This window comes from Zalophus californianus, chromosome 6 (genome assembly GCF_009762305.2).
Source record: "Zalophus californianus isolate mZalCal1 chromosome 6, mZalCal1.pri.v2, whole genome shotgun sequence".
Lineage (NCBI taxonomy): Eukaryota > Metazoa > Chordata > Mammalia > Carnivora > Otariidae > Zalophus > Zalophus californianus.
The window spans coordinates 74,184,651-74,256,739 of NC_045600.1; the positions used below are offsets into that span (position 1 = coordinate 74,184,651).

Genomic DNA, 72,089 nt, shown 5'->3' on the forward strand with positions numbered 1-72,089 from the left:
CAATCTTACATTAGTTGCAAGTACAATGTAGTGAATCAAAACTTTTAGTTTTTAAATTTTAATTCCAGTTTTAGAATTTTAGAATTAAAGTTTTAATTCCAGTATAGTCAACATTGTTATATTGGTATCAGGTGTATAATATAGTGATTCAGTGATTCTATACAGCACTCAGGGCTTGTCAAGATGTTATGTTATGCTCACCGCAAGTGTAGCTATTATGTGTCATCATACAACACTATTACAATACCATTGACTGTATTCCTTATTCTGTGCCTTTTATTCCATTTACTTATTTATTCCGTAACTGGAAGCCTGTATCTCCCACTCCCCTTCACTCATTTTGCCTATCCCATCACCCCTCTCACTTCTGGCATCATCAGTTTTTTCTCTGTATTTATAGGTCTGATTCTGCTGTTTTGTTTATTCATTTGTTTTGTTTTTTAGATTCCATGCATAAATTAAATCATATGGTATTTGCTTTTCTCTGTCTGACCCATTTCACGTAGCATAATACCCTTTAGGCCCATCATGACAAGATCTCTTCTTTTTTCATGGCTGAGTAACATTCCATTGTATATACCACATCTTCTTGATCCATTCATTTATTGGTGGACACTTAAGTTGCTTCCATATCTTTACTAATGTGAATAATGCTTCAATTAACATCTTTTGAATTAGTATTTTTATTTTTTTGGTAAATACCCAGCCAGTACTGGAATTATGGTATTCTATGGTATTTCTATTATTTGTTGGAGGAACCCTCATACTGTTTTCCACATTGGTCATACCAATTTACATTGCCACCACAGTGCACAAGGGTTACGTTTTATCCACATGCTCTCCAATCTTTGTTATTTCTTACCTTTTTTATTTTAGTCATTCTGACAGGTCTAAACCATTCTTATGATTTTAATTTGTATTTCCCTGATGATTAGTGATGTCAGGCAGATATCTTTTCATGTGTCTGTTGGCCATCTGTATGTCTTTGGAAAAATGTCTATTTAGATCCAATGCCCATTTTTTTTACTTTAAATTTTATTATATTATGTTAATCACCATACATTACATCATTAGTTTTTTTATTGTTATGTTAATCACCATACATCATTAGTTTTTGATGTAGTGTTCCATGATGCATTGTTTGTGCATAACACCCACTGCTCCACGCAGAACGTACCCTCTTTAATACCCATCACTGAGCTAACCCATCCCCCCAACCCCCTCCCCTCTAGAACCCTCAGTTTGTTTTTCGGAGTCCATCGTCTCTCATGGTTCGTCTCCCCCTCCGACTTACTCCCCTTCATTCTTCTCCTCCTGCTATCTTCTTCTTCTTTTTTTTTTCTTACATATATTGCATTATTTGTTTCAGAAGTACCGATCTGTGATTCAACAGTCTTGCACAATTCACAGCGCTCACCATAGCACATACCCTCCCCAATGTCTGTCACGCAGCCACCCCATCCCTCCCACCCACCACTCCAGCAACCCTCAGTTTGTTTCCTGAGGTTAAGAATTCCTCATATCAGCCAGGTCATATGATACATGTCTTTCTCTGATTGACTTATTTCACTCAGCATAACACCCTCCAGTTCCATCCACGTCGTTGCAAATGGCAAGATCTCATTCCTTTTTATGGCTGCATAATATTCCATTGTGTATACATACCACATCTTCTTTATCCATTCATCTGTCGATGGATATCTTGGCTCTTTCCACAGTTTGGCTATTGTGGACATTGCTGCTATAAACATTGAGGTGCACGTACCCCTTCGGATCCCTACATTTGTATCTTTGGGCTAAATACCCAGTAGTGCAATTGCTGGATCGTATGGTAGCTCTATTTTCAACTGTTTGAGGAACCTCCATACTGTTTTCCAGAGTAGTTGCACCAGCTTGCATTCCCACCAACAGTGTAGGAGGGTTCCCCTTTCTCCACAACCCCGCCAACAGCTGTCGTTTCCTGACTTGTTAATTTTAGCCATTCTGACTGGTGTGAGATGGTATCTCATTGAGGTTTTGATTTGGATTTCCCTGATGCCGAGCGATGTTGAGCACTTTTTCATGTGTCTGTTGGCCATTTGGATGTCTTCTTTGGAAAAATGTCTGTTGATGTCTTCTGCCCATTTCTTTATTGGATGATTTGTTCTTTGGGTGTTGAGTTTGATAAGTTCTTTATAGATTTTGGATACTAGCCCTTTATCTGATAGGTCATTTGCAAATATTTTCTCCCATTCTGTCGGTTGTCTTTTGGTTTTGTGGACTGTTTCTTTTGCTTGCAAAAGCTTTTTATCTTGATGAAATCCCAATAGTTCATTTTTGCCCTTGCTTCCCTTGCCTTTGGCGATGTTTCGAGGAAGACGTTGCTGCGACTGTGGTCGAAGAGGTTGCTGCCTGTGTTTTCCTTTAGGATTTTGATGGACTCGTGTCTCACGTTTAGGTCTTTCAACCATTTGGAGTCTATTTTTGTGTGTGGTGTAGGGAAATGGTCCAGTTTCCTTCTTCTGCATGTGGCTGTCCAATTTTCCCAACACCATTTGTTGAAGAGACTGTCTTTTTGCCATTGGACATTCTTTCCTGCTTTGTCAAAGATAAGTTGACCATAGAGTTGAGGGTCCATTTCTGGGCTCTCTGTTCTGTTCCATTGATCTATGTGTCTGTTTTTGTGCCAGTACCATACTGTCTTGATGATGACAGCTTTGGAATAGAGCTGGAAGTCCGGAATTGTGATGCCGCCAGCTTTGCTTTTCTTTTTCAACATTCCTCTGGCTATTCAGGGTCTCTTCCATTTCCATACAAATTTTAGGATTATTTGTTCCATTTGTATTTTGATGGGGATTGCATTGAATGTGTAGATTGCTCTACGTAGCATTGACATCTTCACGATGTTGGTTCTCCCAATTCACGAGCATGGAAGGTTTTTCCATTTCTTTGTGTCTTCTTCAATTTCTTTCATGAGTGTTTTATAGTTTTCTGAGTACAAATCCTTTGCCTCTTTGGTTAAATTTATTCCCAGGTATCTTACGGTTTTGGGTGCAATTGTAAATGGGATCGACTCCTTGATCTGTCTCTCTTCTGTCTTGTTGTTGGTGTATAGGAATGCCACTGATTTCTGTGCATTGATTTTATAGCCTGCTACTTTACTGAATTCCTGTATGAGTTCTAGCAGTTTTGGGGTGGAGCCTTTTAGGTTTTCCACATACAGTATCATATCAACTGCAAAGAGTGAGAGTTTGACTTCCTCTTTGCAAATTGGGATGCCTTTGATTTCTTTTTGTTGTCTGATTGCTGTGGCTAGGACTTCTAATACTATGTTGAATAGCAGTGGTGATAGTGGATATCCCTGCTGCGTTCCTAACCTTAGGGGAAAAGCTCTCAGCTTTTCCCCATTGACAATGATATTCGCTGTGGGATTTTCATAGATGGGTTTTATGATATTGAGGTATGTACCCTCTATGCCTATACTCTGAAGAGTTTTGATCAAGAAAGGATGCTGTACTTTGTCAAATGCTTTTTCTGCATCTATTGAGAGGATCATATGATTCTTGTTCTTTCTTTTGTTAGTGTATTGTATCATGTTGATTGATTTGCGGATGTTGAACCAACCTTGCAGCCCAGGGATAAATCCCACTTGATCATGGTGAGTAATGCTTTTAATGTACTGTTGGATCCTATTGACTAGTATTTTGGTGAGAATTTTCGCATCCATGTTCATCAAGGATATTGGTCTGTAATTCTCCTTTTTGATGGGGTTTTTGTCTGGTTTTGGGATCAAGGCAATGCTGGCCTCATAAAATGAGTTTGGAAGTTTTGCTTCCATTTCTATTTTTTGGAACAGTTTCAGGAGAATAGGTATTAATTCTTCTTGAAATGTCTAATAGAATTCCCCTGGGAAGCCATCTGGCCCTGGGCTTTTGTTTCTTGGGAGATTTTTGCTGACTGCTTCAATTTCCTTCGTGGTTATAGGTCTGTTCAGGTTTTCTATTTCTTCCTGCTTCAATTTTGGTAGTTGATACATCTCTAGGAATGCACCCATTTCTTCCATGTTATCTAATTTGCTGGCATAGAGTTGCTCATAATATGTTCTTATGATTGTGTGTATTTCTTTGGTGTTGGTTGTGATCTCTCCTCTTTCATTCATGATTTTGTTGATTTGGGTCATTTCTCTTTTCTTTTTGATCAGTCTGGCCAGGGGGTTATCAATCTTGTTAATTCTTTCAAAACACCAGCTCCTAGTTTCGTTGATCTGTTCTACTGTTCTTTTGGTTTCTAGTTCATTGATTTCTGCTCTGATCTTTATGATTTCTCTTCTCCTGCTGGGTTTAGGCTTTATTTGCTGTTCTTTCTCCAGCTCCTTTAGGTGTAGGGTTAGGTTGTGTATTTGAGACCTTTCTTGTTTCTTGAGAAAGGCTTGTATTGCTATATACTTTCCTCTTAGGACTGTCTTTGCTGCATCCCAAAGATTTTGAACAGTTGTGTTTTCATTTTCATTGGTTTCCATGAATTTTTTAAATTCTTCTTTAATTTCCTGGTTGACCCATTCATTCTTTAGTAGGATGCTCTTTAGCCTCCATGTATTTGAGTTCTTTCCGACTTTCCTCTTGTGATTGAGTTCTAGTTTCAAAGCAGTGTGGTCTGAAAATATGCAGGGAATAATTCCAATCTTTTGGTACCGGTTGAGACCTGATTTGTGACCTAGAATGTGATCAATTCTGGAGAATGTTCCATGGGCACTAGAGAAGAATGTGTATTCCGTTGCTTTGGGATGGAATGTTCTGAATATATCTGTGAAGTCCATTTGGTCCAGTGTGTCATTTAAAGTCCTTATTTCTTTGTTGATCTTTTGCTTAGATGATCTGTCCATTTCAGTCAGGGGGGTGTTAAAGTCCCCCACTATTATTGTATTGTTGTCAATGTGTTTCTTCACTTTTGTTATTAATTGCCTTATATAATTGGCTGCTCGCATGTTCGGGGCATAGATATTTACAATTGTTAGATCTTCTTGTTAGATAGACCCTTTAAGTAGGATATAGTGTCCTTCCTCATCTCTTATTACAGGCTTGTTTTAAAATCTAATTTGTCTGTTATAAGGATTGCCACCCCAGCTTTCTTTTGGTGTCCATTAGCATGGTAAATGGTTTTCCACCCCCTCACTTTCAATCTGGGGGTGTCTTTGGGTCTAAAATGAGTCTCTTGCAGACAGCATATTGCTAGGTCTTGTTTTTTAACCCAATCTGATAGCCTGTGTCTTTTGATTGGGGCATTTAGCCCATTTACATTCAGGGTAAGTATTGAAAGATATGAATTTAGTGCCATTGTATTGCCTGTAAGATGACTGTTACTGTATATTGTTTGTGTTCCTTTCTGATCTATGCTGCTTTTAGGCTCTCTCTTTGCTTAGAGGACCCCTTTCAATATTTCTTGGAGGGCTGGTTTCGTGTTTGCAAATTCCTTTAGTTTTTGTTTTTCCTGGAAGCTCTTTATCCCTCCTTCTATTTTCAATGACAGCCTAGCTGGATAGAGTATTCTTGGCTGCATATTTTTCTTGTTTAGTTCTCTGAAGATATCATGCCAGTCCTTTCTGGCCTGCCAGGTCTCTGTGGATAGGTCTGTTACCAATCTAATATTTCTACCATTGTAGGTTACATATCTCTTCTCCTGAGCTGCTTTCAGGATTTTCTCTTTGTCTCTGAGACTCGTAAGTTTCACTATTAGATGTCGGGGTGTTGACCTATTATTATTGATTTTGAGAGGGGTTCTCTGTGCCTCCTGGATTTTGATGCCTGTTTCCTTCCTCACATTAGGGAAGTTCTCTGCTATTATTTGCTCCAATATACCTTCTGCCCCTCTATCTGTTTCTTCTTCTTCTGGGATCCCAATTATTCTAATGTTGTTTCGTCTTATCGTATCACTTATCTCTCGAATTCTGCCCTTGTGATCCTGTAGTTGTTTCTCTCTGTTTTTCTCAGCCTCTTTATTTTTCATCATTTGGTGTTCTATATCACTGATTCTCTCTTCTGCCTCATTTATCCTAGCAGTTAGTGCCCCCATTTTTGATTGTACCTCATCAATAGCCTTTTTGATTTTGACTTGGTTAGATTTTAGTTCTTTTATTTCTCCAGAAAGGGTTTCTCTAATAACTTCCACGCTTTTTTCAAGCCCAGCTAGTATCTTTAAAGTCATGATTCTGAACTCTAGGTCCGACATCGTACTAATGTCCGTATTGAGTAGGTCCCTGGCTGACGGTACTACCTCTTGTTCTTTTTGCTGAGGTGATTTTTTTCGTCTTGTCATTTTGTCCAGAGGAGAATAGATGAATGAGAGAACAAAATGCTAACAGGTTTACAACGTCCCCAGCAAATATACTCTATACAAATCAGAAAAGACCTGAAACCAGGGGAAAAGCAAGGAAAAGAAAGAAAAAAGAAAGAGAAAAAAAAGAAAAAAAGATAAAAACAAAAATAGAACAATACAAAAAAACCAGAATATGATCAAATATGATCAGGCTAGTGCATAGATCAGTGCCACACACTAGATTTTGGACGTATTTTGGTCTGTTAGAAAAAAGTGCCTCCTAAAATTTTAAAGGAAGAAAGACATATATGTACAAAATATGGGTTGATACGATGAAGGGATGGAAGATGACTGTAGAGATGAAAATTCTAAAAGATTTCATAAAAGGAATTAATAAGATAAATTGTTTGAAAAAAGAAAGAAGAAGACTTAAAAAAAAAAGAGAAAAGGGAGAGAATGTGATCAGGCAGGAGACTAGAACAAAGCCATATACTAGTGATTTAGGGTATATTTTGATCTGTTAGAAGAAACTGTATCTCAAAATTTTAAAGAGAGAACAACTTATATATATATATATATATATATATATATATATATATATATATATATATATGCCAAAAATAAGGGTAACTACTATGAAGGGATAATATATGACTCTAAGAATGAAAAATAAAAAATATTTTTTTTAAAAAAGGGATTGTAAAGATGATGGTTGAAAAAGGGAAAAAGAAAAATTCAAAAAAAAAACAGTTAAAAAATTAACTTTGATGAACTAATGAATCATGGTAAAAAAAAGCCATGATTTCTATGTGCAGTATTGCCCTAGCGCTGGAGTTCTCCCGTTCTCCTTGATCCATAAACTTGGTTTTGGCTTGCTGGCTGTTGGTGCTGATCTTCTGGGGGAGAGGCCTGTTGCCATGGTTTCCAAATGTCTTTGCCGAAGGCTGAATTGCCCCGCCCTTGTCGGTCCGGGCTAAGCACCTGCTCGAGTTTGCTCTCAGGAGCTTTTGTTCCCTGCAAGCTCTGGTACAGCTTTGGAGGACCAGGGTGAAAATGGTGGCCTCCCAATCTCCAGCTGGAGGAACTGAGAACTTGGGGCCCCGCTCCTCAGTGCGCCCCCAGAGAAAAGCAGTCACTCCCATCTCCCTGGTCTCCGGCTGCACTCCGTGCTCACCCAGTCTGTGACCGAGTGTTTCTATCTCTGGCACCTAACCCCGTGTGGAGTCTCCAAACCCAGCAGATCCCTGTGGTGCGCTCCCGCGCTGCTCCTCCCCGGGGAGGAAGGGGAGTCTCCCTGGCTCTGCTGCTTGTTGGGTCCCTGCTGGAGGAACATTGGCTCGAATGGGCTGTCGATCACAGTTTATGGCAACCCTGAGCTGAGAGCCCACTCCTCGGCTCTGTTTCTGCAGCCGGCTTCCCAGCTCCGATATCTGGGAGCTCTGCTGCACTCAGGCACCCCTGGTCTTCCTGTGACCCCGAGGGTCCTGAGACCACACTGTCCCACGAGGGTTCCACCCCCTGCTTAGTCACTTGAGCGACGTCCCTCAGCAGAGCCGACTTCTAAAAGGTCCGATTTTGTGCTCCGCGGCTCTATCACTTGCCAGAAGCAGCCAACGGAGGCCCCCTCCCCCGCCATCTATCCTCCCGAATATCGCCTCAGATTCACTTCTCCGCACGTCCTACCTTCCAGTAAGTGGTCGCTTCTCTGTTCAGAGAGTTGTTGCTGCTCTCCTCTTCGATCTCCTGTTGAGTTCATAGGTGTTCAGAACAGTTTGATCCCTATTCAGCTGAATTCCTAAGACCAGACGAAATCTAGGTCTCCTACTCCTCCGCCATCTTGCTCCGCCCCCCATCTGCACTTGTACCATTTAATAAAAAGAAAACACTTGCAATTTTATTATGCATCTCTACTATGAGACTGTGAGCCCTATGAGGGAAGAAAATGTCTCTTATGTACTTATGTATCAAAATTTATTTCCTGGTTCAATGTCTGGTATTGTAGGTGCTCAGCAACAAAAACAAGAGTATATAGTTGAACAATGAGACGGAGGATGTCTAAACATAAATGTGATACGGTAGTTAAAGGTTGTCACAGTATATTTGTAGAAGCTCTAAAAGGAAAAAGACATGTCTCATATTTTCTCTGAAGTGCCAGAAAGTCAGAGTGAAAAAATGTTAAGATGCTCTTTGGACTCATCTTCAACTTTTTAATAAATGCATAGGCTCCTAAGGACTCCTAGAGTTGTTGAGGGGGATGGGGGAATGATTTTCTAGAATTAATTATTAGAAAATTCCTCTAGAAAATTATTCTTTGTTTAAAAACAACTTTATTATTATTTATTTTAAAAAATTAAAAAATAAATGAATTAAATAAATTTTTAATAAATAATACATAATATTTAACTGAGGGTTTTAGACGGGTGAGGGGTGGGGGGATGGGTTAGCCCTGTTATGGGTATTAAGGAGGGCAAGTACTGCATGGAGCACTGGGTGTTATACAAAAACAATGAATCGTGAATCACCACATTAAAAAGTAATGATGTAGTGTAGGGTAACTAACATAACATAATAAAATAAAAAAATTTAAATAAATTTTAAAATTTATTTTTAAATAAACAATACAGGCATATACCAAAGAATTTAAAGAGTTCAAAAGGGTGTATGAAGCAAACACCTCCTTACTCTCTTGTTTCTCAGACAGCAAATTCTCCTCACCTGAAGCAATCCCTATTATCCCTGGATCTCTTTCAGGAGATAGTCTATACATTTACATGAAAGGTAGTTACACTTAGCTACTTGCCTTGCTTTCTTCACTCAACAGTATATCTTGGATGTCAACTATACTTCAAAAATAGTAAGTCCCAAAATATAATATATATTGGTGACATTATATAACATTACATATAGAACTACTTCACATTCTATAAGTTTGAAGACAGTATTCCATTGTATGACTGAACCTACTTAACTAGTCTTCTATTAATAGGAACTGACATTTTTCTCAACATTTTGCTATTACAACAATACTGCAATGAATATTCTTATACTTTCACCATTTCCCACATGTGTGAGAATAGCTGTAGACTGAGTACCTTAGAAGTTGGATTGCTGGGTTACAGGGTGTATGACTTCTAAATTTTGATCAAAGTTGCCTAATTGCTCTGTATAGAGCTTGTAAAATTTATTCTCCCACAAGCAAGTGTGAGGGAAGCCATTTCATTATCCACAACCACACAGTGGTTATCAAACTGCTTGATCTTTGTTGCTCCGATGGGTTAAAAATGAGATACCATTATAGGCTTATTCTACCTTTATCTTTTTATGAATGAATTAGGGCTCTTTCCATATGTTTAAGAATCTTTTCTGCATATTGTCTATATCCTTTTACTTATTTTCCTATTGAGATATTGTTCTGTTCTCCTATTCATAGAGTTTTATGTATATTAAGGAAACAAACATTATTTAACTGGCAGATGATTGAGACTTCCTAAATTATTGACGGGAAAATAATTGAAGAGTCCTAAAGATAGAAATACAGGATTAGTTGGTAACAAAAAAGCAACTTGGGCTAGTGAAAAGGGTGGTGGATAGGAAATTTTTGTTTTTTACCATTAAAGTTATTATCCCCAACATGCCACTCCTGATTCCCAACACTTATTTTCTTCATCTGCAGATCAGATCATTGAAATGGTAAAGACATTTCAGTATTAAGATGACCTTTCATTTAGGACCTAGGAGGGAGTTCAAGGAGAACTAGTCCAGGTGACTAATATAACTCCTGGGTAAATATATTTACTGATGTACAATTGCTGAGCACCTCCTATACAGGAAAAAAAAAAAGCCTAAATCTGTTCTCTGTGGTTCTGGTATTACCTCTTATTTTACGGTAAGCAGGACTCCCCCGCTCCCACTTCTCCTTGGGAATCTGCAGCTGCTTGCAATAAAAAGAAAAGCAGGTCTGTATCCCAAACTTGTGTTTATGTCAGTCCCTATATCCACTGTTCTCTGATTTGTCTCTGCATTTTTGCATGGTTTTTCTATGCAAAAAGAAAAGGAAAGTGAAGGAAGTGAGACCATGTGGAATTTAATGCAATTAAAGCAATAGAAAAGAATCTCTGGTTTTGTCATGACTAAGCAGCTTGTATTAAACTAAGCTTTCCACCAAAAGTAACCATAAAATGTGGGCAGAATACATAACACAATCATTTGAAGGCACTGGAGAACAGTCAACACAGACAAGACTTCAGAGATTACGGTTCTAAGAAGGGAAGAACAAGGAAACGAGTTCTACATCTACCTTGGGTACTTTTTCTTGAGGATGTTTGACAGTTCACTGGGTGGGGGCAATATGGGGATATGGAGGCATGTGGGAAAGAATGGGGGGAAGGAAGAATAAAGTCTCAGCAGAAAGCAGTAATTTCACTGAGCTGAGATGATAAAGGATTTGGTGTTTGTGGCTGCTAGAGAAGCTGGAGTTTGAGAAACAAATCCTGGAGAGAGGAGAACCACAGAGAAGTGAGACTCAAAATATGAATGCAATATTCCTTCAAGGCATTTATTGATTGTTAATCCATTAATGTGCATGATGAGATTTCAAGAAATCTAGCAGAAAGCAAAACTGGGAGTTTAAAGAACTGAGCAGAGGTTTCAGGAACATGGGGTTCAAGGAGTACAAAAATAGGAAGCCAGGGTGCACTAAAGTGGATGGGCCCTGAAAACAGCCCAGGCTTGCAGATGAGACTCAGAAGACTGTGTTCCTGGAGTATGAGTCACGTTCCAGGAATAAAGGCAAAACGGGCCTAGGCTATTTTTATACTTAAATTATAGTCCTTAAATAAAATCAGAATGATCTGCCTCTACTTTCTCTACTGCTACAAGAAAACTTTTGGTGATTTACCACACTTCTTGTCTTCAACAATTTTTGAAATATAATGTTTAGCTTCAATTTAAAAAATTGCATGCTAAGAAACAGGACAAATGATCAAGAACCAGGGGAAGAAATAAATAACAGTCACATGCTTACAGGTGCTTAAGGTTTTTGGTCAGTACTATGATGAATAATTTTTGGGAAAAAATTACCTTTTTTTTTTTTGATGCTCAACATCTCTAATCATCAGGGACAATGAAAATCAAAACCACAATAAGATATCATCTCACATCTGTTAGAATGGCTAAAATCAAAAACACAAGAAACAACAAGTGTTGGCAAGGATGTGAAGAAAAAGGAACCCTTGTGCACTATTGGCAGGAATGCAAACTGGTGCACCCACTGTGGAAAATAGTATGGAGGTTCCTCAAAAAATTAAAAATAGAAATACCATATGATCCAGTAATTCCACTACTGGATATTTAAACAGGGGAAACAAAAACACTATCTCAAAAAGATATACACATCCCTTTGTTTATTGCAGCATTATTTATAACAACTAAGACATGGAAGCAACCCAAGTGACCAACAACAGACAAATGGATAAGGAAAATATACACAATGGAATATTACACAGCCACAGGAAAGGGTGAGATCTTGCCATTTGAGACAACAAGGATGGACCTAGAGGGTATTTTGCTAAGTGAAATATGTCAGAGAAAGACAAAATGCCATATGATTGCACTCATAAATGGTATTTTAAAAATGAATAAACAAAAAGCAGAACCAGACCTATAAATATAGAGAACAAACTAATGGTTGCCAGTGAGGAGCAGTGTGGGGGTTGGGCAAAATGGGTGAAGAAGAGAGGGAGATACAGGCCTCCAATTATTGCAATGAGTAAGTCACATGAATAAAAAGCCAGAGCATAAGGCATACAATCAATGATAATGTAATAACAATGTAATGAGACAGATGGTAGCTATATTTGTGGTGAACATAGTATAATGTATAAGCTTGTCAAATTGCTGAGTTGTATACCTGAAACTAGTGTAAAATTGTGTGTCAACTATGCTGAAATTAAAAAACTAGTTTTTTTTTTAACCTGAAAATAAGTTAAATACAATTTTTGCAAATAAGTTAAATATAATATTGGGCTCTAATTTCCCAAGAGCCTTTTTGATTGACACTTTTTATATTCCCAGAAGTTTATGCAGGGCATTTTTCATATCTTTGTTCCTAAGACTATATATCACGGGATTAAGGAGTGGAGTCATGACAGAATAAAAAAGAGTCACAATCTTCTGTGTTCCAGCTTTATGCTCAGATGTTAGGTTCCCATACATGATCAATACTGAGCCATAGAACAGTGAAACCACAGCCAGATGAGACCCACAGGTGGAGAAAGCCTTTCTTTTCCCAGCTGCTGAAGGGACTTTCAGTACCGCTCTTAAGATCAAAGTATAGGATCCCATGAAGAAGAGAAAGAGAATGACGAGGGGCAGAAGACTTAAAGTGGAGAAGACAAGCTCTACCACAGTATTTTTGCAAGTGAGTGCTAGAAGAGGACCTGGATCACACAGGAAGTGGTCAATGGTCCTGGATCCACAGAAGGACATTTGGGAAATGATGATGATGGGAATCAAGTGCCAGAAGAAACCAAGTACCCAACAACTGACCACAAGATTGGTGCAGAGATTTCCTGTCATAGTGGTTGGATAGTGGAGAGGCCGGCAGATGGCAAGGTACCGATCAAATGCCATAATAGCCAAGAAAAAGCATTCTGTAGAACCCAAGGAGAAGAAAAAGTAGAACTGGAGAAAGCACCCAGAGAAGGAGATGACCTTGGTGTCAGAGAGGAAGTTGGCCAACATATTGGGGACAGTGGAGGTGACATACCAGATCTCTAGGAAGGAGAAGTTGGCGAGGAAGATGTACATGGGAGTGTGGAGTCTCTGATCCCAGTACACAGCACAGATGATCGACCCATTGCCCATGAGGGTTAGGAGGTAGACAACAGAGAAGAGCAGAAAGAGGAGGATCTGCCCTTCCCTGGAGCAAGAGAAGCCCAGGAGGATGAAGCCAGTGATGGTGCTGGAGGTGTTGGGGGTGTTGGAGATTTTCATGGGTCTGGGAGCTGTGAAAAGACCATCAGATTATTGAATGACAGTGTAAAGACAGATGGGGACCCAGATTATATTTAAACCATCTTGGGAAAGAAAATAAAGACCTGTATGTTAATAATTACTTTTTTTCTTTGAAACTGAAATATTGACCTGGGTTGCTTTTTATTCTCATTGACTTTTTCACTGTGAACTCAAGACAACTTTGGTTAGAATTGATAAGGAGGTCTTGAAGGAGAGTTTTGCAGAGGTGTTTTAACAATATATTAGACCTTATATTTAATAGAGTTTCTATCTACCTACCTACCTACCCTCACAAAAATGGAATTTTTTCTATTTTCAGAAGAGGTGACATCATTGCAGTTGTGGCAGAAACTGCATCAAACTATTACGTAACACAAACTTGGAACTTTTTTGAACTCTTTTACATGATTTTTGAAACTGGCCTTATTTAAAACCTAGTGATTAACTTAATTTAACAGTATTACACACCAATTTTATGTGTAAAACAGTCAAGCCAACTGGAGGGAATTAGCTTTAGTTTCTGTTGTGTTAAAACAGCAATTGTAGCCATCCACAGTTGACCAAGGCAAGAGAATTGTTAATGAGCCATGTAGAAACAGGTCTGTGCTTACCTGAAAAAGAGATATGAATTTGCCCAGTTTACAGTTATGGATATAATTCTATTCCAATAATATAAACTATGGATATTATTAATAACATGGAATTCTAAATAGTGGTGGATTTGTAGGGGATGCAGAGCTAAAACTTTACCCCATCCCTCAGTAACTACTTAGGATGATCTCAAGGCAGAGTGGCTTTTAAAGGTTGAATATTACATACAGTGCTTTTCTTTTGTTCTAAATGAGTTAGAATACCTTTGTTAATCATTTATGCACTCAGGCCTTGGAATCAATTAGAACCCTCTGTAAATAAGTATATGAATAAGCAACAGAAAAATCTGTGTCCCCCCCCTCCTTTGATGTTAAGTCCATATTTTGCTTTTTGAAATTTGGCACAGGGACCCAGGGAGTCTAATAATTTCTTACTGTGAGTAGTAAAAAGTTCTGAGAAAACTGTAGGACCAAGAGCAAAAGGTGACAGCAACCAGATGATACTCCTTCTCTAGTATTAGTTGTGGGGGCTTAGAGAGTTTCACTGGAGGAAGAATACAGTTGTGTAAAGGGGGGTGAGAGGGGATGAGACTGGAGGAGTTACAACACAATAAATATTCTTTTAAAACCCTTTCTGGGTCATTTCAAACTTAGGATCCCCTGATTCTGCTGGCATGGGGGATTCTTGGGGCTAATAACATCTCTACAGATCTGTCTGACTCTATTTAACATCTATAAATTGGAATAGGGTTTAATGAACTCTGCTCTTGGTGGGGGAAAGTGAGCTAGATTCTTCTGGTACCTGCACTATGAACTTCTGTTTCCTGGAAGTCTTTTCCTTTTCTGCTTTTAAACTCATTTGTGTAGGGACCTAACAAATTTCTGAGACCACACATTTATCTTTTAAAAGGGAGTTGGAAGCAGACAACAGAAGAGTGTAATATTTTTTTAAAGTCACTCTGTACCAGCTTCACTCATGATTAAGGACGTTAAGCATTTAGCCTTTTTTTGCAGCACACCCTGCAGTGTGTTTTCAAAGTTATGTTGGAGTCACATGAGCCTGCTGATTGCTAAAGAATAAAAACAAACACACAGGAAGCATTCTGCTATGTGTAAAATCCTTGATGGATTCTAAGAAAAGGTTAAGTCTACAAGTCTAGTACCAATTCAGAGGAAGGTAACTTAATTATGATCAATTAAAAACAAGGGTTACTGGGCGCCTCGGTGGCTCAGTTGATTAAGCGACTGCCTTCAGCTCAGGTCATTATCCCGGGGTCGTGGGATCAAGACACGTGTCAAGCTCCCTGCTGGGCGGGAAATCGGCTTCTCCCTCTGACCGTCCCGCCTCTTGTGTGCTCTCTCACTCTCTCTCAAATAAATAAATAAATAAATAAATAAATAAATAAATAAATAAATAAATAATCTTTAAAAAAACCCCACAAAGTTTACTAATAATGATTAGTATTTTTGACTAGGGTTGTTTTGCTGGTATTTGTGAAATTTCATTTTAGGAGCAAGCATCTGCTCAACAGTCTAATAACGGGCCCTTGGATTAAATGTCTAAGAACTCTTTTTTTTTCGCCCCTGGTAGAACTTACTTCAGTGTGGTATTTCTTCCCTTTCTTTTACCCTCACATCTCATTTGTCATCAATGGCTGTTCATTTGTCTCCAAAATAAGTCTCTTGTCCACCTACTTCTCTGTAGTTCAGGCTGTCATCTTTTCTCCGCTGGACCACTGTGATGCTGTCCTGACTGCCTCCTGCTTCCACTCTTCCCCTCTACAACCTGCGAAGCCTGCCACAGCCAGAGTGACTATTTAAAAAAGGAAAATCAGATCAGTCCTTTTCCCTGCACGCAGACTTCAGTTAACTTCCCAAAGCACTTAAATAAAATCTCCAAACCAGGGTCTTTGATTTGACCCTGCTTAACATCTCCAGCTTCATCTCATATTCTGTTAACCAAACACACACACATATACATACTTTCTTTGTCCCTCATACACAAATGTCCCCCCCAACATACACTGTTGTGCAAAGGAAGTGTGCAACAAGGACTTCAAATATAAAATAAGGTTCAACAAGCAGAGGGGTTGCAGAGTGTGCCCTTCTCTGTGCTGCTCTCACTGGAAGGTGTACATATTTGGATTATACCTACACTAGCCAGCATTTCAGTAGAGACAGACCCATTTCTAAACAGCTTTACACCAAAGGTCAGCAAATTTTGTCTTAAAAATTTTGGCTTGCAGGGGCACCTGGGTGGCTCAGTCAGTTAAGTGTCTGCCGTCAGCTCAGGGCATGATCCCGGGGTCCTGGGATCCAGCCCCAAGTCAGGCTCTCCACTCAGTGGGGAGTCTGCTTCTTCCTTTCACTCTCCCTCTGTGCTCTCCCTCTCTCTCAAATAAATAAAAATCTTAAAAAATTTTTTTTGGCTTGCAGGTCACGTAGTCTCTGTCACAGCTACTCACCTTTGCTGTTGTGTGAAAGCAGCTGTAGACAATACCTAAATGAATGCACTTGGCTGTGTTCCAATAAAATGTTATTTATGTCCACTGAAATTTGAATTTCATGTAACTTTCATGTGTCACAGAATGTTATTTTTATATTGATTTTAAAATTTAAGTTAAAAATGTAAAAATTCTTCATTCACTGGCCATATGAAAACAGACACCAGGCTGGATTTGTTCCATTGGTTATAGTTTACTGACTCCTGCTCTTCGTATTTATTAACAGGTAGGCAAGGACCATCCATTTGACTGGAACGATGGCAACTTAGTCCAACAATAATGACCTTTTAAGAAAAGAGGGGTCAGCAGTTGGAATCGACCTGTTCTGAGCAGACCTGTATGGACAGCTTTCTGCTAAATTACAAAAATGAATTCATAAAGCTATCAGGATCCTTTTTCTCTCTGTCTCTGCACACACACACACACACACACACACACGTGCACACAATAGTCCAGAAATATAACATTGGCCTTCTTCTAGTTTCTGGAAACAGTCAAGTACTTTCCTGACTCAGGCTCTTTGTTTTTGTCCTTCAAGTTCGCTCTTTATCCCCAGTACCCAGCACAGTCTGAAGAAAAGAGTATTTTGTAAATATTTGTTAAAGAAATGATTATCTACACTGTTAGAATAGATAGATGATAGATAAATATTTACCAATTACTTCATTTGAACTTCAAAAATCCTGTGAGATGAAATTTTAGGAAATGAGATGTAGAAGAAAGACTCCAAATGACCTGAGACTACCAGAGCTTTGGCCCAGACTTGAGAGGAATTCTCTTCAAAGGAAGCAATTTGAGATGGAATGTTCTGGATAGTAGGACATGTTCCACCCCAAACCCAGAGGTTTCCTGTCTGACTGCTAAAGATAGTTGTGGTCCCACAGCTCTGGATGTTGAAGTAGGAGAGAGTGGGATGGAAATTCTAGATTCAGTGTCAGAACAGAATTGCTTAGTGGCTCTAATGGAGGTTTTTGTTTTGTTTTGTTTTTTAATCTTTATAAGCTTTGATTTCTTTATATGAAAAGGGAGTAGCAGCATATGATTTTTAAGCACTTTTTATTATAAAATGCTTACCCCTATTCCAAGTACAGCAATAGTACACATGCTATGAAGACTTTATAGATCTAGAGGCAATATTTTAGTCACATTTATATCTCAGATAAAATATCCCTCGGATAGATTGTTGCTTATACATGAAAACCAAAAGATCGAGACCAACTATCTTTCAGGGCAATTCTCCCATGCTGAGAGTCTGACAGAGCTGCCCTAGAAAACAAGAAGGGTGTGAAAAATGATTCTCTGTGTGCTGTCATGATTTCATGCTTGACCTAAGTAAATTGACAGTGGGTGAAAAAAAGATATTTCTAACAAGACTGCATTGTTACTCACCTTGTATTAGTTGGCTTCTCTGTACAGAGAGCGGCAGTGTTTACCTGGTGTGGGGCTTTGGTCAATGGCAGAAAGATTCTCCAGACTCAGTTTTAGAAAGTGCTGTGTCAGATGTAGTGCACGTATGGATACAGTGCTGTCAAAGCTGTGTTAGGTATTCAGGATGTGTAGAGTGAGTTAATTGACAAAGCCAAACAAAATAAACTACACTCTCACCTTCATTATACCTTGGAAAGGTTGGGATAGACCCAATCTAGGACAGCCAGGTCCTGAGCTGTAAGATGATAGAAAGATGTTTCTCTGATATTTCACCTCCCTAAGGCAGGTCTGAGAAGACACGATGGTAGGGAAGTACTATTGGCTTGCTCTCATAACAGCACATCCATCTACTTCATTTGGTTTGGACAGATTATCACACCTGTCCCATTTCTGCAAAGCCCTTGAAAATAGGAACAGTGTTCTCATTTATGAGAAGTGATAGGCAGCAAAGCATAGTAGAAAAGCAAAGTATGTGGAGTAAGGAGCCTAGGGTTTGAATTACAAATCATTTTTTACCAACTGTGTGAACTTTGTCAAGTCAATTATATAAATCATTTCCCAGTTTGTTCATTTGCAAAATGGGCAGAGTAACACTTTCACCAAGGGGTTGGGGACTCTGAGATAACATGTGGAAGAGCCTTATCTAGGTCCTGACACACAAATGTTTAGGAATTGTTAGCCATATAATTTGTACCTGAAGCAAAGTGAAAGGGAGCCTTGTTTAGGTGGTAGTAGTTTTCCTAGCTCTTTTATGTTTATTTTCTCCTTTAAGTGTTACATCATTGCTTTCAAGGGGACAAATGGGGAGTCCAAACCTGAAGATTCTCTTACAGTGTCTGATCTTCCTGGAGAGGAGCGCGGGTATCTTCTACAATAACCATTAGTGAGAGAAGGTGTAGAAATAGGGTGATCTCTTGGTGTTTGCTGGCGGTTGGAGGGATTATAAGCAGAGCCGCCAGGGAGTGAGCCCTGCTCCGTGAGGATCACCTTTCCATTTCTAGAAAGAGAACAGTGTCAGGAGACTGTTCTGTGCTAGTTCTTTCCTTCCCCCAGGGCCTGCCTTCTCTGGAGACCCTGAAGCCTTCCACCTTTGTTTCCTAGTAGAGTAGAAAATATTACCTTTTCCGGCCCCAAAATTCTCAGGGATGACATGAGATCTAGCCAACTTCCAAACCCACTCAGAGCATCTGCCAGCTACCCAAGGGAAAGTCTATCAAAGTAACAGAGGGTGTGGTGGCTGTATGCAGGAAGCTACTAACTGGGCCTCTAGTGAGTGGTGTGAATCATGGGTTTTAGGGACAGAGCTGCTTCTGATTTTCCAGAAAGGAGAGGTGGGGGAAGGTGTGATGAGATCTCAGGCATAGAGGGCTATGTAGTTGCAGCAGGAATTAATCTCCTTGGCTCCTACTTGGTTTCTTTATAGATCTTTTCCTTTCTTGTTTATGGTTGGGCTCTGTGAGCCTGAAGCAGCTGAATCTTAGGGCACACTTCCCAGGTCCAAGAGAGGCCAGAGCAGGGCATTTCCCAGTTCCACTCCAGCAGCTGTATCTGGGAGTTGGGCTCTATGCCTTCCTCATCTCTGATGGAGTGTAGGACTTTTAGCACAACTCATTATCTGTCCCTCTGTTTCCAACTGTGGAAGGAAGTTCATCTTCAAGACTTACTAGTTCATTTTGCTTCCTTGTTTGAACAGCTTTAATGTTTCCCTCTGTCCACAACACCAGACTCAAAACTGACAAGAACAGCTGCAATTCAGCTCTAACATTATTATTATCCCTGTTGTTGTTTTTCTTTTCCCCATGATTTCTTAGAGATGTCCTTGTGTCATGGCCACATCAAACTACTTAGGCATGCAATGGAAGATTGTATATATTCATGGAGTGAATAATATCACCTTCTGAAAAGTAGACAAGAACATTGCATTGGTGACTGGCAGTGGGAGAGTTAAGTCCTGTGGTGTGAGGGACCTGGGGAGATTTTTACTCATGCAGATAAAGAGAGCTGATTTATGACGTGTCCTCTTTGTATTCTTTGTATTTCTTTTGTTTTGTTTTGTTAGCCTCTCCTCTCATTGATCCCCTCAGCCCAGATATTTTCTCACAGAATTCTTGGAGGTGGTATTAGTACAATGTAACAGAGGTCATTGGTTCCCTGTCCATATTCCCTCCATATTTCCTCCTTCGTGTCACTCAAGTGTACCTGCCAACATCCACGTTTATTTCCCAAATGTTTTTTGTTGTTGATTTTGTTTTCTGACTGGGAAACCTGCTTTGCCTGTTCTTCATTCTTCCAGTCCAGAAGTTCTGGGAAGCTAATGACGTCTGCGCTCCCTAGAAGCCCTCAACCATGGACATGTGGGCAGTGGGATATCAATATTCCAGCTCCCTTGCTCCTGTAGTGGGATAACTCTGGGATGTCTACTTGGCTACTCTGGGGTTCTCCAGAAGGATTAGCTCCAGCTACCCACAGTGGTAGCTGGCTTGAAAATGTACCTTTTTTATTGGAATACTTCCTTGTTTCACTTTTCTCTGTCAATGTTCCCTTCATTACCCAAATGAACTACTTGTACTGGAATCCTCGTCTCAGGATTTATTTCTGGGGAGACCAGCAGAGACGTAGGGGCAGGTACATTATGGCCCTACCACCATTTTTAACAATGTTTTGATAAGCAAATTTGTTTCAAGTTTCAAACAACCACTAAACTTTTTTTTTTCCCAATTAAACTTTTTGACAATTTCAATATTGTCAGATGGGTGCTATTCTTTATAATGGTTTCTTTAAGAATATTATTAACTTTGTTTGGAAAGGTGAACTATGAAAGTTTATGAAACAAAAACATCAGTAATTTACCCTGAAAATTCATCTATAAATAGCTGTCCATAGTATCCACTCTACACCTTTTTAGTAGAAAGAACAAAACATTTTTGCTTTACCTAATTCTGTCATCTCCTTTTCATTGGTCATAATAGCGGGACAAGATCAGATTTTGGGCAAGTTTTCTGCTTTTCTTTATGATAATTATGAAACTAAACTAGCATAGCCACTCAGTTTAGTTTTCACCGATAAACTTTGGTCGAAATTGAATTTTTTTGTTTTTTTGCTTTTGAGTTGTAGAAGTTCTTTATGTATTTTGGGTTTTAACCACCTGTCAAATATATGGTTTGCAAACACTTTGCCATTCTGTAGGTTGCCTTTTCATTTAGTGTATTGTTTCTTTTGCTGTGCAGAGGCTTTTTAGTTTGATGTGGTACCACTTGTTGCTTTTTGCTTTTGTTGCTTTTTTTGCTTTTGGTATCCTGTCCAAAAAATCATTGCCCAGACCAGAAACTTTGTGTGGTTAAGAAGCTTTTTCCTTATGGCTTCTTCTAAAAATTTTACAGTTTTAAGTCTTATGTTTATCTTTAATCTGTTTGAGTTGATTTTTGTGTATGATGTAAGTTATGGTTCCAATTTCATTCTTTTGCATGTGGATATCCAGTTTTCTCAACAGCATTTATTAAGGAGACTATCCTTTCCCCGTTTGGTATTCTTGGTCACATTGCCAAAGATTAGTTGACCTTATATGCACAGGCTTATTAGATGTGTATTCTCTCAACTTTGTAAGCTTACTCTTATAATTTTGAAGCTTACTACAAAGTTGAGTGTGCTGTCTAATCATTTATTTTCTCATCTGCTGGCTGAACTGGATAATAGCATGCTGTACTTTCTTTTCCGAAGTAGTCACTTACACAGTCAAAACAGAAGATGTGTTCACATCCTCCTCAGCACCTGGGTTCCTGCAAAATAGTGTTACAATCCGAATCTTTCAGGTTCTCATCCAGTTGGTTGTATCAGTTTCTTATCGATGCTACAACAAATGCCACAGATTTAGTGGCTGAAAACATGCAGCTGTATTACCTTAGAGTTCTGGAAGATAGAGTCCAAAATAGGTCCACTGGACTAAATTCAAGATGTCAGCAGGACAATGTTCCTTATGGAGGCTGTAAGGGAGAACAAATTTCTTTGCTCCCCCCCTTTTTTTAGCTTCCAGATGTCTTCTGCATTATTTGGCTCATGGCTTCCTCTTCCATCTTCAAAGACATCTTCAAACCTCACTCGAACTCTAATCCCTACTTCCATTGTCATATTTCCTTCTTTGACTCTTTTCTCATGCCTTCCTCTTACACTTATAAGGACTTTTGCAGTTACATTGGCTGCCCATATAAACTAGGAGAGTCTTCCCTTCTCAAGATCCTTAATTCAATTATATTTTTTCAAAGTCCCTTTGGCTATGCAAGGTAACATATTCACAGGTTTAGAGATTAGAGCATGGATATCTTTGTAGTGTCATTATTCTGCCTACACTGGCCCAGGGCAGTGCAGATATAGACTCAGTTTTTATAATCTGCCCAATCCATGGCAGGCTCAGGCAAGGCTGGTTTCAGAAAAGGATTCTGGGTTGCCTTTCCTGGCTTTACCACACCTTCCCAGCCAAACTCTCCAGAAAGCCATGTGGTGGGCATATTAAGATCCTGAGCAGAGAGGCCTGGAGGGCTCCAGAAATTGTCCCAGTGTGTCCTGGATATTATTTTGCAATCTGCATTTTCTGAGGAGCTCTCAGAGGAAGGAAAGTTACTATATTCTCTGTTGTACCAAAGAGATCAAACTGAGCAAGACCCTCAGCTTTTTCTTTTCTCTATCAATTTGTAGATAGACATTTTCCTAATCTGCCTACTTTCCTGCCCCCTAGGAATTTTTTTGCCATCGATTAACTCTCTAGATTTAATACTGAGAAAGTTAATGAATAATAAATATTCAGACATTGTGAATACAATTTTTATCAGAAAGAATTAAGTGAACTGTATAGTTATTGAGGTTTCATAATAGGTGAGCAAATATAAGATATATCAATTCTTCTTTAAAACTAGGAGTCACTGAGCCAAATTTATTATATTTTATTGTTAATATAATAATATACTTAATTATAATTTGAAATTCCTCTTAATTTACTCAGTACTTAATGCAGGTAATTAGGAAAAGCAAAAAATGGAAAGAAAAAATCAAGTATACTTTTACTAGCGAGACCAGTTATCATTGGTATATTTCTTCTAATATTTAGCATTCCTAAGGATTAGATTTTTTCTTTTTCTTTTTTTTACACAGAGGATTAACACTGTGTTTTCAATATTATATCCGATTTACCTAGAATTCTTTTTAGCCATTTTCCAGTCATAAACATTTAAGTAAACATTTTTTTAGGTTTTATGGTTTTATTAACACAAATATGTGCACAACAAGCTGTCTATTCATTTTCTTTGCTGTGCAGCCTGGCGTTGGGATTGGTGACTCTGATTGCCAGCTGGGCTGGCAATAGCTTTGCGGTTCTTGGAGGAGACACTGTGAGCAATCTCTGCACAGTAAGATTTGTTGCACATCAGCAGCACTTCAAGCTCCTTAACGTTGTGGACTAGGAACTTCCAGAAGCCACTGGGCAACATGTGCTTTGTTTTCTTGTTGCTCCCATAACCAATGTTGGGCATCAAGATCTGGCCCTTGAATCTTCTGCACACCCTATTGTCAATGCCTCTGGGTTTCTGCCAGTTGCGCTTAATTTTGACATAGCGGTCTGACTGGTGCCGGATGAACTTCTTGGTCCTCTTTTTAATGATCTTGGGCTTCACCAGAGGTCTGAGGGCAGCCATGATGCCCAGTAACAGATGGCTGCCACCTCCACAGGCAGCGCTGAGGAAGAGCTTTAAGTAAACATTTTTATTGGTTGTAAACTTTGAGCATTAAGAATGTTTTCCATATATGATATTGTTTATAACTCATTTATGACAAAATGGCAGTGCTTGAGGGTATGTGCTTTAGCTCAGAAAGACTTGGGTTTGCATTCACCTGTCTTTATTATTAGTTGTGTGCTTTTGGGCGGTTATATTCTTATCTAAACTTTAGATTCCTCTCTGTAAAATGAGTATAATAATAGTGCCTATTTCTTGAGGACTAAAAGAGATAATGCCTATAAAGTGTTTAGCAGTGGCTCATATATAATCAGCTATCATAATGAAGCAACATAGATGGATGGAATTCAAGTACAGGGGTTCAAATTCTGGCTCTAAACTCACTAACACTCCTGACCAAACCATTGAAAAACTTGCCCTCTTTTCCTCATATATAAAATGGAAGTAACAACAGTGACCCTCATAACGTTATTATGAGGTTTAATAGAGCTAATACCTAGAACAATGCCAGATACACAGCAAGTGCCCAGTAAATGTTAGTTGTTATTGTCCTTGAAGACTATTGTTTATGAAGAGTTGCTTCTTTGGCAAATAATATATTATATGTTAAAAAAAAAGAGGAAGATAGTAGGGAGGGAAAAATGAAGGGGAGGAATTCAGAAGGGGAGACGAACCATGAGAGACTATGGATTCTGAGAAACAAACTGAGGGTTCTAGAGGGGAGGGGGGTGGGGGATGGGTTAACCTTGTGATGGGTATTAAAGAGGGCACGTACTGAATGGAGCACTGGGTGTTATATGCAAACAATGAATCATGGAAGACTACATCAAAAACTAATGATGTATGGTGATTAATATAATAAAACAGTAAAATTATGGTTGAAGAATTAAAAAAAGTGTTTCTTTGGGATAGGTTGATACTTATGGATCAAAGAATATGTACATCAAAAAATAGAAAAGTCCTTCAGGGAGGGAGAACAAAATATTCTTATTTTTCAAAGACAGTAAATCTCATGTCATTATTTCCTTTAAGATATTCCTCATTCCATCTAATATTCTTTTTCATTATAACTTATGCTATGACATGGTGGCTCACGTACGTTACCTACACAGTGCCGAGTGTATCCACCAGGGTCCTATCAGGGAACAGAAGTTCATTCAGAGGACACAACTTAAGAGACTCTAATGAAGAGACTTTGTATAAAGGCACAGACAGAGTTAAGACAATCCAGAATGGATAGTGAGCCACTCAGAGACTAGTAACATGGAGAAACTATTATTACACAAGACCTGAAAATGTCAGAAGAGGAAATAGTGTTACAGGAGCCCCATGAGAGCTGGGGTGGTAAAGCAGGTGTCATCTGAGAGAAGCTGTAGTCATAGAGAGATGCAGCCATTGCTAGAACCAAGTAGTGAACACAGAAGAAATATACTGTCCAGTCTGAGTCATAATATTTGTAGGGCCCAGGGCAAAAGTACAAGTGGACTTCAACATAAAATATGTCTAAATATTTAAAAGTTGAAAAACTAACAGTGTTCTGTAAAATATGTGCTATCCTTCTACATTTTCAGGTGTACTTTGTATGGACTTAGAAAACTAGGTTCAGATGTAGAATTCTCAGATTTCTGGGAGTTTCATGCAGAACTGTGGTGTGGAGAGAGCTGACCCCTGACTCCAGGCCCTCGCTTGTGTCTCACTCCTTTCTCTTCCTACCCCTGAATCTGTTCCACAATGTGAGGGGCCCTCACATACTCACATAGGAGGACTCCTAGCTTGTATACCTAGGCTCTGTCCATACCCCTTCAAATAAGCCCCTGTTGTCACCTCTGTGATCTATGAATGTACACACAGACTGCCATTCAGAAGATAGACTGAGGGAAAAGGTTCACATGGCCGTGGAAGTGGGCTTGGGGCCATTAGAGCAGGGAATTCCAGAGACCTGGGTACTCAGAGCTTGATCTAGAAAGGGAGAGGGTGCAAGCACTCTGTGGGAACATCTTGTTCATTGTATAGGCAGTCACCTCACCATTAGGAAACTGAAAGTGAGCAGAGTGGGACACTCTAAAGCACAGGAATAATGGACTCCATTTGCCTGGGTCTATGGGCTGTGTTGAAGCTAACTTCTCTCTCTTCCTTCCCTCTGATCTCCTGATGGTGTCTCCCATTAGCTTTATTTAGTGGGAAGCCATATATAGTGGAGCTTGTGGGATGAAGTGCCTTTAGTGGACAATAGAGAAGAGCACAAAGAGGAGGATCCAAAACTCCTCAGGGCAAGAGATGTCAGAGTGTTAGCATATTAGAGGTGTTAAAATGTTCATGTATCTGTGAAATGTAAGAAGGCCAGCAGTTCATGAATGTTAATGGAATGACCTAGGGTTGTCATTCTGTCATCCCATTTACATCAAGCTAGGTGTTGCAGCAAGACTCTACTGCCTCATTTGAGTGTTGTAGTAGGGAATGGCATTTCACTTCTGGCTGCTTTTTTTTTCTGATTAATTTTATTTTATTATGTTAATCACCATACATTCCATCATTAGTTTTTGATGTAGTGTTCCATGATTCATTGTTTGCATATAACACTCAGTGCTCCATGCAGTACGTGCCCTCCTTAATACCCATCACCAGCTAACCCATTCTGGTGTTACCCTCAGTTTCTTTCTCAGAGTCCATAGTCTTTCATGGTTCATCTCCCCCTCCAATTGCCCCCTCCTTCATTTTTCCCCTCCTACTATCTTCTTCTTCTTCTTCTTTTTTTTTTTTTAACATATAATGTATTATTTGTTTCAGAGGTACAGGTCTGTGATTCATCAGTCTTACACAATTCACAGTGCTCACCATAGCACATACCCACCCCAATGTCCATCACCCTGCCACCCCATCCCTCCCAACCCCCACTACTCCAGCAACCCTCAGTTTGTTTCCTGAGATTAAGAATTCCTCATATCAGTGTGACTCCCAGCTTCTTTATCTTCTCCCTTTGAAGAATCGATGAACAAATTCTATGTATATTGACTGTTGAGTTAGAGCAGACATGTGCTACAGGCACTTGCTCAGGTCCTTGCCATAGGTTATTTGTCACTCACTGACTGTGGGTGTCCAGTCGGGAAATAGAATCAGATTGGCTAGCTGTATAAGTAAGAATACAAAGGAGTTTTGGAATTAATTGGTTTAGATGTTTCTGATAGTATGTCTAAGTGATGTGAGATTGACTGATTACCATTTTATTCAGGGCCTGCATTAATTCCCTTATTAAACTTATTATATTAATTGTTTGACTTGACAATTAGGGCTAACCGTCTCTCTGGCTAAGCTAGATATGGCCTTTGTCATGAATTACAGCCTCAGTTCAGAGAAGGCAGATCAAACCTGACTTAGCCTCAGTAGAAAATATCCTAATCTCCTGTATATCACTGGCTCTCTATCATGGCCAATGGCTGGTACCTGAACATGTTTCCCTATCCTATCATCATGACTCGGTGGCTCTGGGCATTGTGGTGTGTCTTTGTTTACTCACTGGTGTTCTTATATGCTTAATCTTCATTTTCTTTTTTTCCTAATATTACCGATCACTTTCTGTGTGACATGAACCCACTGTTGCTCTGCTGTGTACCCCCATATCCATCATGAAATATGTATGTCATTCCTGAGTCCCACCTCTGGGAGTTTAGTTAAAATGTAGATAATTATTACATCATGACATTGATATATTCTACAGTAATACCAGTCTTTTTTTTTTAAAGATTTATTTATTTGAGAGGGGGGGGGGGAGTACACAAGCAGGGGGATTGGCAGGCAGAGGGAGAAGCAGGCTCCCCACTGATCAGGGAGCCTGACATGGGACTTGATCCCAGGACGTTGGGGTCATGACCTGAGCCAAAGGCAGACACTTAACCGACTGAGCCACCCAGGTGCCCAGTAATGCCAGTCTTAAACCCTCTCATTTCTAGCCTTCTTGACAATAATATGAATCTTGCCCTCAGTCATGTCTTCTGTGGAATGAGAATTAACCAAAGCTCATAAATTGCTTTTGTATGGCCCAGTAGCTCCATCTCTTCCTGTTTCGGTAAAGAGGCACATGGGACAATAATCCTCTTCTGACAGTTCAAATTGACCTGTCTTTATTCCTTATACATCTCTAGCTATTAGTACAAAATAAGATATTCTATATATGTAATCACATCTTAGTGAAGAGACTATAAACAAAGATGAAATGATGGATTAGAGGAAAATATTTGCAATACATTTGACAGATAAGGGTTAATATCTACAATAAAGGTTTCTTAAGAAAATTATAACTAATTAAAAATGGATAAGGTGTCAATCGACAGATGAATGGATAAAGAAGATGTGGTATGTATACACAATGGAATATTACTCAGCCATCAAAAAAATGAAATCTTGCCATTTGCAATGATGTGGATGGAACTAGAGGGTATTATGCTAAGCAAAATAAGTCAGAGAAATATAAATATCATATGATTTCACCCATATGTGGAATTTAAAAAATAAAACAGATGAATATAGGGGTAGGGAAGGAAAAATAAAGTAAGATAAAAACAGAGAGGGAGGCAAACCATAAGAGACTCTTAGCTACAGGAAACAAACTGAGGGTTGTTGGAGGGGAGGTGAGTGGGGGGATGGGATATGTGGGTGATGGGCATTAAGGAGGGCTCTTGATGTAATGAGCTCTGGGTGTTATATGCAACTGATGAATCACTAAATTCTACCCCTGAAATTAATAATATATGTTAACTGAATTAAAAAAATTTAAAAAATGGATAAGGATGCTAACAGGCAAATCACAATAGAGAAAATCCATTGGCTAATGACATAAGAAAAAAAATGCTCAATCTTATCACTATCAAAAGAAATGCCAATGACATTCATTACCAATGGGTTGTCTCTTCTGATGGACCAGGCTGGCAAAATTTAAAGCCTTTATATCAGTTTCTAGGGGTGAATGGGATACTCGTATTACTGGTGGAAATGTGATTGTGAATAGCCTTGAGTGAAAGCAATATAACAATATTATGTGTTATACAAAAATAGACTCCTGGAAATCTATCCCATAAAAATAAAGACGCAGGTACTTTAGAATGTGTGTGTGTGTGTGTTGCATCATTGTTTATATGGACAAAGATAGGAAGTGAAGTTATGCGTATAAACAGAGAAACAGCTGGGTAAATTGTGCTAAATGGACATTTAAATGGCTAATAAGAAGGAGTTAAAATTTATAGTAGTTGAATTTGAAGGAATCCATCAACATAATGTTAAGTGAAAAAATCAAGATATAAAGAAGTTTATATTATATATTTCCATATTTTAAGATAATTGCACTGTCTAAATTTATGGGAGTATATGTGTATATTGTGCATGGTTATATAAGGTATATGTGGAGTATAAGTGTGTGAAAGTGTCTCTGTGTGTATAAATATATAATTACAGGGGTATGGAGAATAATATAGAAGGATATACATTAGGTTATTAATCTTATTTAAAAGAGTGTGAGGTGGTTGTGGAGAGAAGTGGGGAAGGAGTGAAGGGAGGAAGGAAGAGTAAGTAAAGAAAAAGTAAAGTAAAGAAAAAAAGCAAAGGATGCCTTCCATAGAGACAGCAGCATGTCTGTTGTGACCATATATGTAAAACTATATGTGTGTGGGTATAAATTATATATATATACATTAATATAAATTATATACTATATATAATATGCATATGCAGATAGACATATCTGAGGAGGTGGTTACCTAACATTTAATGATAGCTATCTTAGGATAGTGGGATTTTGGGTGATTTATATCTGTTTATACTTTACTATTTAAAAATGTTTATAATAAACAAGCATTGTATAAATAAAAGAAAATTAAGATGTTTTCATTATGAAAATAATTGCTATATTACAAATGCACATTGAATAGAAAAAAAATGATTTTACTTTGAGATATAATGCTGAATGTAAAGGGCAGGGCAAAGAGATGACACAGTTTCCGGCTCTTATGGTTCCTACCCTAAGGGAAATCAGGTGGTCTATTTGAGGTTCCATGTCTTGAAGAATAATTTCTACATTTCTGTTATACAATATAACTTTCATTTGCATTTGTTGTTTTTTAAAAATGTATTTTGATTTTAATTTTTGTCATATTTTATGTTTAGACTTTTGCCTGTAATTGCAGTAAACTGAAGAACATGAGTTGGACTTTAAGAGCTTCATAGACCCTTCCCAGAGACACTCCTGACCTTTATCTAACTGTGACCCTGTAGACCATGAGCTACAGTTAGCTGTGTGGAAATACTTCATTCTCTTGCTCTTTTGCCCCTCACCTGTCCATACTTTGCACACACTATTCTCCAGCCAACTTCGATAGCAACTAATACCTCTTTTGGTCGTAGCCCATCTCACAATTTAAGTTTTTTCTCATCATAAACTGTAAACTCCATGGGGGACCAATATATGATTTATTCACCTTAGTTGATTCATTTCCTAGCTCTGTACCTGACACATTGAAGTTATTCATTAAATTTTTTAAAAAGATTTATTTATTTATTTTAGAGAGTGGTGGGGAGGGGCAGATGGAGAGAGCAGACCCCCTGCTGAGTGCAGAGCCTCACACAGGCCTTGATCCCATGACCCCAAGATCACGACCTGAGCTGAAATCAAGAGTCAGATGCTTAACCGACTGAGTCACCCAGGTGTCCCTCATTAAATGTTTTTTAATGAATGAGAAAACAATAAAGAATATTAATATAGTAGTTCTGAAAAGAGTCTGGTTATAACGTTAATACAGTTTATTTCCTGCCACAAATTCTCAGATGACAAAGTAATTCCCACTTGCTCTCTCCAGAACTAAGAAGTCTGAATGAAATTATGTCTGTGGGCTCTTAGATCCTGTCTCCTTCATATGCTATGGAAGGCAGCCTGTTTTATAGATTCCTCAAGGAACCCAGGAATTGTGGGGGGAACTGTTCCTCAGGATCCAGTTCTTGGAAAATTTGCCAGTAGAGATGACATCATCATCACCCATAAAATTTTGTATCCAGGATAACAAAGGGTACACAGTGAAAATAAATCTTTTCCTTTCTTTTGTATCCAAGACACCCTCCATCCTCTCTTCCCAAGTGCAACCATTGTTAAGTTTCATATCTATCCTTTGAAAGGATAGTCTATCCTTTTTTTTAAATGCACAAATCTATAATTTTATACATAAATGACAGCTTACATGCTATATATCATTTATTCACTTAACTTGTAGGTGGTTCCATGGCTATGCATCTAAACTCCTTCATTTAAAAAATGTATCATTTTCCATTGCATGGGCCCATCATAAGTTACCTAAACAGGTCTCAATAAATGGGCATTTAAGTAGATTCTAGCAATTTGCTATTACAAAGCTGCAACAGTGAATATTTTTCTGCATGCATATTTTCACATATGTATGATTATATGTGTAGACTAGGTATTTAGGAGTGAGTGTAATTGCTGGGTTAATGGATAGGGTGCATTTTAAAGTTTGTTAAATTGTTTGTGATTTGTTCTAAGTAGAAGGTGTACCAGTTTACATTTCTATCAGTAGTATATCTATTTCTCCCTCCTCAGATGAAAGACTATTTGATGGCTGCATATCTGAATGGCAAAAATACTTTCTTATAGCTTATTATGTACTTCTTTCTTTATGAGTAGAAAGAGCAGCTCTTTAAAAAATAAAAATATTTTTCTGTGCATTATAAAGTTATGACCAGAGCAGTTCACTCAAAATTTCCATTCTCCAGCTTCTTCATATATAAAATGAGGGAATTGGATAATGTCTCTGAAATCCTTTCTTACTCTGATGATTCTAGGAAAAGTACAAACAGCCACAATGAATAAGTTCATTAATAGGATGAACAATTCTCAGAGTGGTATTGGTTATTAGTTTTTTTCACCTGAAAAAGTATGAAGGTAGACCAGTTATCCAAAGTTTTTTTTTCTTACCAAGGTCAAAATTTTTATATTCCTAGAAATTTCTGCAGGGCATGTTTCATATCTTTGTTCCTCAAACTATAGATCACAGGATTAATGAGTGGGGTCCCTACAGAATAAAACAGGGTCACAAGCTTCTGCATCCCAGATTCATGTTCAGTTGTTGGGCTCAGATACATGACCATCACTGAGCCATAGAATAATGAAACCACAGCCAGATGGGACCCACAGGTGGAGAAAGCTTTTCTTTGTCCAGCTGCTGAAGGGACCCTCAACACAGCTCTCAGAACCAGAGTATAGGACCCCATGATGCAGAGGAAGGGAATAAATAAGAGCAAGGAACTTAAAATCATCCAAAAAAAATCCATTACTGGAACTCTGGCACAGGTGAGTGCTAATAGGGGACCTGGGTCACATAGGAAGTGGTCAATGATCCTGGATCCACAGAAGGACATTTGGGAAATAACAATGACAGGGGCTGGGAACCAGAGGAAACCAAGTATCCAGCAGCTGACCACAAGATTGGTGCAGAGATGTCCTGTCATAATGGTTGGATACCGTAGAGGCTGGCAGATGGCAAGGTACCGATCAAATGCCATAATAGCCAAGAAAAAGCATTCTGTAGAACCCAAGGAGAAGAAAAAGTAGAACTGGAGAAAGCACCCAGAGAAGGAGATGACCTTGGTGTCAGAGAGGAAGTTGGCCAACATGTTGGGGACAGTGGAGGTGACATACCAGATCTCTAGGAAGGAGAAGTTGGCGAGGAAGATGTACATGGGAGTGTGGAGTCTCTGATCCCAGTACACAGCACAGATGATCGACCCATTGCCCATGAGGGTTAGGAGGTAGACAACAGAGAAGAGCAGAAAGAGGAGGATCTGCCCTTCCCTGGAGAAAGGGAAGCCCAGGAGGATGAAGCCAGTGATGGTGCTGGAGGTGTTGGGGGTGTTGGAGATTTTCATGTATCTGGGAGCTGTGAAAGAACCCATAATTACTGAATATTCCTGGAACAGCAAGGGGGACTTCATTTTCTTTGTCCAAAGAAGAAACGGAGATTAGTTTATTTATTCATTATGAATTCAATATTTAGTGAGTGTTTACTGTTTGCTAGGTATTTTTTCCTAGATACTGGGGATATAGTAGTGCACAAAATAGATTAAAAATCCCTATTGCCTTTAGCTTATCCCAGGTAGGAGAATGCAACGTAGACTGACGTTACTATGTGTAATTCTTTTTCTCTTGTCTTAAACTAAGTATACTGGGTTAGCTCTCTTGACAAATGTCTTTTTAAGAGTAGGCTGAGGTTATTGTTACGTCCAGCAGCAGTGTCATGGAGGTGACTGGGGGTACAGATGATCCTTGCATTTAGAAGGGTTTCTGTAATTTTTTTTTTTTTAATGAATGGATAAATGCATTGCCTTTAGGAACTCCATGAACAGTCACCTAATGCAGCTGTTTGTAGGCAGGTGCCTTGTTGGTCATGTGATTGTGGAGCAAGAAAAATGTGGGGCTTTTGATGTCACTTAAAAATTATTTGACATTTAACTGTATTTTAACCTAACCTGGTGATTCACTCTCTCTAATGTCATTATCTACCAATTTCATGGGCAAATCCATCAGGTTTGTTGGAGAAAACTACCTGAAAAAAATAGCACCTAAGGCCAATTTAGATAGATATCCTGAAAAATGAAATTAACATCAATAATCTGACCATATTGGAAAAGGTCTTTCTCTGGGGTAAGGATGCAGTGGTGTGCTGGTCAAGTTTGTTTAGGACATTTACTTGATTCCCACGTTAAGGGGTACTCATGTGTCCTCTAAGAACTTTTAAGGTTCTATCCATCTCTGTCTCAATGTCTATTACCACAGGGCTTCTCTGGCCTCAGCTAGGGCGGGAAGGGATGGGGAGATGATGACTGCATTATAAGCTCCATCTTCTGTATGTTTTTGCCCAGCTTTAAATTCGTCTGTATCAGAGCTCAGGTTAAATTCCAAATGATTATATATTTATTTCTCATAAAGGGGAGCTGAAAGCCGGTTTTATTTAAAAATCTCTTATTTGTAAAACAACTCTCTTTTCATTTAGGATAAAAATATTCTTTTGTTGGAAATATTGGAGTCACTTGGTACACTGCTTACTCACAAGTGGCAGAGGGTAGGATATGATATAACCCATAAACTCAGGTTATTCAGTCTCAGAAGTTAAAACAAAAATTTTAGGAAGCTTGTGAGTTTATAATATTAATTCACAGACATGATACCTGGATTTAATCAATTCAAGGAATCTGTTGCTTGGTAGTGATTGTGTGTTTTTGGTTTGGATTATTTTGCTGGTTTTCCTCAAATCTCAATTTATACTCAGTCATCTATTTGACCATTGTATTACTAGAAATGTGGATAGTTGAGTAAATCTTTGAGGGCTTTCTTTTTTTTTTTCTGTATGTTTTAGTATCATCTCTCCCTTTCTCTTATCCTTTAATAAATTGTTGTATAACTGCTCCCTTTCTTCAAAAATATTTTTTTAATTATGAAATACATGTATCATATAAAACTTTGGAAAAATACATGAATTGTCATGAGAATAATAAAAGCTCTTAAAAATATCTATAAAAGACATTTTAGGAGAAATATATTCTAAACCTTAAAACAATATTATTTATATGAAAGTGATTTTTATACCATGGGAACCTAAGAAATAATGTGAGTAAAATTTGCAGGAATGTATTATTTAATAACTTCTGTGTATCACCTTGAGTTACTAGAGTTCTGATATAGATTTCAGGGAATTTATTTGAAAGGGGGTTATGAGAGATTGAGTGTTCCTGGTAACAGAAGCCATTCTGTTTTTAAGTGATCTCTCTTTTTTTTTTTTTTTAAAGTGATCTCTTCAACTGCTAAAGGATGGGTTGCAGAGTGGTAAAGTAGAAAGACAAAGGCATAAATTCTGTTGATTAAAAAAAACTAACTTGTTTATGGATCTAGCATAGTATTTAACATCTCTTAGTTTCTCAAATGTAGAGTGGGAACTGCACTACAGAATTCTTAATCCTGTTAATCTCTGAGATGTTAGTTGTTATTCTAGGAAGGCCCAGACTGTACAGGATAGTTAGATTTGCAAATCTAGAAGTGATATGTAATCCTGGAATGAAAATCCTTGGTGGATATTGTATTAATTATATATGAAGATACAAGATACAGGACAGCTCCCTTGCAGAATAGTTTTCCAGGTAAAAGCCTAACAAAACTGTCCTGGAAAATAGGAAATGTGTAAAAATATTTTATACTAATTCTAATGAAATTAAATGTGGTTAAAGATAGAGATATTTCTGCTGGGCTGTTTTGTTACTCACTGTTTTTCAGTTAGCTCCTAAGCATAGAAAGCAGCTGCTGTGTTAATTGTCAGTCTGAGTTGGTTGGGTGCCCCTGAATTGGCCTCAGAGATGGTGTGGCCAGTGTTGTGGAAACATGAACACAGGGGCCTCAACTGTGTCTATGCACTCAGGCTGCTTGGACAGAGAATTAACAAAACAAAACAAAGAAGCTTCACTTTTTAACTTGTGAAATTAGTATCCATAATCTTGATGCATCCAGCTGGTCCCAGAAACACAGTGGAGTGAAAGTCTTGGTATCCTCACTAGTTAAATTCTTCAAGCAGACAGCCCAGACAGTTCCCCTGTGAGCATAACCCTCTGCCTTATGCGCTTACATTGCATTGTTGTGGGAAATTCTACAGGCCAGTTATTTCTTATCTCTTAGTTTCCTCAAATGTCAAATGGTGGTGATAATGTCTTCCCCAAAGGGCTGGTATAAAGACTGCTGAATGAGATAATTAATTGACAAGGTGGAAGCACTTTGTCGATATCTGACATACAATAAATGTCAGATGTTTTTTGTAAGACTGTAGCAGAATTAGCAAGAAACTTTTTTCAGAGATATAGATTTTCCAGCTATATTTTAATAACATTTTCCTCTCTAAGCACTACATTACCTTCTTTCCTGAAGCAGGAAAGGGAATTCCAACTGAAACGTCTCCGTCAGTTTCTTGGAGGCTTTTCTGAGAGTAGAAGTAGTTGCCTTTGTAGTAACCAGCTGGAGAGAAGGTGTAAAATAGGTTGGAATGGAGATCGGTGAATGTATGTGCTATAGGATCCAGGAATTAAAGGCAGAGTGTGTCTTTTGCTCCTTGAGGATTCATTTACTCTCTCCAGAAGGGGAAGAGTGCCAGGAGACAGATCTGTGCTAGTTATTCCCTTGCTCATTCCCTATCTTCCCTGGAGACCCTTGTGCCTTCATTTCTGTCTTTATTTTCCCCAGTGGTGGAGGAAGTAATATTTTTACTGGGTCTAAATCTCTTAGAGATAGCTAGAGATACAATCAATAGTGACCAGTCCCTCACCAACATGTTCAGCATATCTATCATATGCTCAAGGGAAATTCTGCCCAACAAAACCCTAGATAAGGTGTCAGTATTACAGAAGTTTAAAAATTTTTTGGCCTTCTGATACATTGATGTCAATTGTGGGTTTTGGAGACAGAGTCCCCCTCTCCCTACCAGAAATAGGAGATGGTTGGGGGACCTTAGCCAAGGGACTGTGGAGTCACTGTCTTCCCAAGACCACCATGGCCTCCTCTTCTTTCCGATCAAGGTTCTGAGTTACAACAGTTTGACTGAAGAATCCTGCCTCTCATGGGGCACTTACTAGGCCTGAGGATACTCTTGGCCAAGGGCGCCACATAGCAGGGACATTCTGTAGCAATGTGCAGAGAAGCTGCGCTTGGGGCGTGGGCTTCATGTTTTCTTCATCCACAACAAAGGATCAGATCTTTTAGCACGGCTCACACTCCTTGAAGGAGCTTTCATCCTAAACATCTCATATCCTGTTGAAGCACCTTTGATTTTTTCCCCTACCCACAGTGTAAAACTCAAAGTCTGTAGCCTGGTCAGTAAGGCCCCTGCAACACAGTTCTGCCCTATCTTTCAAGTCTTGCTTCTCAGAGTTTCCTGCTCTTTTTTTCCCCCCTCTGCTCCAGCCATACTTACCTATGCACACACACAATTCCAGCAACGTATCTGTCGAGTGAGTCATTTCACCCTCTGAAAAGCTTGGAAGAACATCCTGACTCCAAAAGCAGGAGAACCCCCCACTCCTGGGGAGTGAGATGAATTCATATATCCAAATAGCAGGTTTACAAGTTAATTGTATGCCAGAGTATCCATGTGTTGCTGTGCTTATTTTTCTTCCTTTTTATTTGCCATTTCTACCCCTCCTGGCACCTGTAATTCGATCTCAGAATACATTGATACTATGAGCAAGTCCATCATGGATTGGATAGGATATTGTGTGCTGACTTAGGCACCTAATCACGATTTATAATGTTTAGATGGGAAAAACTTGTTGCAAATTTCAATCAGTCTTGGCTTGTATTTGTATTTTTAGCAATGATTATTTATTTATTTATTTTTTATTATGTTACTCACCATACATTACATCATTAGTTTTTGATGTAGTGTTCCATGATTCATTTTTGTGAATAACACCCAGTGCTCCATTCAGTACGTGCCCTCCTTAATACCCATCACCAGACTAACCCATGCCCCCACCCCCGTCCCCTCTAGAACCCTCAGTTTGTTTCTCAGAGTTCAGAGTCTCTCATGTTCATCTCCCCCTCCGATTCCCCCCCTTCATTCTAAAAGCATACACTTCTTATGGGAAACTTCTCACAAAAGAGGATAGAAAACAAAAATATCAGTGACAACTAAATTCTCAGGAGAGTTGATGGTGTTTTATTTCACAATATTCTCCTTTTCCTCCACATTTCCAGTCAACTATTTTTAAGGATAAAGTTCAAGATATTTGCGTGTCATAATATACTGTTAGTAATAGTAGATGCAATAGTCAGCTGTAACAGAATTCTCTCTTTCTCTTTTTGTTAATTATGAAGTACACAAGCCCAGCAGCTCAATTTAGTGCTTATAATGAGCTTAGAAAAATACTAAAATTAGTTTTTTCCTTAAAGATTTCTTTATTTATTTTAGAGAGAGAGCATGAGCAGGGGGAAGGGCGGAATGGGGAGAGAGAGAGAGAGAGAGAAACAGACTCCCCACTGAGCTTGGAGCCCAATGTGGATCTCACGACCCTGAGATCATGACCTGAGCTGAATCAAGAGTTGGGTGCTTAACTGACTGAACCACCTAGGTGCCTCAATATTAAAATTAATTAAAATTTATTTTCCTGGAGAAAAGCTTAAAAATCTTGCATAGAATCTGATAAGCACTTATCATTTAAGATCAGTGGTTCTTATTACATTCCATTTGTGCTACAAAACAATTACTTTAATTTTCAAATATGAAAGTTTAACTTTGAGGACAAAAGTTCCTTTCCATAGATTTCTATGGAAAGAATGACTTTGTTTTTAGAAATCTACTTTAGAACCTTGAAGTTCTTACCAATTTACTAACATCTGAAGGCTCATTTTATTTTTTATTTTTTTATTTTTTTGAAGGCTCATTTGATTTTAAAAGTGGTCAATTTGTAATCTTGATTGGATCCTGGGTCAGAAAAAGAAATCTGTCCCCAACTCCTACTGCGAAAGGTATCAACAGGATAATCAGGGAAATTACAGAATAAGGTCTGTAAATTAGATAATAGTATTTTATCAATGTAAATATAAACCACATACTGTGGTTATGTGAGAAACCATTCCGTATTTCTAGAAAATACACACTGAAACATTTAGGTGTAAATGTATTACTGAACTCAAGGTTCAGCTGCCCATTGCTGGAAATGCCAATACTCAAAAGAAGAGTTTTGATTGGAAAGGAATTTGGACTTTATTCAGGACATTGGCTACCTGGGGAGAAGGCAGACTCTTGTCCAAAAGCCAACTCTGAGGTTTCTGCTTTACCCAGGGTTTCTTAAAGGGGTTTAGGGTAGTTAATCAGCAAAGGGAGTGCAGTGGTCTGCTACATTTCTTGATCATGCACAGACCTGATGATGCCAATGGTAAATGTTATCTCAGTGCTGGGGGTTGTGTGAGGGTCATATTTTGTGATGTGCCAGAATACATGAGATACTACCTCACACCAGTCAGAAAGGCTAAAATTAAGTCAGGAAATGACAAATGTTGGTGAGGATGCAGAGAAAGGGAAACCTTCTTACACTGTTGGTGGGAATGCAAACTCGTGCAGCCACTCTGGAAAACAGTATGGAGGTTCCTCAAAAAGTTAAAAATAGAGCTACCCTACGACCCAGCAATTGCACTACTAGGTATTTATCCAAAGATACAAATGTAGTGATCCAAAGGGGTATGTTCACCCCCAATGTTTATAGCAGCAATGTCCACAATAGCCAGAGTATGGGAAGAGCCTAGATGTCCATCAATAGACGAATGGATAAAGAAGTGATAAACACACACACACACACACACACACACACACACACACACACACACACACACACACACACAGTGGAATATTACTCAGCCATCAAAAAGAATGAAATCTTGTCATTTGCAATGACATGGATGGAACTAGAGGGTATTAGGCTAAGTGAAGTAAGTCAGAGAAAGACAAATATCATATGATTTCACTCATGTAGAATTTAAGAAACAAAACAGATGAACATAGGGGAAGAGAAGGAACAATAAGATGAAAGCAGAGAGGGAGACAGACCGTAAGAGACTCTTAACTATAGGAAACAAATTGAGGGTCCCTGGAGGGGAGGTGAGTAGGGGAATGGGGTAGCTGGGTGATGGGCATTATGGAGAACACTTGATGTAATGAGCACTGGCTGTTAAATGCAATTGATGAATCACTAAACTCTACCTTGAAACTAATAATACATTATATGTTAATTGATTTTAAATAAAAAAATGATAAAAAGGTAAACAGGTGGAGAAAAATGACACAGAGAAAGATATAAAAAGACACAGGATAATAAGGCAATTGTAAATTTTAACCAATTGGAATCTGGGTAAAGGGCATATCTATATTATTCTTGCAACTTTTCTGAAAAACTGAAATTATTTCCAAATAGAAAATTACAAAAAAATCAGAATTTTGTATTTATCAAATGTCTTTTTTTCTCTTGGTTTTCAAGATATTTGGAAGCACATAGCCTTTTTTTAAAAAGATCTTATTTATTTGAATGAGAAAATGAGAGAGAGAAGAATGGGGAGGGGCAGAAGGAGAGGGAGAAGCAGGATTTCTACTGAACAGGGAGCCCAATGTGGGGCTCAATCCCAGGAACCCAAGATCATGACCTGAGCCGAAGTCAAGAGTAGGGTGCTTAACTCTCTGAGCCATCCAGGCACCCTGAAGCACATAGCCTTTTTAAACAAACTTCCAGAAATCCATCAACAACTACTTAATCAACATTTACTATGTATCTGCCACTCTTCTGTGAATGAATATGAGAATTGCATAGAGAAATATAGAGAGAAGTAGAGAAATACAAATAACTATAAAATATTGTCCTCATCTACGAGGCATTTAGCATGGGGAACTTAACCGAACATTCTAGAAGAAAAAACACACAAAAAATGCCATGGATATTTTATAAAATTATTTAATGAGTAAGAATTTTAGAGCTGGAAAGGACATTTATCTTGGGGTAGGAAAAGAGTTATATTCTAAATATAGAGGTCCATTCATGACCACAAATATATTTCATGTGGATTTATCACTGATGTAAAATGTGAAAACTTCTTCTGTAGTATATTGATCCTTTGTGTTATTTCTTTAGAATTATTTTTCATATTTTCTCAAATATATACACACAACATATATACATACACACTTATATATGTATATATCTGTATTTAAATAAAAACTGGGTTCTGAATTGTGATTTTTACTATCTTTACAGACCAACTTATTCTAGTTGTTCATTTACACTTGTTAGATAAATCAATTTAAATAGTAAAGAAATACAAAAGAAAGTGAAGGGAACAGAATTATACTGGAACAAAATTTTTATATACTATTAAAATTAAATTAGTATTAATCTGGAAAAAAATAAATAGTAAAGAGATATAAATAGTCTGCCAACTTTTTTGGGACATATTGACTTGGGAATGTAAGGCATAAGAAACTGTAGTATGTGACTGATACATCTTCAGTTTGCCATACTGCTAAAATGACTTAATCACAATTTACATCTTAGCAGTTGGTATCAGAGTCCAGAAACCCCCTGTTCTGTATAGTACCCATGAAACTGACTGAAATGAAGCTGGATGGGCCGACAGGGCTTTTCTCTTGCTAGTAACTCCTAAATGTTCATTTCTTAATCTTCCTGCCCCTGCCCCCATTCTCTCAAGGGACTTAGTGTTTTCTCTTAATTTAATTCTGAGAAATTTCAGAAAACACTTTTTGAAGTGATAAACTTTGTTAGAAAAAGTAAGGGACAACCTGGTTAGTGAGGTTTTATAGATGAATATCCTTAAGTTATGCCAGTTCTTTTAAACTGGGAAACTCTGATCTAGATTTATCATTATTATTATTATTAAAAATAATTTGTTATAATAATAAAGTTTGTTATTAATGCATTATTACTTGATATAAAAACATTTTAAAATAAAGCATAAGATTGGGAAAAATAGAAAAAAGAGACCTCTATATTATTATCTAAACATTGCCATTTAAACTATTTTGGTGTACTTCCCTTTTGTCCATTTTTATAAAGACTGGAAGTTAATTTTCCTGCACATAGATGTCATACTGTATTTACAGTATTATTTTACACTTAGTCACTGTGTTCTTATCAGCTGTTTCCCATGAATGCTTCCTAACAGCTGAATATCATTCCAGCTTTAGTGAAACATAGAGAATTTCCCCCATTTTTCAATAACCTATTTAATTCTGCCATGACTAATCAATAGTGATAAAGAACATCATCTTTGGACTCAGAGACACCTGGTTAAGCCCCCACTTCCCTAGTTACTGTCAGACTGTACTTTGAGCAAATTGTTACCTATTCTCTCCAGGCATTAGATTTCTATGTAAAATCATGTAAAATAGTAATGGCTCAAATAATGTAATGGACTGAAAGAGAGTGTATACAAAACGGTTAGCTCAGGAGCTCTCATATAATACCCTAATATTAAGAGATAGTGTAACATAATAGTTAATAATATGGTTTCTGGAGTCATAATTCTTTTTTTAAATTTAATTTAAATTTTAATTTTCATCTTAATTCCAGTTACCATACAGTGTAATATTAGTTTTAGGTGTACAATACAGTGATTCAACACTTCCATACATCACCCGGTGCTCGTCACAAGTGCCCTACTTAGTCTCCATCACCTATTTCACCCATCCCCCACCACCTCCCCCCTGGTAACCATCAGTTCGTTTTCCTTAGTTAAGAGTCTGTTTCTTGGCTTGTCTCTCTTTTTTTTTCCTTTGCTCATTTGTTTCTTCATTTCTACATATGAGTGAAACCATATGGTATTTGTCTTTTTCTGTCTGACTTATTTCACTTAGCATTATACCCTCTAGATCCATCCATGTTATTGCAAATGGCACGATTTCATTCTTTTTGATGGTTGAGAAATATCTCATTATATGTATTCACACATACACACACACACATATATATACAAACATATTCTTTATCCATTCTGCTATCAGTGGACACTTGGGCTGCTTTCATAATTTGGCTATTGTAAATAATCTTGCAATAAACATAGGGATGCATATATCTTTCCAAGTTAGTGTTTTTGTAATCTTTGGGTAAATACCCAGGAGTGGAATTACTGGATTATATGGTAATTCTATTTTTAATTTTTTGAAGAGCCTCCATACCATCTTCCACAGTGGCTGGACCAGTTTATATTTCTACTAACAGTGCATGAGAGTTCCTTTTTGTCCACATCCTCACCAACACTTGTTGTTTCTTGTGTTTCTGATTTTAGCCATTTTGATGGGTATGAGGTAATATTTCATTGTGGTTTTTGTTTCCAATTCCCTGATGATTCGTGATGTTGAGCATCTTTTCATCAGTTATTATTTCTTCAAATAAATATTTATTTCTTCAAAGAAAGAAAGAAAATTTGAAGAAAAAATTCTTCAAATTTCTTCTGCCCCCTTTTTTCTCTTTTTCTGGGATTCCTATAATGTGAATGTTATTCTTGATGGTGTCACTGAGTTCCCTAAGTCTGTCTTCATTTATTGTTATTATTTTTCTTTCTCCTGTTCAGCTTGATTGCTTTTCATTGCTGTGTCCTTCAGGTTGCTGATCAATTCTTTTGCTTCCTCTAGCCTATTATTTATTCCATCTAGTATATTTTTAATTTCAGTTATTGAGTTCTTCATCTCTGGTTCTTTTTTGTTTTCTGTCTCTTTGTTAAGGGTCTCATGGAGGCCCCCCACTCTTTTTCTCAAGTCCAGTGGATATCAAGTCCATTACTTTAAATTCCCTATCAGGCATACGGCTTATCTCCATTTCATTTAGCTCTCGTTGTGGTTTTGACCTGTCTTCTCACTGGGACCTATTCCTCTGTCCCCTCACTTTGTCCAACTCTCTGTGTCTGTTTCTTTTTTTAAAATTTTATTTTTAAAAGTTTTATTTATTTGAGAGAGAGAGTGTGAGAGAGAGCACAAGAGGGGAGAGGGTCAGAGGGAGAAGCAGACTCCCCGCTGAGCAGGGAGCCTGATGTGGAACTCAATCCCAGGACTCTGGGATCATGACCTGAGCTGAAGGCAGATGCTTAACCAACTGAGCCACCCAGGCACCCCTCTGTGTCTGTTTCTATGTGTTAGGAAAGTCAGATATATCCCCTGCTCTTGAAAGTAGTGGCCTTATGAAGAAGAGGTGCTGTCATGCCCTGCAGTTCAGTGTCCGCTGTTCATCAGAAACTGGCACTTCATGGGTGTCTCCTATGTGTGTTGCATGTGCCTTACTATTGTGGCTGAACCACTTTTGCCTTCAGTCTAGTTGTCTGCAATGGTTCTCTGCCTGTTGTGGGCAGGGTTTGGTCTCTTGCTATTAGTGGGCCAGTCTGGGGTCATCTTGGGCTTCAGTTGAGTCAGATCAGGCATTTGCCAGAGATGTAGTGGCACCAAACTTCAGGGCACTTTCCCTGTGTTGTCCCCTGAGAAGTTTCTGTTGGTGGGGAGGGTCTGTAGTCAGACTGGATGTCTGTCTCCAGCCCACTGGGGCAGCATTTGGACTGGTGTATATGGTTATCTTCCCCTCTTCCCCATGCAGGAGTCACTTTTGGAGTAGTGCTGACCCTTGCTGGGGCTGCTTGCACACTGCCACACTTGTGGCACCACTTTGGATAGGGTTGGCCGAGGTTGTATTGGAGGGTAAACAGGAGAATGTGGGGGTGGGATGTGTGGTATTAGCAAGGTTTGTGTGAATCTGTTGTGGAAGGGGACCTGGAGGGGAAGCCTGATGGGAGGGGGGCATGTCCACAGAACTTGGGGGCAGAGTGTGCTGTTAGCAAGTTAGATAGTGAGTGTTGGTGCTATGTTGGTTCCTTGTATCTAGGCTGGGGGGCAGGCAAGGGAAATGGCACCTGCCAGCTCTCTTATACTTGGAGAAGTCTCCCAAGGTTCCCTACCCCTCTAGCACATGCTGTGGGATCAGTGAATAAATCTCCCTCCATTTACCCCACATAGTTTTGCAAACTGCTCCTTCTATGCAATATCTCCACAGGGCTGTTAGTTTTGCTGTCTCTTTAAGGGCAGGGACTCAGTTTCCTCTTGCCCTCTTGGCTCTCCCAGAGGTGAGCCCACTGATTTTTAAAGTTCCTGGTGTTAAGCTCTGCTGATTGTAAGAACTCATTCTGGTTTTCAAAGCCAAATGTTATGGAGAATCGTCTTCTCTGTGTGGGTTCCCTGTGCCCGAGGTGCCTGATGTGAGATTCTGTTTCTTTCCTCTCTCTGCCTGCAGCGTCCTTCCTACAGCCAGTCCTATGGTCTGTTTGGCTCCCCACCATGTCTCTGTCCTTACCCTCTTCGATATGGCCTCTTTGCTACATTTAGCTGTGAAGAGTGTTTTGCCAGTCTTTGGGTCATTTTCTGGGTTATTTACACTGATGGGGCTTTTTTCTAGTTATGTTTATAGATGAAGTGAGCTTAGGGTCGTCTTTCGTCTTAGTCCACCATCTTCCCTGGAGTGGTAGCTATCATGATTTTTTAAGTTACTTGTACAATATCCAACATGTTGAACAGTTTTCTTTCTAAAACCAATACCATTTCATATTGTGATTGCTTCACTTGGTTGTGCTTCTTTTTCGAAGCACAAATGCATGGCTCTTCTGTAATGGAAAATGGTCAGCACTTGGCCTGCTGCTACTTACTGCACTATCCCATCCTCATGACAGGATCTGTGGTAGGGTGACGTGACTCTCTTGGCTCACTGATTTTCTCATTCAGTCCCTCTTTTCTTTCTAAATGATATGGTGATGTAGGTTGGGTTTGGTGGAAATAGATGCTAAGATTTCATGCAGAGAGTTTGTTTTGGAGTTCTCTTGGGAACAACAGCTATACAAGATTGAGGAAAGTAGGATGGGGTAGAAGGAGAAGTTGAACTGTGATAAAATTGAAACAAAAGTCTCAGCTGCTGCCATGTGGAACCCTGTAGCTGGGACAGCTGTTCTGATTTGTCACAGATTGAGGAAAGGGTGTCAGGCCTTTATATACCAGCACTGACTAATTATTGAATGTGAGCTATCCCTGGGTAGGGCAGATAATCAAGGAAAAAGCTAGTCTTTGTGGCTTGAGGCAATTTCTGGCAAGGAAGCCAGTTATCAGCATGCTAGACTTCTGTCAGTTGGAGAAATGATTGTCTCAGTCTTAAAAGAAAGATTGGGACAGCACATTATAGCATCCCGTACACATGGGCCCGCTGAGTCATGTCCCATACTGTGCCACATCTTAGAACATGTACTATGAACTATCACCATTCTCATTATTTTGTATATCCTTGGACCATATATGTTGGTTCTAAGAGCTACATTTCAGGTGCTCTCAGTTCACCAAAATGCCTTCTCTAAATGTGAGTCTTGGTGCTCTTGTGTCTGTTCTGTGAAACCATGGTGATGTATATGAATCCCATATCTGGCTATTTAGTAGAAATGGAGACGACTAATCACATCCTCTCATACCCTCTCTAATAATATCCTCTATAAAAACTCTAATCTTAAAATTCTCAGTGACATCCCATTCAGTAAGGACATGAAGCCTGTTCTCAGTCATGTCTTTTATGGTATGAATATTACGCACAACTCAAGAAGAGTTCTTCCTATTAAAAGATCCTGTTGAAGGAACCTAATTTTATTAATTATACATCTCTGGCCTACTATACAAAAATGAAAATATTTGGTACACCTAATCTTACTTTGGAGAGAGTTGCATATATTATAAGGCCAAATGTAAAGACACCAAATAGAGAAGTCAATGAAATATAATTTGTAAGATAAACAATGAAAAAATCCCTGACATAAGATTAAAAATATTTTGATATAATTAGCATGGAGAACAGCATGAAGCATATGTACTGGGTTGTTAATATTGTCTAGTAGGGATGGTTGGTGGTTGAGAGAAAAGTAGATTGAGGATGAAGTGGTGGTGGTAGGGAGTAGGAAGGAGAAAATAAAGGAGAGTCCACCATAAAAAAAAATCTCATTCATATAAAGTTGGCATATGTGAGAATGTGTGTATGTGTATACAAGAACACATGAAAGATAGTTGACTAAAGTATTAATGGTGGTTCCCTCAGAGTGGTGGGATTTTAGATAACTTTAAAAGTATTTTTATGTTTTGTTTGAGAATTACTGCAATGAGCATTTGTTATTTATATATTGAGAAAAGCAAAAGAACTTTTTTTTTTTTTTTTTTTTTTACTGTGGATGAGAAGAATCATTGCATTAAAGAAATCTTTCTTGACTACAGATAAATATCAGTGTATCCCTTGGAGTGAAAAAGAAAGCTGAATTCATAAAAGTAGATCAAATACATAAAGTACATTCCACATACGAGCTTACATGGTTCTGGCTCAAAGAATAAGTTCTGAATGTATTATTTTAAGTATTAGTATAACAACTGTACTTTGTTCTTTAGAGATTGATTTTTATATTTCAGTACCTAAATGACATTTTTTATTGTTCCCTGTTTCTCTTTACATCTATTTATCTTAATTGTTGAATTGTAAGTTATATTACATCTTGGAGCCATATTTATCTTGATTAAGGATGCTCATCACTCAGTATGTCTGTAGGTGTGGCCAATTATAAATCATGATGGGGTAGTAAATGCCCTATGGAACATCTGTTCTAGAAAGCTTCTTTTCTGTGTATTGAGGTATACTTGTAAATAGATTGTGATCTACGAATGGTTAAGTGCATTTTTCAGAACTTGTAATGCTTTCTCACCCCTTAATACTCTTGGGTTTTATCTGTACTCTTTTTATACTTGCTCCCATATCAACTTACGATTCCTTTGTTTATAACACATCTTGTCCATTTACCCCTTATGACCCCCACAAGAGAAGGAAATATGTCTTATTCACTTCTTTGTATTAGTCATCTTCTAGCTCTGTGCCTAGCATGTTAAATATATTTAATTGTTTTAATGAGTAAGTGGTCATGGAGGAAAATGGTATAAGAATAAAAATATAGCCACTTTCACTTTTTCATATTTTATTTACTCTCATAGGTCCTCAGAAGAAGACATTTCTACTTTGTTCTAATAGAACCAAAGAATTTTAGTGAGATGATAAGAGGTTAATTTTCTTCTTTTTCATTTTCCATCAACAATCAGTCCTCTTCCTAATCTCCCAAAGAATCAAAGAATTATGAAGAAATGTTTCCCTGGTTCTAATTTCATAGTGGAATAGTTTTAAAATTTATATTTTAATGTTATCATTAATTGTTTAAATGTATATTTAAATCCAGTACATGCTTATAGAAAGAAATTTTAAAAATACAAAAGTATAGGCAATGAATGTCTTCTTCTTTCCCTGCCCCAGACAACACCCAGTTCTTTTTCTCAAAAATAATCACTGTTCTACTTTTTTCTTTCTTCTTCAACAAGCATATAATGTAATTATGAGCACAAATATATACTTACCCATAATCTTTCTCCACATGAAAGATAGCCCAAATAGAGATTTTTTTTCATCTTGCTTTTCATTTAATGATGTACCTTGAGGATAGTTTTAGATCAATAGACATGTACAGATCTTCATTTTTTTACAGTTATAGAGTATATTTCATTCTATGGCTATATAGTAATTCAATCAGTCTTAATTGATAGGAACTTAGATTGTTCTAATCTTTTGCTATTAGAAACAGTCGTCAATATTCTTGTACATATGCCATTTTTCTTATATGTGAGTATACTACTCAGATCAATATCTAAGAGTGGAATTGCTGAGTCAAAAGGAATGCCCTTTAAATTTTGATAGTTTTTGTTAAAATGTCCTCCATAGCTGTTGCAGCAATTTACCTTCTACTAGCAAAGGAAGAGATTGCTGTTTCCCCCAACATCATGTTTGATCTTTGTCAATTTTTGTCTCTCTAATTCTGAATAAAATAGAATGTGTTTTTAGATATTTGAAACATCTATTTATTTTTTTCATATATTTGTCACTTTTTCTTTTGTGCTGATGCTATTTTTCTTATTGATCTGAAGATTTATATATATAATATACACATATTTAAATATATATAAAGATATTAATCTTTTGTCTGTAATTGATGTTACCATGACATGTTCTGGAGGGCAGAAATTTAAGCTCAACCAGAAGAATAAGGCCAATTTTTGTTGTTGAAAGGATAATAGAAAACTTTAGGTTGTGCCATAGAGTTATAACTCATAAATACAAATGAAAAATTACAGGCTAAATTATCCCTATTGAATATAAGAGAAGAGACTTTCTGCTCTCCCCCCTTTTTTCTTGAGCATTTACTTTAGAAAACTTGTAATTAATTTTTTCTGTCTTTGAAATGTATGTAAAAATTAAAGAAACTAAACACGTCTTTTTTTAAATGTTGTTAGCCAACATATAGCAATCATTTGTTTTTGATGTAGTGTTCAGTGGTTCATTAGTTGCGTATAACACCCAGTGCTCATCACAACACGTGCCCTCCTTAATACCCATCACCAGGCTAACCCATCCCCCCACCCCCCCTCCCCTCTAGAACCCTCAGTTTGTTTTTCAGAGTCCATTGTCTCTCATGGTTGGTCTCCCCCTCCGATTTCCCCCCCTTCATTCTTCCCCTCCTGCTATCTTCTTCTTTTTTTTTTCTTAACATGTATTGCATTTTTGTTTCAGAGGTACAGATCTGTGATTCAACAGTCTTGCACAATTCACAGCGCACACCATAGCACATACCCTCCCCAATGTCTATCACCTAGCCACCCCATCCCTCCCACCCCCCACCCCTCCAGCAACCCTCAGTTTGTTTCCTGAGATTAAGAATTCCTCATATCAGGGAGGTCATATGATACATGTCTTTCTCTGATTGACTTATTTCACTCAGCATAACACCCTCCAGTTCCATCCACGTTGTTGCAAATGGCAAGATCTCATTCCTTTTGATGGCTGCATAATATTCCATTGTGTATATATACCACTCTTCTTTATCCATTCATCTGTCGATGGACATCTTGGCTCTTTCCACAGTTTGGCTATTGTGGACATTGCTGCTATAAATATTGGGGTGCACGTACCCCTTCGGATCCCTACATTCGTACCTTTGTGGTAAATACCCAGTAGTGCAATTGCTGGATATATGGTAGCTCTATTTTCAACTGTTTGAGGAACCTCCATACTGTTTTCCAGAGTGGCTGCACCAGCTTGCATTCCCACCAACAGTGTAGGAGGGTTCCCCTTTCTCCTCATCCCCGCCAACATCTGTCCTTTCCTGACTTGTTAAGTTTAGCCATTCTGACTGGTGTGAGGTGGTATCTCATTGAGGTTTTGATTTGGATTTCCCCGATGCCGAGCGACGTTGAGCACTTTTTCATGTGTCTGTTGGCCATTTGGATGTCTTCTTTGGAAAAATGTCTGTTCATGTCTTCTGCCCATTTCTTGATTGGATGATTTGTTCTTTGGGTGTTGAGTTTGATAAGTTCTTTATAGATTTTGGATACTAGCCTTTTTTATCTGATATGTCATTTGCAAATATTTTCTCCCATTCTGTCGGTTGTCTTTTGGTTTTGTTGACTGTTTCTTTTGCTGTGAACCGCATCTTCTAAATGAGCCTCTTGCCTGCTTCATGACTCAGGAATGTCTTTGTCAAGGACCTAGGAAGTCTCTGAAATGTAATCATCAAAGTGGGTAGTGCCTCAATCTCCCACTTTCTGTGGGGGTTTACGAGCATAGCTTTGGTGGCCTATCTTCCAAACTGCAAAACTATCTCAGGTAGTATAGACAGGTTTATTTTTCCATTGTAGGAAGCCACTTGGCAAACACAGATGACCATCCCAATTACTGAGTGAATCTAGGATGAACTGTGTGTGACAAAGGGTGCTGTCAAGTCTTTCTTGAGGACTAGTTATTATTTATCTTGAGAACATTTTTGTAAATGGGTTGTATTTGCTTGGTTATGTAAAGGAATGAGATTTCTTTCTGAAGAGGTGTCAGAGAGGAATTTGGCCAACATGTTGGGGACAGTGGAGGTGACATACCAGATCTCTAGGAAGGAGAATTTGGCAAGGAAGATGTACATGGGAGTGTGGAGTCTCTGATTCCAGTACACAGCACAGATGATAGACCCATTGCCCATATATGATACACATATTCCCTTGCTTTAATACTTATTCAATAATAAAACTGTTTTATTCTCTTCTACCACTGTGGAGAGGTTTTCTGGCTTGGCAGGAGATGTTTTTAATTCTATTTCTCCAACAAACTCAGTTCAGTTTATCACTCTAGGACTCTATCAGTTGTAAAATTAGGGAGATGGAATGCATCTTTGAGATCCCTTATAGCCCCATAAAATCTAGGAAGTAAGTATGGTGTATAAATTTCAAAAACCATATAAACAATTTTCTGAGTGATGTGAGTCTTCTTTTTAACTAAGAAATTAAGAACTGACTGTGCTTAACTGTAGTCAGTTAAGCATCTGCCTTCAGCTCAGGTCATGATCCCAGGGTCCTGGGATTGAGCCCCATATCCAGCTCCTTGCTCAGCAGGAGCCTGCTTCTCCCTCTCCCTCTCCCTGCTGCTCCCTCAGCTTGTGCTATATCACTCTCTGTCAAATAAATAAAATCTTAAAAAAAAAGAAATTAAAAAGATTCTGTCCCCAAATCTTTTAAACCAAGACTTACTTTTAGGTTCCCAATAATTTCTTCATAGCATGTTTCATGTCTTTGTTCCTCAGACTATATATTACAGGGTTGATGAGTGGCGTAACTACGGAATAAAACAAAGTCACAATCTTCTGCATCCCAGCTTCACACTCAGATGTTGGGCTCACATACATGACCATTACTGAGCCATAGAACAGTGAAACTACAGCCAGATGGGACACACAGGTGGAGAAAGCTTTTCTTTGTCCAGCTGCTGAGGGGACCCTCAACACAGCTCTCAGGACCAGAGTGTAGGACCCCATGATAAAGAGAAAGGGAATAAATAAGAGCAGAGAACTTAAGGTGGAGCTAGTTAACTCTATTACAGGGGCTCTAGTACAGCTGAGGGCCAACAGGGGACCTGGATCACACAGGAAGTGGTCAATGATCCTGGATCCACAGAAAGACATTTGGGAAATGATGATGATGGGAATCAAGAACCAGAAGAAACCAAGTATCCAGCAACTGACCACAAGATTGGTACAGAGATGTCCTGTCATAATGGTTGGATAATGTAGAGGCCGGCAGATGGCAAGGTACCGATCAAATGCCATAATAGCCAAGAAAAAGCATTCCGTAGAACCCAAGGAGAAGAAAAAGTAGAACTGGAGAAAGCACCCAGAGAAGGAGATGACCTTGGTGTCAGAGAGGAAGTTGGCCAACATGTTGGGGACAGTGGAGGTGACATACCAGATCTCTAGGAAGGAGAAGTTGGCGAGGAAGATGTACATGGGAGTGTGGAGTCTCTGATCCCAGTACACAGCACAGATGATCGACCCATTGCCCATGAGGGTCAGGAGGTAGACAACAGAGAAGAGCAGAAAGAGGAGGATCTGCCCTTCCCTGGAGCAAGAGAAGCCCAGGAGGATGAAGCCAGTGATGGTGCTGGAGGTGTTGGGGGTGTTGGAGATTTTCATGGGTCTGGGAGCTGTGAAAAGACCATCACATTATTGAATGTTTGTGTAGATGGGGACCAGATATGCATTGAAACCACCCTGTGGAATGCAATAAACACTTATATCTCAGTAATTACTATTTTTGTCTAATCCTGAAATATTGTTCTAGCTTAGTTGTTGGACTGAAAAACACAAGAAGCCAGTGTCTATCAGTGGGTAGACAGATGTTTCTTTATTGTGAAATATATGTGAACATGCTTAATACATAAGCTTATAACTTTATTATTATACATAAACCTCCGTAGTAACTACCACTGAGATCAAGAAATAGACTATCACTTGCACCCTAGAATCTTCCCTCATGCTCCAGCCCAAGCAGTATCCTCTGTCTCTCTATCCTTCCAATTGTAACATTCTCCTTTCCTTATGGTAATCACTTCCTTGTTTTTCTTTATTTTATTAACTTAGTCTGCATCCCTAAATGAAAGTATTTGGTTTTGCTTTTCTACTTTACATAAATGAAACTATCCTTTTGGCTGTCTTCTTTTGTTCAAAAGTAGGTTTGTGAAATTCACGTTGTTGCATTATCTGTAGTTTCCCCATTTTTACTTCTCTATATTATTACATTCGATGAATAAGCCACCACTTAGATGAATTATTTCCACTTTGGAGCTATCAGGAATAATTCTACTATGACTATATAGTTCATTTTTCCTGGTTCACACTTGCACTCATTTCTGTAGGCTGGACCATAGAATGTGTGTATCTTCAAATTTATTAAACTAAACAGTGTTCCATCATTATTGCACTATTTTTCACTTCCATTGACTGTATATAAGAGCTCTGATTGTCTACATGCTTTTCTTAAAGATTTTATTTATTTATTTTCCAGTGAGAGACGGGGGGGGGAGAGTACAAGCAGGGGGAGTGGCAGGCAGAGGGAGAAGCAGGCTCCTTGCTAAGCAAGGAGCCCAATGTGGGACTTGATCCCAGGGTCCTGAGATCCTGACCTGAGCCGAAGGCAGACACTTAACCGTCTGAGCCACCCAGGCACCCCTGTCTACATTCTTTTCTAATGTTAAGGTCAATGTTTACCAGGCCCTGGGGAATGCTATATAGACTGTGCTTTAATGGCTTCTCCCTTTTTTGATTTCTTCTGGTGGTACTGGACTGGGTAGTTCTAGTCTTGTCAGTACTTTTTTTCCAGAGTAGGTGGTTATATCAAAATTGTTCTGTTCTCAAGAGAGAGTAGTTCAGAAGTGAGAGAGAGAGAGAGAAAAAAAAAAAAGGAAACTGTCCCCAAACTTGAATTATGAGAACATTGTAATGCATGGTGTAATTTAGAGCCAGATCTGGGAAGTTTGTTGTCCATTTTACATGAACATTGAGCCTTGTGATCAGCCTTATCACTTAAATAAGGCATTTCTTTTCTGTACCTACTTTTCTGATATGCCTCTCCCAGGAGAGAATTCTCTGAAGTGGCTCACTCTGAAACATCTTCCTGAACAGGACATTTCATAAAGAACTTTTTCTTAGGCTTGAAATCAGTTTGTATAAGCCACTTTACCAGAAATGATTGGGAATTAGCATAATGCTTTGCACTTAGGCAGCTTTTAATAAATACTGATAAAATGAATGAATAATGCACTTTTTTCAGTTCCCAGAAAGAGATCACACCAACAGAGCTACTTGTGGGCAAAGCTGACTCAGATTGTGTGGCCTTGGAGCAGCAACCCTTGGGACTGTTGGGAATCACTTTTCTATTTTGAGGGAGTTAACAAGTTCACTTATTCTGTGTGGTAGTGCAGTCTACCACACAGGAGTAAAACATTCAGGAGCAAAACATTCAAATTGTAGGAAATAGCTGCAGCTTACCTCTGTTAATGTAGTTCCCCAGCCACCTAGGGTAGATACAGTTGAGGGATAGGATGAGCATTAATGTGGTTTTGTGGAAACACGTCATTGATGGTTTGGGTTGGGGATATGACTATAAAATTTTCTATTTTGTAGAAGTGTTCTATTTCTATTTCTATTTCTATTTCTATTCTAGTTATATGAACTGTTGAACCTGATACTATTGCTCTAGTGCTAAGGTACATGTAGTGGGAAACTTGAAAAGAAGAGAAAACTTTAATTTTTTGCTTCCTTCTTGTCACTGTTTGGGAGCCTTAAGGCAGAATGACCTTGGATGATTATACATTTGCATAATGGCTTTATGTTTTTCTGAGTTAAAAAAACCCCACAAAACACAACCTTTGTTAAATAATCCTACCCTCAACCCTGGGTCTTGGTTATGACAGCCTCTGTAAATAGGGCATGCCTAAAGAACATGAAAAATATCCATTTGCATTATCTGGAATGTAGTATCAGTTAATCAAATTATTTTTGAGAGTTGGCATAGTTATCCAAGCAGTCTGACAGTGGTCTGTCAGAATATTCAAAAACAGTAAGATTTCCCTGAATAAAATGTCAGAAGGTGTCAAGGGAGAAGTAGTTGATGATAGTGTATTTTTGTGTTGATTTGAGAGGAAGATTTATGATAGGGGACCAGCAAACTGAGTAATAGTTTGGAACTTGTAAACTGTGTACAAAAGCTTCCCTCTCTGAGCCAGACCTATTTCTGTATTTTATATGATTTTCATGACATGGGGAGCTCATGTGGCCAATAAAGTTTCCCGGGATCCTGCTAGTTTATGTCTTATATTACAGTGGGTCTTTTAGTGCCTCAGCTGTGGGAGCAACAGGTTCTGGTTCTTGTACCATAGACTTACACTTTCTAAATGCCCTTTCCTCTCTGATTTTAAGAATGCGTGACTTGGGACTGAGGTTAAGTTTCACATACCAAATATTCATCTTTTGAAGGCAAACTTAAACCAGACATAAAATATCTAATATACATTTGCATTACTTTACCCTATTCTCATTCAGGATGAACATTTTCAGAATGTAGTCTTTTCAGAAGCAACAATTTTTCCAAATGCCCTGTTCTTTGAATGGGGCTGTTAACAAATGTTGAAGCCATGACAATACATAACTGCTAATGAATGGAAGGAGGGACTCAAAAATAAAATTTGCTTTAACATGTGCAAGCTGCTTATGGACTCTAAATTCCATAAGGTTAAAAAAGGTCCTTTTTAAAAGGCTTAACAGTTTTAGTACCAACTCAGAGAAGTCATTCAGTTTTCATCAGGTCAAAATAATTTATTACTAATTGTGGTTGGGGCATTTCCTTCCTTCCTTCCTTCCTTCCTTCTTTCCTTCCTTCCTTCCTTCCTTCCTTCTTTTTCTTCTCTCTTTCTTTCTTTCTTTTTCTTTCTTTCTTTTTTTTTTAAGTAGGCACCATGCCCAGGATGGGCCTTGAACTGAAGAACCTGAGATCAAGACCTGAGCTGAGATCAAGAATCAGATGCTTAACTGAGCCAGCCAGGCACCGCTATGGTTGGGGCATTTTTAATCAAAGTGCTTTGTAGGATATTTCTAAAGGTTATTTTTGTAATAATCACTTTGTCCTCCCCCTCAAAATATTTTCAGCACTTTGAATGGCTTAATGTTTGAGAACTTAAACTTTTCCTGGTTTAGTCTAATATTGCATCTCTTCCTTTCTTTTACCCCTCATATCCAATTCATCAGCAAGATGCTCTGCTTCTAAACTATGACTCATGTCATACAATTCTCTTTGTCTTCACTGTTGTCTCCCAAGTTCAAACGACTATCCTTTCTTCCTTGGACTTCAGCAGCAACCTAACAGAACTCCTTGCTTCTACCTTAGTTCCTCTACCCTCCATTTTCCAAGCAGTGGCATATAACTTCCTAAGAACAGGAAAACCAATCATGTTAGACTTTTGAGTAAAACCATTCCCTCTCAGAGCAGTTCCGTGTCAGGAAGTCTCACAAAGCTACAGGAATGGCCATCACCATTTTATGCTCAATCTAATATATTTAACAGGACTATATTGCCACTCACCTTTTATCACTTAGCTCCTCTGTACAGAAGAAACTATGTTTACCTGCCACAAGTCTGAGCAGGAGCTGTTAAAACAAAACGAAACAAAACAAAACAAAACAAAAAACTGGTGGATTCCCGCTGCATTGATCGCTGAGGGCGCTGTGAACATCAGTGTGTTTATGACCCCAGGCTGAGTTAATAGACGGAGTTAATGCACAGCAATCATCTTTTTTTTGGTTTACTTGTTAAATTAGTCAACTCAGGAAAGGTTAAGTTGGACTGAGTGAGTGAGTGAGCTAGGTCATGTGATACACAGTTCAAGGAAGACATTTCCTGATCTTGGTTATGTCTATGTGTTGGTCTGTCTCCCTAGCCAGTCTGGAGATATGACAACTCAGTTCCCACCTTGAGATAGTTTGTATAGTTTCTTTTTTTAATTTTATTATGTTAATCACCATACATTACACCATTAGTTTTTGATGTAGTGTTCCATGATTCATTGTTTGTGTATAACATCCAGTGCTCCATGCAGTACGTGCCCTCCTTAATACCCATCGCCAGGCTAACCCATCCCCCACCCCCTTCCCCTCTAGAGCCCTCAGTTTGTATAGTTTCAATGAGGGTATTTTAACATCTGTAATGTTGGGTAATCTGTAGAAAATACTGAAGAGTAAGGATAATTTTCCTGATTGGGATGAGTGGTAGGCAGCTGTGCATAATGGAAAAAAACACTGGATTTAGAGTCAAGAGCTTTTTTTATTAGTCATAGGAAATTAATACTCAGTTTCTTTAGTGATAAAGTGGGCCTAACAATGCCCTTTTTAAAGGGCTGTTGTAAAGATTATTGAATGAGATAAATCCCTGTAGCAGTACCTTGACCACTGCCTGACCAGTAAAAGCTTAAGAAATAATTGGTTGTATGTGTATGGCTGCAGCAAATTTGAAAAGAGCTGTGGATGGAAGCTAGTAGATTATGACTTTTGCTCTTCTAAACACTTCAAAACCTTTTTACCTGGATCAGCAGAGGGAATTCCAAACTGAAGCTTCTCAAAGTTTCTTTTTTAATTTTCTTAGAGAGAGGGCAGTAACCAGAGAGGAGAAAAGAAGTGGAAATGGTTGTGATAAAGATCCTTGATTGTGTTTGTGGAAGGGTGGAGGGGTTATAAACAGAGCCTGCCAGGAAGCTAGCCCTATTGGGGGGATCCTTGAGGATCCATTTACTGCTTCTAAAAGGAAAACAGTGTCAAGAGACATCTCTATGCTTGTTATTCACTTCCCTTGGGGGCCTACCTTAATTTCTGCGTGTGTGTGTGTGTGTTTTCCTATACAAGTTGAAATATTTTCCTTGCTTTAAATCTCATACAGGTGGAATGATATATTAACAAATCACTTGATTCTTTCATTAATTAATCAACCCACAAGTCTACCTCTAACTTCCCTAAGTGTTGCCCTTTGCAATTCTTCCCTTCTATCCCTCCCTGACATCACTCCCCAGGTAACCACTGATATTTCTCTCATTGTAGATGTTTGCATTTTTCATAGCTATATATATATATATATATATATATATATATATATATGGAATATATATATATGGAATCATACCTTATGTATTTTTTTTTGGTCTAGTTTCAGCACAAGTATTTTGAGATTCATCTAAGTTGTATCTATTGATGCATTATTCCTTTTTATTGCTGAGTCATATTCTGTTGTATAGATAGGAATTTGCTCATCTGTTCAGCTTCTGATGGATGTTTGGGTCATTTCCAATTTTGTGTCATTATAAATCAAACTGCTAGGAACATTTGTGTATAAGACTTTGTATGCACATGCTTTTTTCTCTTAGGTAAGCAGCTAGGGGTGTAATGGCTTTATGAAATGGTAGATGCATGCTTAACATTTTAAGAAACCGCCAAACTGTTTTCCAAAGTGCTTGTACCATTTTACATTCACACTAGCAGTGTATGAGAGTTCCGGTGCCTTTATATCATCACCAACACTGGTATAGTTGGTCTTTTTAATTTTAGTGATTCTGGTATGTATATAGTGGTAGCTCATTGTGATTTTAATTTGTAATTCCCTAACAACTAGTGATGTTGAATATATTTTCATTTGCTTATTTTCCATTTGTATATGTTCTGTTCAATGTGTGCTCAAATATTTTTCCATATTTTTATTGGGTCATTTGTTTTCTTATTATTGATATTCTGAGTGTTTTTTAAAATACATTCTGGATGCAAGTCCTTCAACAGATCTAAGCTTTGCCAATATTTTCTCCTAGTCTGTGGCTTGTCTTTTCATTCTTTAATTGTTTCTTTCCAAGAGCAGATATTTTTAATTTTGGTGGGGTCCACGTTATGAATTTGTTGTTTTATGGACCATGCCTTTGGTGTTGTATTTAAGAAATCTCAGCCTAAGCCAGGGTCACAAAGATTTTTCCTGTGTTGTCTTTTAGATGTTTTATAGTTTTAGGTTTTATAATCAATGATCCATTTTGAGTTAATTTTTATGTATTTTGTGAGTGTTGAGATACTGTTTATTTTTCTGATATGGGTATTCAATTATTCCAGCGCCATTATTAAAATTGCTATCCTTTCTCCACTGAATTGCTTTTGTTTAAAATAGGGACTATTTCTGGATGCTATTTTCTTCCACTGATCTGTTTAACTTAATGTCAATACCGCATTGTTTTGATCATTTGTAGTTTTATAATAACTCTTAACAGTGTTACCCCAACTTTATTTTGTCTAGTGTAAGTCCTTTGCATTTCCAAATAAATTTGAAAATTAGCTTTCTAATTTCTAACAAAAAAACCCAACTGGGATTTTGATTGAGATTGCTTTAATTCATAGATCATTTTGGGAAGAATTGATGTCTTAACACTATTGAATTTTACAACCCATAAACAAGTTATATCTTTAGAGGTATTTACATCTTTAATTTCTCTCAACTATGTTTTGTCGTTTCCATTCTATGTTTTTCGCATCTTTTATCAGTTCTATCTGTATTCAATATATTTTGATGCCATTGTAAATGGCATTATTTTAAAAATTCTCAATTTCTGATTGTTGCTAATACTTACAGAAATACAATTTATTTTTTATTTTTTATTGTTAATCACCATACATTACATCATTAGTTTTTGATGTAGTGTTCCATGATTCATTGTTTGTGCATAACACCCAGTGCTCCACGCAGAATGTGCCCTCTTTAATACCCATCACCAAGCTAACCCATCCCCCCACCCTCCTCCCCTCTAGAACCCTCAGTTTGTTTTTTAGAGTCCATCGTCTCTCATGGTTCCTCTCCCCCTCCGACTTACTCCCCTTCGTTCTTCCCCTCCTGCTATCTTCTTCTTTTTTTTTTCTTAACATATGTTGCATTATTTGTTTCAGAAGTACAGATCCGTGATTCAACAGTCTTGCACAATTCACAGCACTCACCATAGCACATACCCTCCCCAATGTCTATCACCCAGCCACCCCATCCTTCCCAACCCCCACCACTCCAGCAACCCTCAGTTTGTTTTCTGAGATTAAGAATTCCTCATATCAGGGAGGTCATATGATACATGTCTTTCTCCGATTGACTTATTTCACTCAGCATAACACCCTCCAGTTCCATCCACATCGTTGCAAATGGCAAGATCTCATTCCTTTTGATGGCTGCATAATATTCCATTGTGTATATATACCACTCTTCTTTATCCATTCATCTGTCGATGGACATCTTGGCTCGTTCCACAGTTTGGCTATTGTAGACATTGCTGCTATAAATATTGGGGTGCACGTATCCCTTCGGATCCCTACATTTGTATCTTTGTGGTAATACCCAGTAGTGCAATTGCTGGATATATGGTAGCTCTATTTTCAACTGTTTGAGGAACCTCCATACTGTTTTCCAGAGTGGCTGCACCAGCTTGCATTCCCACCAACAGTGTAGGAGGGTTCCCCTTTCTCCTCATCCCCGCCAACATCTGTCCTTTCCTGACTTGTTAAGTTTAGCCATTCTGACTGGTGTGAGGTGGTATCTCATTGAGGTTTTGATTTGGATTTCCCTGATGCCAAGTGACGTTGAGCACTTTTCTTGTGTCTTTTGGCCATTTGGATGTCTTCTTTGGAAAAATGTCTGTTCATGTCTTCTGTCCACTTCTTGATTGGATGATTTGGTCTTTGGGTGTTGAGTTTCATAAGTTCTTTATAGATTTTGGATACTAGCCCTTTATCTGATATGTCATTTGCAAATATTTTCTCCCATTCTGTCGGTAGCCTTTTGGTTTTGTGGACTGTTTCTTTTGCTGTGCAAAAGCTTTTTATCTTGATGAAATCCCAATAGTTCATTTTTTCCCTTGTTTCCCTTGTCTTTGGCGATGTTTCTAGGAAGAAGTTGCTGTGGTTGAGGTGGAAGAGGTTGCTGCCTGTGTTCTCCTTTAGGATTTTGATGGACTCCTGTCTCACGTTTAGGTCTTTCAACCATTTGGAGTCTATTTTTGTGTGTGGTGTAAGGAAATGGTCAGTTTCATTCTTCTGCATGTGGCTGTCCAATTTTCCCAACACCGTTTGTTGAAGAGACTGTCTTTTTTCCATTGGACATTCTTTTCTGCTTTGTCAAAGATGAGTTGACCATAGAGTTGAGGGTTCATTTCTGGGCTCTCGATTCTGTTCCATTGATCTATGTGTCTGTTTTTGTGCCAGTACCATACTGTCTTGATGATGACAGCTTTGTAATAGAGCTGGAAGTCCGGAATTGTGATGCCGCCAGCTTTGCTTTTCTTTTTCAAGATTTCTCTGGCTATTCGGGGTCTCTTCTGGTTCCATACAAATTTTAGGATTATTTGTTCCATTTCTTTGAAAAAGGTGGATGGTATTTTGATGGGGATTGCATTGAATGTGTAGATTGCTCTAGGTACCATTGACATCTTCACAATGTTGGTTCTTCCAATCCATGAGCATGGAAGGTTTTTCCATTTCTTTGTGTCTTCTTCAATTTCTTTCATGAGTATTTTATAGTTTTCTGAGTACAGATCCTTTGCCTCTTTGGTGAAATTTATTCCTAGGTATCTTATGGTTTTGGGTGCAATTGTAAATGGGATCGACTCCTTGATTTGTCTCTCTTCTGTCTTGTTGTTGGTGTATAGGAATGCCGCTGATTTCTGTGCATTGGTTTTATATCCTGCTACATTAGTGAATTTCTGTATGAGTTCTAGCAGTTTTGGGGTGGAGTCTTTTGGGTTTTCCACATACAGTATCATATCATCTGCAAAGAGTGAGAGTTTGACTTCCTCTTTGCCAATTTGGATGCCTTTGATTTCTTTTTGTTGTCTGATTGCTGTGGCTAGGACTTCTAGTACTATGTTGAATAGCAGTGGTGATAGTGGACATCCCTGCCACGTTCCTGACCTTAGGGGAAAAGCTCTCAGCTTTTCCCCATTGAGAATGATAATCACTGTAGGTTTTTCATAGATGGCTTTTATGATATTAGGTATGTACTCTCTATCCCTATACTCTGAAGAGTTTTGATCAAGAAAGGATGTTGTACTTTGTCAAATGTTTTTTCTGCATCTATTGAGAGGATCATATGATTCTTGTTCTTTCTTTTGTTAATGTATTGTATCACGTTGATTGATTTGCAGTTGTTGAACCATCCTTGCAGCCCAGGGATAAATCCCACTTGGTCATGGTGAATAATCCTTTTAATGTACTGTTGGATCCTATTGGCTAGTATTTTGGTGAGAATTTTTGCATCCATGTTCATCAAGGCTATTGGTCTGTAATTCTCTTTTTTGATGGGGTCTCTCTCTGGTTTTGGGATCAAGGCAATGCTGGCCTCATAAAACGAGTTTGGAAGTTTTCCTTCCATTTTTATTTTTTAGAACAGTTTCAGGAGAATAGGTATTAATTCTTCTTGAAATGTCTGATAGAATTCCCCTGGGAAGCCATCTGGCCCTGGGCTTTTGTTTCTTGGGAGATTTTTGATGACTGCTTCAATTTCCTTAGTGGTTATAGGTCTGTTCAGGTTTTCTATTTCTTCTTGGTTCAATTTTGGTAGTTGATACATCTCTAGGAATGCATCCATTTCTTCCACGTTATCTAATTTGCTGACATACAGTTGCTCATAATATGTTCTTATAATTGTGTGTATTTCTTTGGTGTTGGTTGTGATCTCTCCGCTTTCATTCATGATTTTGTTGATTCGGTTCATTTCTCTTTTCTTTTTGATCAGTCTGGCCAGGGGTTTATCAATCATGTTAATTCTTTTAAAGAACCAGTCCTAGTTTCATTGATCTGTTCTACTGTTCTTTTGGTTTCTAGTTCATTGATTTCTGCTCTGATCTTTATTATTTCTCTTCTCTTCCTGGGTTTAGGCTTTCTTTGCTGTTCTTTCTCCATCTCCTTTAGGTGTAGGGTTAGGTTGTGTACTTGAGACCTTTCTTGTTTCTTGAGAAAGGCTTGTATTGCTATATACTTTCCTCTCAGGACTGCCTTTGCTGCATCCCAAAGATTTTGAAAAGTTGTGTTTTCATTTTCATTGGTTTCCATGAATTTTTTAAATTCTTCTTTAATTTCCTGGTTGACCCATTCATTCTTTAGTAGGTGCTCTTTAGCCTCCATGTATTTGAGTTCTTTCCGACTTTCCTCTTGTGATTGAGTTCTAGTTTCAAAGCATTGTGGTCTGAAAATATGCAGGGAATAATTCCAATCTTTTCATACCTGTTGAGACCTGATTTGTGACCTAGGATGTGATCTATTCTGGAGAATGTTCCATGGGCACTAGAGAAGAATGTGTATTCCGTTGCTTTGGGATGGAATGTTCTGAATATGTCTGTGAAGTCCATTTGGTCCATTGTGTCATTTAAAGTCTTTATTTCCTTGTTGATCTTTTGCTTAGATGATCTGTCCATTTCAGTCAGGTTGGTGTTAAATTCCCACACTATTATTGTATTTTTGTCAATGTGTTTCTTCACTTTTGTTATTAATTGCCTTATATAATTGGCTGCTCCCATGTTAGGGGCATAGATATTTACAATTGTTAGATCTTCTTGGTGGATAGACCCTTTAGGTAGGATATAGTGTCCTTCTTCATCTCTTATTACAGTCTTTGTTTTAAAATCTAATTTGTTTGATATAAGGATTGCCACCCCAGCTTTCTTTTGGTGTCCATTAGCATGGTAAATGGTTTTCCACCCCCTCACTTTCAATCTGCAGGTGTCTTTGGGTCTAAAATGAGTCTCTTGCAGACAGCATATTGATGGGTCTTGTTTTTTAATCCAATCTGATAGCCTGTGTCTTTTGATTGGGGCATTTAGGCACTTACTTTCTGGTAACTATTGAAAGGTAGGAATTTAGTGCCATTGTATTGCCTGTAAGGTGACTGTTACTGTATATTGTCTGTGCTCCTTTCTGATCTATGCTGCTTTTAGGCTCTCTTTTTGCTCAGAGGACCCCTTTCAATATTTCTTTAGGGCTGGTTTCGTGTTTGCAAATTCCTTTAGTTTTTGTTTTTCCTGGAAGCTTTTATCCCTCCTTCTATTTTCAGTGACAGCCTAGCTGGATAGAATATTCTTGGCTGCATATTTTTCTCATTTAGTGCTCTGAAGATATTATGGCAGTCCTTTCTGGCCTGCCAGGTCTCTGTGGATAAGTCTGTTGCCAGTCTAATGTTTCTACCATTGTAGGTTACATATCTCTTCTCCCGAGCTGCTTTCAGGGTTTTCTCTTTGTCTCTGAGACTCATAAGTTTTACTATTAGATGTTGGGGTGTTGATCTATTTTTATTGATTTTGAGAGGGGTTCTCTGTACCTCCTGGATTTTGATGCCTGTTTCCTTCCTCACATTAGGGAAGTTCTCTGCTATTATTTGCTCCAATATACCTTCTGCCCCTCTCTCTCTTTCTTCTTCTTCTGGGATCCCAATTATTCTAATGTTGTTTCGTCTTATCGTATTGCTCATCTCTCGAATTCTGCCCTCGTGACCTGTAGTTGTTTCTCTTTTTCTCAGCCTCTTTATTTTCCATCATTTGGTCTTCTATATCGCTGATTCTCTCTTCTGCCTCATTTATCCTAGCAGTTAGTGCCCCCATTTTTTATTGCACTTCATTAATAGCCTTTTTGATTTCAACTTGGTTAGATTTTAGTTCTTTTATATCTCCAGAAAGGGTTTCTCTAATAACTTCCACGCTTTTTTCAAGCCCAGCTAGTATCTTTAAAGTCATGATTCTGAACTCTAGGTCTGACATTGTAGTAGTGTCCATATTGAGTCAGTCCCTGGCTGACGGTACTACCTCTTGTTCTTTTTGCTGAGGTGATTTTTTTCATCTTGTCATTTTGTCCAGAGGAGAATAGATGAATGAGAGAACAAAATGCTAACAGGGTTAACAACGTGCCCAGCAAATATACTCTATATAAATCAGAAGTGACCTGAAACAAGCGGAAAAGAAAGGGAAAGAAAGAAAAGAGAAAGAGAGAGAGAGAGAAAAAAAAGATAAAAACAAAAACAGAACAATACAAAAAAACCAGAATATGATCAGGTATGATCAGGCTAGTGCATAGATCAGTGCCACACCCTAGATTTTGGGCGTATTTTGGTCTGTTAGAAAAAAGTGCCTCCTAAAATTTTGAAGGAAGAAGGACTTATATATGTACAAAATGAGGGTTGATACAATGAAGGGATGGAAGATGACTGTAAAGATGAAAATTATAAAAGATTTTATAAAAGGTATTGATAAGAAGTTGTTTGAAAAAAGAAAGAAGAAGATTTAAAAAAAAGAAAAAAAAGGGAGAGAGTGTGATCAGGCAGGAGACTAGAACAAAGCCATACACTAGTGATTTAGGGTATATTTTGATCTGTTAGAAGAAACTGTATCTCAAAATTTTAGAGAGAGAACAACTTATATATATATGTGCCAAAAATAAGAGTAACTACTATGAAGGGATAAAATATGACTCTAAAAATGAAAAATAAAAAATGTTTTTTAAAAAAGGGATTGATAAGATGGTTGAAAAAGGGAAAAAGAAAAATAAAAAAAAACAGTTAAAAAAATTAACTTTGAAAAACTAATGAATCATTGTAAAAAAAGCCATGAATTCTATGTACAGTATCCCCCTAGCGCTGGAGTTCTCCCGTTCTCCTTGATCGGTAAACTTGTTCTTGGCTTGCTGGCTGTTCTTGCTGATCTTCTGGGGGAGGGGCCTGTTGCCCTGGTTTCCAAATGTCTTTGCCGGAGGCAGAATTGCCCCGCCCTTGTCGGTCCGGGCTAAGGAAGCTGCTCGGGATGCTCTCAGGAGCTTTTGTTCCCTGCAAGCTCTCAGTACAGCTTTGGAGGAACAGGGTGAAAATGGTGGCCTCCCACTCTCTGCCTGGAGGAGCTGAGTACTCGGGGGCCCTGCTTCTCAGTGCACCCCCAGAGAAAAGCAGTCACTCCCATCTCCCTGGTCTCTGGCCTCACTCCGTGCTCACCCGGCCTGTGACTGAGCGTTTCTATGTCTGGCACCTGACCCCGTGTGGAGTCTCCAAACCCAGCAGATCCCTGTGGTGCGCTCCTGCGCTGCTCCTCCCCAGGGAGGAAGGAGAGTCTCCCCATCTCTGCCCTTGTTGGGTCCCTGCTGGAGGAGCAGTGGCCCAACTGTGCCACGGATTACAGTTTATGGCAACCCTGAGCTGAGAGCCCGCGCCTCGGCTCCGTCTCTGCAGCCGGCTTCCCCGCTCGAATACCTGGGAGCTCTGCCACACTCAGGCACCCTCGGTCTTTCTGTGACCCCGAGCGTCCTGAGACCACACTGTCCCGTGAGGGTTCCACCCCTGCTTAGCCACTGGAACAACGTCCCTCAGCGGAGCCGACTTCTAAAAGTTCCGATTTTGTGCTCCGCTGCTCTATCACTTGCCTGAAGTGGCCGATGGAGGCTCCCTCCCCCGCCGTCTATCCTCCCGAATATCGCCTCAGATTCACTTCTCCGCACGTCCTACCTTCCAGAAAGTGGTCGCATTTCTGTTCAGAGAGTTGTTGCTATTCTTCTCTTCAATCTCCTGTTGAGTTTGTAGGTGTTCAGAATGGTTTGATCCCTATTCAGCTGAATTCCTGAAACCAGATGAAATCCAGGTCTCCTACTCCTCCGCCATCTTGCTCCCAGAAATACAATTTAATTTTTTAAAAAAAGATTTATTTATTTGACAGAGAGAGAGCACAAGTAGGCAGAGAAGCAGGCAGAGGGAGAGGGAAAAGCAGGCTCCCTGATGAGCACGGAGCCCAATGTGGGGCTCGAACCCAGGATGCTGGGATCATGACCTGAGCCATAGGCAGCTCCTTAACCGACTGAGCCACCCAGGCGCCCCTGTTTTAATTTTTTTATTTAGTTTTTTAAAGACTTGTTTGTTTATTTGACAGAGAGCAAGTGCGCACAGAAGCAGGCAGAGAAGCAGGGAGAGGGAGAAGCAGGCTCCCTGCTGAGCAGAGAGCCAGACTCAGGGCCTTGATCCCAGGACCCTGAGATCATGACCTGAGCCAAAAGTAGATGCTTAACTGACTGAGCCACCCAGGAGCCCCATATGATTGATTTTTATATATAGTTCTTGTATCTTGAAATCTTGAAAGTCTTGCTTATTAGTTATAGAAGACTTTTTTGTTGATTCCATTGGATTTTCTACATAGATGATCATGTCATGTCTAATTAAAGAAGTATTCCTTCTTTTTTTCAATCAGGATGCCTGTTACTTCTTTGCTTTGCCTGTTTGCACTAACATTTCCAATACAATGTTGAATCTAAGTGGTAAGAGCAGAATTCTTGTCTTGTTTCTGATTTTAGGGAGAAAGCATTCACTTTCACCATGAAGTATGATGCCAGATGTAGGTGTTTGAAAACATTCTTTACAGATCAAAGATGTTTTGAGCTTTGCACAGTGGCAGTATCATAGCCAGTGAGGTTCATCTGAGGTGTGATTATTGCTAACTGAAAGCTCTTCACAGATCAAAGAGGTTTCTGTCTATCACCAGTTTGCTAAGACCTTTTTATCAGGAATGGATGTTGGCTAGAATGTAGTTCAATATGTGCAGGTGTATTATGTATTACTAGACTCTTATGTGCCAACTTGGGCATTTACATCACCTAATAGGGTTTAAATGGGAAAACTTATGTCAAATTTCAAACAACCGAGTTCTGAGAAAAGTTTTGCCTGTACATTCCAATTATTAGTTGAGAGTTTCCTATATTAATGTTTAATTTTTAAAAGGAAATATCACATAAACATCAATAACTGAGTCTTAAGAAGGGCCTGATAAAGTAAAAACTCATTCTTTGCATCTGGTGTTTTCAGGGCAACATACATTACTCATGCCAGTGACATATGAATGTTTTCTTAGAAAAACACAGAGGGTGCATCTATAAGCTATCACCAGTGCAGGTGTTAGCAGCCTATGGCATGAGATCTCAAGTTGGTTCAGTTTGCCAAGGTGATTCTCAATTTCACAGATTTCTAGTCACGGGTAGAGGCTACTCTCTGCTCTGGAAGGTGACTTGTTCCCATCAAACTGTGTGAGAGGAAACCACAAGTGGGAAGTAGTTGGTCCTCGTGGCTGCTGAATATCCTTTTACTATGTTTTAATTTCTCTCTCTCTGCCTCCAGAATCCTGAGGGTGCCTTGCTCTCACTGCCACTCACCTCAGTATCTGCCCTCTAGTGTCCTACAAATTCCACTCACTATCCTATTAGGATCAACTTATAGAAATGAAATACCCTCTCTCCTTAATTCAGCCAGCATTTTATCTTATACATTTAAGAGGAAAATTTCTAAGGAAATAAAAAAACAAAACCAATGAAAAAACACTTCTTCAGAATACAAGTATCTTATTTTAATATATTAAAATACTCATCTGAAAGTTTGTTTGAATAATATAGTTTACTGGATTCATGTACTGCTTCCCATGAACAACCCCCCCGTCCCACATTTCAATCATGTCAGGAATAACTCCTCCCCAAACTTCCCACTTCTTTTTCCATTCTCAGTCACCATTTCCTTCGTCCTCTCACTTTTCTTTGGATAGCAGATGTGACAGCACTATGGTCAAAAATTGCTCAGTTCATGTCTGGGACCAATACATTTCCTTTATTCATTTCATAAACACTTATTTACCTCTGTGATGTGCCTTGAATTACATCTGTGTAGAAGATAATGTCCCTGCCTTTGTGAAATTTACATTCTAGTGAGGGATACCAATAATAATCAGGTAAACACATAAATCTATAATTCTAGTTAGTTATAATAGCAGAACAAAGAATAAGGGAGAAAAAAATTTGTCATTATGTGTGGTGATGTTAATTAGACTTATTGTGGTGATGATTTTGCAATACACACACACACACACACACACACACATTGTATAGCTGAAACTAACATAATGTTGTATGTCAACTGTCCCTCAATAAAACATGAATATATGAGTATAGAAAATGTTAGTATAGAATAGGGGGTAATTTACATAAGATGGTTAGAGAATGCCTTTGTTAGGGGGTGATCTTTCAAAGTCAGGAAATATTCCATGCAAAGTTCTAGGGGAACCAAGTCCCATAAGTACAGGTAAAAGTTTGGGATTTTCAAAGAATATGAAATAGTTTATTTGGCTATCCAGAAGGTAGATGGTATATGAGGCTGGAGAGGTAGGCAGGATCAGATAATCTATAACATTCTAGGCCACAATAAATAGTGTTTTATCTGAACTCCTGGGAAAGACTGCTCAGTAATATAAAGGAAGTCTTAATAAAAATCTCATCTTAATAAAATCCTTACCACTTCATAAGCTCTTCTGGGAACAACTTATTTACTTATACCTTTATTTATATGTTCCTTTATTATACTATATTCTACCTTTTTCCATTAAGGATCTGACATACCAAAAGTGCCATAAAAGAAAGAATAAGAGAAATATGAACTTGGAAAGAAAAAAATAGAATGATAGTTTTTGTTAAGATCTTATGCTTATCAAGCCTCTAAATGTGTTATGAGGAATGGGAAAACAAAGTGAGAAATGGGGAAACATTATCTGTTACATGATTTTTATTAAGGGTAAAAAGAAAACTGGGTTAACAGGGAAAGCTAAATTAATGGCTTTTAGTCCTATAATAATTTCTTTCATGGGGATTCGTACTAGGGAAACTAAGAAGTACAGTGAAAATTGGTCACCCGAAGTATGTGATGCAGATAGATAGCTGATAGATAGATGGAAAGATGATAGACAGGTAGAGATATACATAGATATACTCTGGTTCAATATAACTCCTTCTTATAACATTTCTCAACAAGATTCAAAGGCATTATATAGAAGTACAACTCAAGAGAAGCAATTCTTCCCAGATCTAATAATTTTGATCCACATATTAGCTTTCTGATGTTCTGCCCTAATCCAAAAGTTGACCCGGGATATCCTAAAAATAAAATTTAGGGCAAATTGCATGTTCACTCAAAACAAAGATTAATAACCCCTTATTTGGATATGAAAGTTCTCTTCTGTGATATAGAAGTTGAGTTTCAGGGACTATTCACAAGAATGGAAGGAACTCTTGATATCACAATATTTGTCTTAAGAAATTTATTAGATTCTTTCTCCCCAGAATTGATTTCCCAGCTAGTGTAGGATTTCATTTCTTTCTGCCACATATATATTTTTTTCAATACAAACTGAGGGTTGCTGGAGTGGTGGGGGGTGGGAGGGATGGGGTGGCTGGGTGATAGACACTGGGGAGAGTGTGTGCTCTGGTGAGCGCTGTGAATTGTGTAAGCCTGTTGAATCACAGACCTGTACCTCTGAAACAAATAATACATTATATGTTAAAAAGAAAAAAAAAAAGATAGCAGGAGGGGAAGAATGAAGAGGGGGGGAATCGGAGGGGGAGACGAACCATGAGAGACTATGGACTCTGAGAAACAAACTGAAGTTTCTAGAGGGGAGGGGGGTGGGGGGCTGGGTTAGCCTGGTGATGGGTAATAAAGAGGGCACATACTGCATGGAGCACTGGGTGTTATACGCAAACTATGAATCATGGAACACTACATCAAAAACTAATGATATAATGTATGGTGATTAACATAATAATAATAAAAAAAGAAATGTAAATAAAGCAGACAAAACTTAAAAAAATAAAGTAGTGGTACTTTTGAGATACCACCTTACAACAGTTAGAATGGCAAAAATTAACAAAAGGGGAAACAACAAATGTTGGAAAGGATGTGGAGAAAGGGGAACCCTCTTACACTGTTGGTGGGAATGCAAGTTGGTACAGCCACTTTGGAAAACAGTGTGGAGGTTCCTCAAAAAGTTAAAAATAGAGCTACCCTATTGTAGCTCTATTTGACCCAGCAATTGCACTACTGGGTATTTACCCAAAAGATACAGATGTAGTGAAAAGAAGGGCCACATGCACCCTAATGTTCATAGCAGCAATGTCCACAGTAGCCAAACTGTGGAAGGAGCAGAGATGCCCTTCAACAGATGAATGGATAAAGAAGATGTGGTTCATATACACAATGGAATATTAGTCAGCCATCAGAAAGGATGAATACCCACCATTTGCATTGACATAGATGAAACTGGAGGGGATTATGCTAAGTGAAATAAGTCAAGCAGAGAAAGACAATTATCATATGGTTTCACTCATTTGTGGAACATAAGGAATAGCATGGAGGACATTAGGGGAAGGAAGGGAAAACTGAAGGGAGGGAAATCAGAGAGGGTGACGAACCATGAGAGACTCTGCACCCCAGGAAACAATCTGGGGGTTTCAGAGGGGAGGGGGTGGGGGGATGGGTTAGCCCGGTGATGGGTATTAAGGAGGGTAGGTGTTGCAATGAGCACTGGGTGTTATATGCAAATAATGAATCCTGGAACACTACATCAAAAACTAATGATGTCCTGTATGGTGATTAACTTAACAATAAAAAATTATTAAAAAAAACTAATGATGTACTGTATGGTGACTAACATAATAAAAAAATAAATTGAAATTGGAAATTAAAAACAAATAAAAGTGGTTCTATCAGATCATTTGTGGATTGGTGCTGGTCAGGTGCACCAGAACGACCTGAGTAACATTAAAATAAGGATTTCCAGGGGTCCACTTCAAGATTCTGATTTAGATTTGGAGAAAAACTGAGAATCTGTTCTTTTAAAAAATTCCCTAAGTAATTATGAAACAGGTTTGGTCATTGTCAGTCTTTTGATTGTCAATTAAATAAAAATTTTGGCTCTATTATGGTTGGATTCTCACTAATTACTTTTTATTTGAGCTACAAAGGTATGAGTACTCTTCTAAGGAGTAGCACAGAGATGTTTAAGCAAGAAAAACAAAGTGTAAGAATGGATGCACTTAACAGAGGTCAGGAAGGCATGAAGCCAGGGACTGTGTTAATAATCACAGATAAATGGACACGCAGGTATTAGATGTCAGGATAGAAGAAGAGTCTAAAGTCCAGACATCCAGGTCATTTATTCAAATTATGATCTATGAAATCCTGATTTGAGGGCAAAGTATGATTTAATTTGGCATACTGTTGTCCATTATGTAATGAGGCAAGAATAGATGAATTTGAGTCTGTGTTTCAAGGGGCAAATGAATAAACACCTACTTTTTAGGTGGGAATGGAAATGGGGAAAATAATTAATTCTGATTTTTGACCAACTCATGAGCTCTCACTTGCTTTGACTAATTTCTGTGCACATATGAATTTTTCTCAAGGCAGCTTTCATGTCTTTGTTTCGGAGACTGTAGATCAGTGGGTTTATAAGTGGGGTCACTGAAGAGTAGAACAGGGTTACAATCTTCTGTGTCCCACCTGGATTTCCAGAGGTTGGGCTGATGTACATCACCATGATGGATCCATAGAAGAGAGACACCACAGCCAGGTGGGAACCACAGGTGGAGAAGGCCTTACGTCGGCCAGCCACTGAAGGGACATGCAACACTGCTCTAAGAACCAGGGTGTAGGACCCAAGGATGAAGAAGAAGGTGATGAAGATAATAAGAGAGTTCAGTATAGAACAGGAAAGCTCAATTCCAGGGGCAGGGATGCAGGACAGGGCCAGAAGAGGACCAGGGTCACAGACAAAGTGGTCAATGGTGTTGGGGCCACAAAAGGGGAGTTGTGTGATAAAATAGATAGGGATCGGATAGCAGAGGAAAGCTGTGACCCAGCACAGGGCCACCAGGTTCATGCAGAGATGGTTGTTCATGATGATCGGATAATGGAGAGGCTGGCAGATGGCCAAGTACCGATCAAAAGCCATGAGGGGCAGTAAGAGGGTCTCAGTGATGCCCATGGAGAAGAAGAAGTAGAACTGGAAGAAGCAAGCCGTGAAAGAGATGGCTTTGGTCTCAGATAGGAAGTTCTTTAACATGTTGGGAACAGTCGTGTTGATGTAACAGATCTCCAGGAGTGAGAAGTTGGCCAGCAGGA

General features: G+C 38.5%; 5 protein-coding genes and 1 pseudogene across 5 annotated transcripts in view; 1 reads left to right on the forward strand and 5 right to left on the reverse strand.

Annotated features, from left to right (window-relative positions):
* Positions 1-12,351: 12,351 nt before the first annotated feature.
* Positions 12,352-13,380, reverse strand: LOC113909832 (olfactory receptor 11G2-like). Its single transcript, XM_027571419.1, has one exon. It carries the CDS (start codon positions 13,282-13,284, stop codon positions 12,352-12,354), a length of 933 nt encoding a protein of 310 aa, XP_027427220.1. The 5' UTR covers positions 13,285-13,380.
* A 9,732-nt stretch (positions 13,381-23,112) lies between these two features.
* LOC113910113 (60S ribosomal protein L32-like) lies at positions 23,113-23,517 on the reverse strand. The gene has a single exon (XM_035728194.1). It carries the CDS (start codon positions 23,506-23,508, stop codon positions 23,113-23,115), a length of 396 nt encoding a protein of 131 aa, XP_035584087.1. The 5' UTR covers positions 23,509-23,517.
* Positions 23,518-31,530: 8,013 nt separating this feature from the next.
* Positions 31,531-32,493, reverse strand: LOC113909851 (olfactory receptor 11G2-like). The gene has a single exon (XM_027571458.1). It carries the CDS (start codon positions 32,491-32,493, stop codon positions 31,531-31,533), a length of 963 nt encoding a protein of 320 aa, XP_027427259.1.
* Positions 32,494-50,791: 18,298 nt separating this feature from the next.
* On the reverse strand, positions 50,792-56,207 carry LOC113909815 (olfactory receptor 11G2-like). Its single transcript, XM_027571387.1, has 2 exons — positions 56,188-56,207; positions 50,792-51,695 (listed from the first exon to the last, which is right to left on the reverse strand). The coding sequence occupies exons 1-2, from the start codon at positions 56,205-56,207 to the stop codon at positions 50,792-50,794; spliced, it is 924 nt and encodes a 307-aa protein (XP_027427188.1).
* Positions 56,208-66,534: 10,327 nt separating this feature from the next.
* LOC113910835 lies at positions 66,535-66,716 on the forward strand (annotated as a pseudogene).
* Positions 66,717-71,325: 4,609 nt separating this feature from the next.
* Positions 71,326-72,089, reverse strand: part of LOC113909806 (olfactory receptor 11H6-like) — a 954-nt gene continuing 190 nt past the window's right edge. The window contains exon 1 of the mRNA XM_027571373.1: positions 71,326-72,089. This exon is cut by the window's right edge and continues 190 nt beyond it. Within this exon, the coding sequence (XP_027427174.1) occupies positions 71,326-72,089 (764 nt within the window).

What these genes read in the sequence shown, in the direction of transcription:
- LOC113909832 (XM_027571419.1), bottom strand. Translation starts at nt 13,284, where the DNA reads ATGAAAATCTCCAACACCCCCAACACCTCCAGCACCATCACTGGCTTC.
- LOC113910113 (XM_035728194.1), bottom strand. Translation starts at nt 23,508, where the DNA reads ATGGCTGCCCTCAGACCTCTGGTGAAGCCCAAGATCATTAAAAAGAGG.
- LOC113909851 (XM_027571458.1), bottom strand. Translation starts at nt 32,493, where the DNA reads ATGGGTTCTTTCACAGCTCCCAGATACATGAAAATCTCCAACACCCCC.
- LOC113909815 (XM_027571387.1), bottom strand. Translation starts at nt 56,207, where the DNA reads ATGGGTATTAAGGAGGGCAC. An exon ending in ATGGGTATTAAGGAGGGCAC is followed by an intron (nt 51,696 to 56,187) that starts GTACTGCATGGA and finishes CAACACCTCCAG; the next exon opens with CACCATCACTGGCTTCATCC.